Source organism: Silurus aristotelis (assembly GCF_946808225.1).
Source record: "Silurus aristotelis genome assembly, chromosome: 16".
Taxonomy (NCBI): Eukaryota; Metazoa; Chordata; class Actinopteri; order Siluriformes; family Siluridae; genus Silurus; species Silurus aristotelis.
The window spans coordinates 6,588,161-6,649,108 of record NC_139589.1 but is presented as its reverse complement, the minus strand read 5'-3'; the positions used below and the strand labels follow the sequence as shown (position 1 = coordinate 6,649,108).

At 35.6% G+C, this 60,948-nt stretch overlaps 4 protein-coding genes and 1 long non-coding RNA gene across 8 annotated transcripts in view; 1 reads left to right on the top strand and 4 right to left on the bottom strand.

Annotated features, from left to right (window-relative positions):
• Positions 1–734: 734 nt before the first annotated feature.
• Positions 735–5,130, bottom strand: timd4 (T cell immunoglobulin and mucin domain containing 4). The gene is made up of 7 exons (XM_083565480.1): positions 5,016–5,130; positions 4,501–4,842; positions 4,317–4,382; positions 1,357–1,448; positions 1,175–1,286; positions 1,027–1,060; positions 735–948 (listed from the first exon to the last, which is right to left on the bottom strand). Exons 1-7 carry the CDS (start codon positions 5,074–5,076, stop codon positions 867–869), a joined length of 789 nt encoding a protein of 262 aa, XP_083421606.1. The 5' UTR covers positions 5,077–5,130; the 3' UTR covers positions 735–866.
• Positions 5,131–9,401: 4,271 nt separating this feature from the next.
• On the bottom strand, positions 9,402–16,085 carry havcr1 (hepatitis A virus cellular receptor 1). Of its 2 annotated transcripts, none has more exons than XM_083565478.1 (7): positions 15,936–16,085; positions 15,138–15,479; positions 11,488–11,571; positions 11,343–11,398; positions 11,172–11,262; positions 11,046–11,082; positions 9,402–9,812 (listed from the first exon to the last, which is right to left on the bottom strand). In XM_083565478.1, the coding sequence occupies exons 1-7, from the start codon at positions 15,988–15,990 to the stop codon at positions 9,680–9,682; spliced, it is 798 nt and encodes a 265-aa protein (XP_083421604.1). In that variant the 5' UTR covers positions 15,991–16,085; the 3' UTR covers positions 9,402–9,679. The 2 variants fall into 2 exon arrangements, with proteins under 2 accessions (XP_083421604.1, XP_083421605.1); XM_083565479.1 differs by having other exon boundaries at positions 11,343–11,395.
• Positions 16,086–17,258: 1,173 nt separating this feature from the next.
• On the bottom strand, positions 17,259–22,296 carry havcr2 (hepatitis A virus cellular receptor 2). 3 transcript variants are annotated; one of them, XM_083563468.1, is made up of 6 exons: positions 22,085–22,296; positions 21,621–21,959; positions 21,342–21,401; positions 20,636–20,688; positions 20,470–20,554; positions 17,259–17,886 (listed from the first exon to the last, which is right to left on the bottom strand). In XM_083563468.1, exons 1-6 carry the CDS (start codon positions 22,128–22,130, stop codon positions 17,744–17,746), a joined length of 726 nt encoding a protein of 241 aa, XP_083419594.1. In that variant the 5' UTR covers positions 22,131–22,296; the 3' UTR covers positions 17,259–17,743. The 3 variants fall into 3 exon arrangements, with proteins under 3 accessions (XP_083419594.1, XP_083419596.1, XP_083419595.1); XM_083563470.1 differs by having other exon boundaries at positions 17,259–17,871; positions 20,494–20,554; positions 22,085–22,294; XM_083563469.1 differs by having other exon boundaries at positions 17,259–17,871; positions 22,085–22,204.
• On the bottom strand, positions 18,177–18,972 carry LOC310738490. The gene is made up of 2 exons (XR_014537099.1): positions 18,849–18,972; positions 18,177–18,528 (listed from the first exon to the last, which is right to left on the bottom strand). It is a non-coding gene; the product is annotated as an uncharacterized lncRNA (long non-coding RNA).
• A 30,086-nt stretch (positions 22,297–52,382) lies between the features above and the next one.
• Positions 52,383–60,948, top strand: part of adra1ba (adrenoceptor alpha 1Ba) — a 14,763-nt gene continuing 6,197 nt past the window's right edge. The window contains exon 1 of the mRNA XM_083563465.1: positions 52,383–55,013. Within this exon, the coding sequence (XP_083419591.1) occupies positions 54,056–55,013 (958 nt within the window). The 5' untranslated portion in view covers positions 52,383–54,055. The remainder of the gene's footprint in view (positions 55,014–60,948) is intronic.

The following is a 60,948-nucleotide window of genomic DNA, read 5'->3' as shown; positions in this document are numbered from 1 at the left end:
TATTATTTTTAACTTTACTAAATGCTAGATTGGCATAAATAATATGTTAATGCATTTAACTTTCAATATCCAATACAAGAAATGCTTCAGTACTGATAGTGCTTTTAATGTAAAATATTCCAAACATCATTGATGTACGTCGATTTTATTTTTCGTCCTTTTCTTCAGTAGAGGGCGCTGTACTACAGTTCCCTATCTATTGCACCAGCCTGCCACATTCTAATGCAGGAAGTAGTGTGGATGTCCAGTGTTTCCTAAAACTGTCTGTGCCCTGAATTCTCTGATTCCAGCATATCTGACATAAAACAGTACACAATTATACAATATGACAGACAGTCAGATTATTTATTTATGAAACCACTGGTTTTAGGGTTCTGTGTTCCCAGTGCTGTCTAATTAAAATATAGAAGACATTTAAAAGGAGCTTACAAGCAGTCATTTACACGTGTTCGCCTGAACATGCATCACGCTGAAACAAAGATCAGTCCTGAAGAGGCAACATGGATATAACTGGACTAAAATGGATTGATCTTGCATGCACATATTTATAGAACAGCTCATACTGACAGCTCAGGAGCAGATAATTCATGACACACATAGTATAAATACTGTATTGACATCAGAGTTAAAGGAGGGCTACATATACAGGATAGAACATCGTTCTTTAACTTCATCACTATATTATAAAATCTTCAAATTAAATCATATATTTTATTAGGTACATTTTGATATTTATAATATAGATGTATTCTTTAAATATGATTCCATTCTTTGCAGATATGACAAATACAACATGCTTTACATATTCCAACATCATTCTAGAAACATGTATACAATATTACATAATGTGTGAAATGGATATGATTCTATTCCAGGATATAAATATTCTCCTCCACTGGTCTTCTGGTCTGTATTTCGTATACAATGTGCCTTGGCTCTTTTGACAGACTGAAAAAAAAAATAAAAAATGTGTTAATCTGATAATACACACTCGGCTGTTTTCAAAATTCTAAATTTGCAACTCACCACCCACTATCCATGAGCTTCATATGAAAGCCACCTGAATGCAAAACAATGACAAGAATACAAAAGTAGGTTTCAGAATTACACTGTAATAAAAGTAATCATTTCTTTTTTTTTTTTTTTTTTTTTAATTCGGAACACGTTTACGCACGTTTGAAGGCCAACAGGGTCAATGCCCCTACCAGGAGCAAGAGCAGACTGAGAGACAGAGACAGCACAGGGATGTTGATCTGTAGCAGTATACTCGATACCACTTCATCTGACTACAATGCACAGAGAGGGTGAATTAGGACTAAGAATCATAACAAAACTACTCTGATGTGTCATACTCACTATTGGTTTTGAATTCTGCAGGGTGGAGTTTTGTCCAGAAATGTCAAAAGTGACTGAATCAGCATCACGGAGATGATCTGTGTTAGGCGACACTATAGAAAAGGCACAAAAGTATGCATGTGCTGAGAAGACCACTTCCCCTAGAAGCCCACTAGTTTCACAGCATGTGTGGTTTTTGATGATTTAGAGATGAAGCAGTAGGTGACATTTCACTTGAAAGGTTTTAATAATGTTTTCTGATGATGCACACAGATTCTATCCGAAAGCATCGTTTTAAACTAACAGTTGAGTCATACAACGTTTTAGATGTTCATTCGGGTGAATCCAGATGTTAGTCAGGGCTTGTATATTGTTACTGATGTGAGATTTTTAACAGTTTAACAGTATAAGAATATGCATCTCAGAAAAATTTTAACTTTGATTGTTTATGTTTAACTTGATTGATTATGTTAATGTACTTAAACGTAATTTAATTAAATTAGATAGTAAAAAGCTTACATACACTTTATGGAAAAAAATATTGAACCAGCTGACGTTTCTTGTCAAATGTGGTACTTCCCCAAAACTTTACCACAAAGTTGGAGGAACACAATTGCATAGGATGTCTTTTGATGAAAATGTTCCACCAATTAAAAATACCCCTTTGCACAAAGCAGGCTTCATTAAGATATGGTTTCACAGGGGTTGGAGTGGAAGATCTTGAGTGGCCTGTTATAGAGCTCTGACCTCAACCCTATTGAACAACTTTTGGATGAATTGGACCTCCTCATCCTACACAGTACCTGACTGTACTAACACCATTGTGATTGAATGAGCAAAAATCTCCTCAAGCAAATGACAAAATCTAATGGAACATCATCAGAGAAGAGTGAAGATTAATATAACAGCTTATGGGGACCAAAATTGCAATGGGTTGTTTAAAAAAGCACATACGATTCTTATAGTCAGGAGTCCAATAAAATTTGCCCATGTAGTGTAATATATATATATTAATATTTAATAACTTAGCTAACTAGTTCTTTTAAAACAACAATAAAAGAATGTTTACAATCAAAAGTATTTTTACATGAACTAATATTTGATCATGTTTGATAAAATTCAGCTTAAAAAAAGATGATTTTTCCTTTAATTAATCTAATTCAAGGTCTCAGGACCAAAGTGACTCATACAGGCATAATGACCGTAAACAGTGGTAGCTAATTTCTGCTATTAGCTGGCTCATGCTATTCTAAGCTCGGGGTTCCCTGGTGGTCTAGTGGTTAGGATGCAGCGCTCTCACCGCTTCGGCCCGGGTTCGATCGCCGGTCAGGGAACCAACCCCAGCCATTAGGGTTGCACAAGCCAGTGCACTCTTAGTGCCGGTCCCAAGCCCGGATAAATGGGAAGGGGTTGCGTTAGGAACGGAATCCAGCGTAAAAACAACAAATCAAACATGCGGATCTCGAATACGGACGATCCGCTGTGGCGACCCCTAATGGGAGAAGCCGAAAGAAAGTTTATGCTATTCTAAGCTCACACTTGCTAATGTTAGCTACCTCCTGGTATTAGCTAGCTTCTGCTCTTGTTAGCACACCTGCTTTTTGTTTAGCTATACCCTTCTTTTGCACAATATTTTGTTAAATTTTTTATACTGTTCACTTTGTCTCGTTACAACAGGTTTACTAGCGGAGCTTTTTGTGTTTTGTTTATTGTCTTGCACTGTCCTGTGTATTATTGCACTGTCTTGTGTTGTCTTTGCACTGTTTGCACCAGGTTGCACACATGCACTTTATGTGGCGAGGACACTTACGTACTAGTCCTTAGCCCTGTGCTTTTCTGTGATTGTTGTTTTATGTTGTTTTATGTAGCATCAGGGTTCTGGAAGAACGTTGTTTCATTTCACTGTGTACTGCTTCAGCTATATATGGTTGAAATGACAATAAAAGCTTCTTAACTTTTTTACTGCCAGAAAGACCATTGAAGCTCAAATGTTAATTGTTAATTTTAATTAACAAACAAACTAAAATGTGCCTTTTTAGTTTGTTTTTAAAAGCAGCATTTGTCAGGAAACTATTTATACAATCATTCTTTATAACCGATTTAGTGAATTAGTCACTGTTTTCTACCATTATTTAAGTCATTAAGTATTATTACTTAAGGATATTATTTTTTTGTTGTTAAAAATGATTATCAAAAATAATATAAACTCTGAAACTCAAAGTAATTATTGCCTTGGAAAAAAAATGGGAAAAACTAATAACTGCTTTATTCTTTTTCTTTTGAATGTTAGCTAGCATGCTAGAAACTTTATTCACCTCAAGTATACTGTTATATCAGCATTATTGACAATGTGTAAATTGTTTACACACAAACACTCTAATGCACTACCACATTACACCCATACATGTTATTTGTTTCTTTTATTTTATGTCTATATATATTTATTCTTTGTTTATCATTAATTTATATGGTAAATTGCGTTAGTATGCTTTATACTCGCTGTGCTGCTGTAATATGTGAATTTCCTTCTGGAATCAATACAGTGACTATCTATCTATCTATCTATCTATCTATCTATCTATCTATCTATCTATCTATCTATCTGTCTGTCTGTCTGTCTGTCTGTCTGTCTGTCTGTCTGTCTGTCTGTCTGTCTGTCTGTCTGTCTGTCTGTCTCATCCATCATCCATCCATCCATTCATCCATCCATCCATCCATCTGCGATAACTCTTATGACACAAACTACCTGAAGTGTACTAGCTAACATGGATAAATCAAACAGCCCAAAAAAAGTCACAATGAATAAGCAGCACATAGATTCAATAATGGATTTGGTTTAAATTTGTTAAGAAAATCAGTAGATGTGTTTAATGCTAAAAAGTCATCTTATGCCCACACATACACTGAACATGATTATAGAAAGTGAACGATGGAAAGCAATTTATTGCTTAATAAAAAATTAAACATGGTATGTTACTCACTGGTCTGAGTTTGTTGTAGTTCTGTGGTACAAAGTGTAGTTGTTGGTGGTGCTGTTGATGTTGCAGCTTTAGCCAAAAAAAAAAAAAAAAAAATCAGCAATGTTTTGTGATTTAAAAACATATCCATCACAACTGATGATAAACCAAAGATTATCAAACTTTAAACCTCATTTAGTTTACTTGCCTTTCACAACCTTTAAAGTGTAGGTCACCTTCTTGTCATTGAAAAGCCCATCTATATTTATCCTGCAGCAGTATGATCCGCTGTCGGTCCTTCTTATCCGCTGGATCCCCAGGTCCATTTGTCCTGAGAGAACATCTCCGATAAGTCTGTACCTGTCAGAGACCTTTGAGATGACCCCACTTTCATCAGTCTGGACAATGATGTCATTGCACCAGAAGGTTCCACAGTCTCGACCCCAACAGACGTGGCTCGGGCCGTGCTGCTTCACAGAGTAATGACAGGACAGAATCACGGTGCTGCCCTCGTTTACCTTGAATTGTGTTTCTGAGGATGATCTGGCAACTGGTGGATACAAAGAAGTTAAAAGCATGAAGTAACATCCATTTGTGTCATGTGTCAAGTTAAAAATAAATATTAAAGCAGATAAATATATTTCTGTTATACATTAAATACAAGACAAGTTTTTGCTGGTCTTAAATTTTGAACTTCTTAAAAAATTTATTGGTTTGATTTACCTGAGATGCTATGAACAAGAACTGTGAGCAGCAGAGTCACACAACTGTAACTGGCAGCCATTTGGACTAGATTACGAGTTGTAGTTTTGCATTTAAGCAAACACTGCTTTGCGATGAAGGCTGCCCAGGCAATAAGCCCAATTACAATGAGAGTTGTGAAAAGGCAGCTGTGTTCTCAAGACCTCAGTCTGTGACATCTCCAAGCAAGGCAAAGCTACTGAGTCCCTTACGAGCTCTTAACTGTTGATGAGGATAGAAGAGAGAATAAGGCCTTTGTGAACGAGCTCACTGCAGACGCCATGTTCCAGCATAAAAACAGACAAAAAAAAAAACCCATCCATAACATCCACTAAACCCATCTTAAGCAGTAATATTTGTATGTATGGCCAGGTGATGTTTTTTGTCTAGTTTTACTGAACCTGTTTCTAGCTAAAATAATTTTATCAATTGTATTTTTTGAATATTGAAGCCCATCAACCTCATGAATTGGTATGTTCTTCAATATGAGATGTTTTTCTGCCCACAACAGTTGTAAAGAATATTATTGGAGATACGGATCCTGTTTGCTTCTTCTTCTTTAAATCAGTCACATAGCACATATTGAATTTGAATCGTGGACCATTCTTAGCACAGCAATTTAATTTGATTTAATTAAATTCAATTTTTATAGCACTTTTAATAATGGACTTTGTACAAAATAATTAAATAGATTATGAATGTAACTTTTAATTTTATAAATCAATCCTTATAAGTCTATCTTTAATGAGCAAGCCAGTGGCAACAGTGCAAGGAAAACTCTCTGAGATGGTATGAAGAAGAAACCTTGCGAAGAACCGGACTCAAAAGGGAACCTATTCTAATCTGGGACTAGCACTGACAATGACATTGCAGTTTGTGTGTGTTTGTATATATGTGTGTGCTTTTTGTCTTGGTACAGTGAAGGCAAAGTCACATTACTTGGGTTTTTAAACACTCTGTGTACACTTACTGCAAATTACTTGGCTACCTTTTCAGTAGTTCTTGTGGTTCTGTGGTTAGAGAATGTAACCAATTATTTTTCCATTCACAGTGGGTCCTATTCATCCTCTAGCTCTTACTCCAAAACGTACTCCATTACAAGTTAAGTCACCAATTTGAACAGTGGAGGGTTGTGCAATTGGTATCTGGGCCTTCAGTGGGGTCTTACCCGACTTAATCCACTTCTTAATACAACCACTATCACGTCGCAATTATAGAAACCATCAATACTGCGCAAAAACGCAATATAACATTACAAAGAGAGAGACATTTCACATATGGAGGGTGAATACCATTTTACTAAAGTAAGAAACCCAGTTAAGACTCCAAACCTCTACACTACAACCGCAACTGTGCACCTACATCATATGTAACAGTTCAGAATCAATATTTGGCTGATGACAAAAACATAAAGAATGTAAATAAAATAAAACCTAACCACCAGAGATGCACACTCATAATGTGCACCGCTCCTCAGAGGCTGTAAGCCGGTGGTACCGCCCGTATGCACTGGCCTGGAAGTGGTGAACAAACCCTTTCCCGGGCTGAGACAAGCTAGCTTGCTTCGGGGTTGGCCGACCTCCCCTCACAATGTCTAGCTTTTCTTCAAAATGGATTATTAAGTATGTCCAAGACCAAATCTATTTCTTTTAAAAATGCTGACACTATTCTGGGCCAGCTAGCTGCCCTGTGAGGAGAATATGAAATCTGATTTGATAAAGAAACAGACCCGTTGCTAATAACCTCTTTGGCCAAAGAGCCAGCAGTATTAACTTTGCAGGCCCTGGGCAGATTAGATTGACATAGCAGCACATAGAGGCTGAAATCAGAGTGGACAACATCTACATACACGTACTGGAAGCAGTGCAGCCAAGAGAAACGCTACAGAAATGAAGAAAATAAACTGTTGGGAATAAATTTATACAATTTCATGGAACAAATATTAGAATTTAAGTTGTAAATGTAGGTCAGTGCTTCTGATAGTGTTTAGGCCAGCAAAGAAAGCTTTATATTAACAAATTATATCACTTATAAAAAGCAGTCCCTTAGTCTCTGACAGACAAAAAGTATAATTCCATATACACCAGAAGATTTGCATGCACAATGCCCATTACTTCAGCTAAAACATTAATAGGTCTACAAGTACCTTGGCATTAATGGATATAAACCAGAAGAGGATTGGTTACAGTTATTTAACATAGAAAAATTAATATCTAAGAATTTATATTTGTGAACATTTATCGAAGGAGTGTCAGGTGTCAGTGCTTGATTCAGGGAACAACAACAAAAAAGAAAATTCTACTTCCATCTTTCCACTTTTCATGTGATGTAATAGGATATCAGCTGATATAAAATGTTAATTTGTAGTAATTAGCAGAATTCTTGAAGTTGTTTAGAATAATAATCTACTATTATCTACTCAGAGTTATAAACTATATGGACATACGTTTGTGGACACCTGACCATAAGATTTGTATGAGCTTTTTTAAAAGCCTATTCCACATGTAGTCCTCATTTGCTGTTACAATAACCTCAACTCTTCTGGGAAGATGTCCCACTAGATTATGAAGTGTGCTTGTGGAGATTTGTAAAAATTTAAAGACAATCAAAATAACTTTAGTAAAGTCAGGTACTGGTAGGATGAGGAGGCCGTGGGTGTAGTCAGCATTCCATTCATATGAAAGGTGTTCAGTAGGGTTTAGGTCAGAACTCTAGACCAGGCCAGACAAGAACTAAGACTCCAACCCATATGAAACCATATCTTGATCAAGCTCAATTTGTGCACAGGGGCATTTTTAATTGTGGAATAGGTTTGGGTTTCGTTGTTCAAATGAAGGCAAAATCTGTTGCTACTGTATCCAAAAACATCCTATGCAATTGCCTTCCTTCAACTTTGCGGTAACAGTTTGGGGAGGAACTACATCCGGCTGATAAAGCCAGGTGCCCCAATACATTTGTTGATATAGTGTACCTTCACTGATATTTCCTATGTCCTATCTTAGTTAGCTTGGCTTTTAAACAATTTACTTTCCTAGTGTATGCCTGACATCTCTAACAAGGCTCATGAGAGATCATTACAAAGATAAACTGGACAGCAAAGTGATCTTTCTTGTAGGTCTGTATGAGCTAGATTTTGTGTTTATAGTGTTACAACTTGGGACACATTCATCCCTCATCTTTTTCCTTCTTGTTTTTCTTTTCCCTTCCATTTTGTTGTGTGTTATGTCTACCATTACATTTGTTGTGTCCTGCAAATAGCCATGTTGGCCTTTAAAACTGTTAATCTGTAAATCATCTTTGAGGGCGAGTGAACTGTAAAAGGTTCCCATTATTTTAATTTAACGGTTGAGTATGCTTGAAGACGATGACATGAAAATGCTTGTTAATGGAAAGTCTTGAAGATCTGGACAAATCAGTGTATGTTCTGAGCATAGAGCTTTGTATAAGTGTGTAGGAGTAGTATGTGGGTATAAGAAGTAAAATAAGCAGAGCTGTAAGAGATCTGAACCAACTTAGATCTGATTCTAATAATTAAATTGATCTCTTGCCTAATGCATGTCATTGTGATTAGACATCATTTTTTACCAGTGGTGGACAGGAACAAAGTAAATGTAATTTGTAACTGTACAAAAATAGCTTTTTTTTGCGTATCTGTATTTTTTTATTTTTAAGTAGTTTTGAAAAGAAGGTTTTGGACTTATTTTTAATATATATCGATCAGTGTTTGACTCAGTAATATAATATAATAATAGAATGGTGTGCAGTAACAGAGTCTTTTCACATAAACTGAGTTAATTAAACAAGAGTCTTGTGACAAAAATTATAATAGGAACATTATGGCCATAATAAATCATAGTACTTTGGATACTTATGTACATCTGAAGGCAAATACTTTTAGTGAAAGTTTAAAGAGAGCACTTTTACTGGAGTAATATTTTATCTAGTGTATCTCTACTTTAACTTAAGTACATGGTTTGTGAACATCGTCCACCTCTGATTTTTATTTTTTCAAATTGTTACATTTTAATTTGTTATTTGCCAAATCCCAAAGTTCTGCACTGCTGTTATGTATAGATATGATCAGTGTTAGGCACTGTTGATTGCTACAGAGCAATCAAAGCCACATGGTGAGAATTTTTTTCATCTTCACATTCTTACAGTTTCCAATAGTCTTCTGCATACACTAACCCCTTACTTTTCTATTGCTTTAATCATAAATGTTCTAAGATTTTCAGTATTCTTTGTTTAAAGGATTTTACGCTGCTCTCTCTATCATTTATTCACAGCAAGTTGCAGCATATTATTACTAGCCTAGGAGGCGCCACAGGTAAAACTGGGAAAATTTATTAAAGGGATCAAACGTTTGTTGTGTTAGAAAATGTATTGCATAAACTTGTACACTAACATTTACACATGATCAACATTTATATATATATATTTTTTACAACTGGTACATTTACAAATTGCATTACAGTCCATATGTGAATATCTGTAGACTGAAGAACATGATTCAACTGAAAAGAAAAAAAAAAATACCCACATTTTTTTTAATCATCTGAAATTGATGATTTAAGAAACGGAAAAAAACAAAAACAAAACAAACAAAAAAACAGTCCAACACTGTTTATACAGGATGTTACTCCTTGTTATCTTGACCATTGTTCATATGCATTCTCAGTGTCTAACTGGTAGATGTTTTCCATAGCCATTGACCTGCTGTTCAGACCCAGGCTCACTTCTGAGTTGTTGTAGATGGCTTCTCTGTTTGAGTTCTGGTCTCTGGAGGGAGAGAATTGGATCCACATGTAAAACATATTTTACATACTGACTCTCAGTTATAACTGGTTTTACTTTACTGAAGCAGTGAGGCACAAATGGGAAAGTAAATTCGACTCAGGGGAGAAAGAAAAGAAAGAAAGATCTACCTCAATCTAATTTTAAGATCACCTCAGTGATATGATATATATGATATGCTAAAGTAATACGCAGCATTCTTGCAGATATTATGAATTTATTTATTTACTTACACAGAGTTACACTGATACTAATTATGAAGTAAATAAGTAGCTTTTTCTCGTATCTATACTTTACTAAAGTATTTCCATTTTAGGAGACTTTTACTTTAACTTCACTACAATCCAAAATCAAATATCTTTTTTTTCTCAACTACACTTTGCAAAATCTGTCATTCCTTTTTTTTATGGGTGGATAAAAACGTAACTGATCACACAGAGTGCATGTTCTGTTTTCAACTTGTTTTGATTCCTGCTTGGTGGTATCTACTCAGCACGAGCATACAGGTCAGCGTCAGTTCAACAGCAAGCAGAACATTTTGAGAGTAATAAAGGGTAGAAGAAACTCCTGACTCAAACTTACCAGAACACCTGTGGGCTGATTTTTTGCAAACCTTTTTAAGTAGTTAAAAATAAGTTTTGGGCTTATGATCTTTTTTATATATCAGAGTTTATTATTAATTTCATTTAATTTATTAATAGATGTTGTGCTAAGAGTAACATTAGAGTCTTTTCACATGAAATGAGTTAATTAAGCAAGTTTTTGTCCTGTAACAAAAATGATGATAAGACATTATAGACATAATAAATCATAGTACTTTGGATAATTAGGTATATTTTTTAAGGCAAATACTTGTGTTCTTATACTTAAGTAAAAGTTTAAAGGAAGTACTTTTACCAGAGTAATATATTACTGAGTGAATCTCTACTTTAACTTAGGTCCACCATTGGTTTTAGTCCATGCCTTGAAGTTTTTTGTTTAAGGCTTGTGTTTAAATAGATTCTTTGCTTTAATGCTTCTTGAGGACAACGTTTATCATTTTAATAGCTGATGAAAGTTACTTTCCTGCTGACATGCACAAAATCCAACATATTTTTTTAATTCATGAATCTTTTTTCAAAGTGCTTCTATACTAACTTTCTTTCTATATGTTTCCAAACAATATTACATTTCATCAAATGACCTTGTTGCCTTTCTATATGACTTCCTTTCACTTACATTTCGACAGAATCCCTGGTTCTCCTTTTTTTCAACCCTGAAACGAGAACAGTCATGCAGCATTAAATTTAGATTAAAATGAAAAGAGTAATGTGGTGTTGTTTATTGTGAGATTAATGTACTCACATATCAGATAAATAGCAGCTCCGATAATGAGTAAAATTAGCAGGATTGGTATGACAGTTAAAGGAACTGCCTTATTGGTTGTTTCCTTCCCCTTAATAATGAGAACCTTAAGAATTAATAACATTAACAGTGATTGATGCAAAATTATTGGATGGAGTCATGCATACTTACAGATTGTTCGCTTTTTGGAGTCGAGGTGTTAAAGTTGTAAGTTGTGCTGTCAGCTACTGAGGATTAAAAATGACATTTTAATATGTATAAATAAAATGAAATAAATATAAATTAATGAATAAATTACTACCCCCCACCCCTGTACCGTGTGTAGGTTCAGTCTCCCATGGATCCCTTGTTACTGGCTTGTGGGTATTTGGTAATAAAGAATACACTTCAGAGGTGGGTCCTATTTTTTGTAAAAAAAACAAAAAACAAAAACAAAAACAAAAAAGAAAACAAAAAACAAATTTTTTTTTTTTTTTATATTAATTGGATGTCAGTCAATACAATCTCCAAGAGCAGTGTAACAAAAAAATGATCACAAGGATTTCAGAAGTTTGGGTCCTGATGATGTCACAGTAATCCATGGCCAGGATACAAGGGAATGAAATAATCTGTGCTGTCTGGGTGAGAGGGGTGACGTACTTTCTCTTCCTTGTTAATCAGAGACACTCTAAAAGAGACACATCCAGTAGCACGCAATTGTGAGCTTATGTATGTAGAAGAGGGCAGATAATGTTTACTTGTATAGTGTTAGATGACGCAGCATTAGCAGTACTTTTACAAGATGCTTGTCTCAGATAAAAGCAGGTTACCAGCAGCACCTTACCCTTTCCCTTTCCCTGGCTGTACGGTATTGTATAATGGGGAGAGCTGTGTGATAACCAAATAAACATTGGAACAGAAAATAGAGAAAACAGAGCTGAAAAACTAAAAGAATAGGCGTAAAACAGGAGAGTTTAGCATGTTATAAGACAATGATAATTATAATCCTATAACAGCACATCCTGAAGTGTTTTGTTTAAGAATGACACATCATAAGTTTTATCTGTTATAAGTTGTTTTTAAGGAAGGAAATGTCTAAAAAACAATTGGTCCCCCGTCATTATGCAGCTATAATTAATTATCTAACTTTCAAATTTTAAAGTCAATGAGACAAAATATAGCCAGTTTCCATCTTATAAAGGATTCATGAGAAATCTAAAGGTGATAATCTTAAAGGCACATCTTTATCTCAGAGTCTTAATGGGCCTGAAAATACACATATATATATATATATATATATATATATATATATATATATATATATATATATATATATATATATATATATATATATATATATATATATATATATATATATATGTAAAACATCATCATGTTGACTAATACGAGTTTTCTTTATTTCCCATGTGTTTTTATCAGTTTATGTAACTTAACTTAGAATTCAGTTATTGTGGAAAATGAATATAAAGAATAAATGATTGATTTTTTTTAACTTTCAGATTACATTACATTACTGTCAAAGATGCTCTCATAGCCAGTTATTCAATATCATTGAACATTTTATTCTAATAAAAATATGCATCAAAGACATTTTTTGGCTAGTGTAAGTACGTATCATGACTCTTTTATATATTTGCTCATCTATTTACTGTATTTGTACTGTGTAATGTTAACAAAATCTACTGTATAAATAGACTAATACTGTTAATAATATGTTAATTGCCACAATTAAAGTATAAATTGTACGTAAAATGAACTAAACCGTCAAATTAAATTAAATAAACCATTCCATTGTATTTAGTTCGTAAGTACAAATATAATTTAAATGAAAATAAAAGCCACGAAATGAAAATCCAGCAATTTATACAGTTCATGATGTTACACATTAGTTACATCCTATTAAGTCAACAGTTTGTCACATACTCACGTGAGCCAAAACAAAAACGTATAATCTGTAGCTAGTTTCTAAAAATGCATTCAGGAAAATTTATGGCAGTTTATGTTCGTCTGTATAAATAAGAATTGATATTTCCAAAACTCTAAAGATCGTTTCAACTGATCTAAACCGTGAATGCGGTGCTAAAAGACCCGTCTGCAAACAACCTTTGTGTTTTTGGTGATCAAAGTCAAGGTAGACAAAAAAACAACAACAGCAACAACAACAACTCTGTTCCATTTCTAAACAGCTTTGCATTGATGAGTTGTGAAACTGCCTTTTCACACCACATGCCACAACTTCTTTTGAAGCTTGTGTAACCAAATTATGGATTATGTCTTTTTTATTTAAAAAAGCCAGAAACAGTGAAGGAAAGCCAATGATTGAAGAAATAAAGGCCCCAAATTTATAAGTAAACACATTGCAATTATAATAAAGTTCATATTATTATTATTATTATTATTATTATTATTATTATTATTATTATTATTATTATTATTATTATATTTATTACTGCTATTAAACTTCAGTGGCACGACTAGTCTAAGTACATTGCCTCTTTCAGAATCTAATCATATTATCTGTCCTTTTGTTATTTACTCTGCTTTATTGATTGACCACATGACCACACTTTAGCCACAAAGCTACATCAAAGTGAACCACAAAATGAAGCCTTACATCAAGAGTCAGTCTAAATTCTGGTAACTTGTCCATTAAGATCACTACAACTCTAAATATAAGAAACTAAAAGCTATTTAAAAAATATGGCTCTCTTAATAATAAAAAAAAAAAAAACAAGCAATATTAAAGTGGATTTTTCTTCATCTCCTCACCTCTTATGAGGCCTCAAATCTACTTCCCATTCACACTTGTTCCTTTTGGACTGGGACCAAAAATTGCTTAGATTTATGGCTAACTCACTGCCCTGACGCTCTCAATTAGTCTCACACTTGCTTGTACCTTTGTCTTAATTTCTTGGCTTAGCAGTATATTGGGATCTTGTCAAACCGAATTATTGTCAATTCTTTAGAGAACTGTAAAACCCTGTTGTAAAAGTTGTAACTAACTATAAAATCCTCACTCCAAATGTCAGAGAGCCACTCCCTCCTCCTCTGACTGAAGAACTCCAGCATGCTTTACATATTTCAGCAAAATATATTATCGCATAAGCAACCTCAGGGTCAAAAGGTAATAGTAAAAGTGATTCTTTTGAGAAACGATCTAGGAGTGCTTTTAGTTCACAGTTTATCCACAAACGAATGAACGAAACCACAAAGAAAACTTGAAAACGTCACCTATTATAATGACACTTTGGTACTGGGTGCCATGTTCCTGTAGACCAGGGGTGCACACACTTTTTCAACATGCGAGCTACTTATAATATGACCAAGCCAAAATGATCTACCTACTATAAAAATGCATAAATAAATATCAATTTTTTTTAAGTCACGCGATATACCCCACACTACCTTTGCGATCGACTGGTCGATCGCGATCGACGTATTGGGCACCCCTGCTGTAGACTGTTATCAATCCGGCATTACAAATTTTTGAGAAACTCGGCCTCAGACTCATTTTATCTAACTTGTTTTGGTTTGTTGTGAACAAGCTCAAGGCTACTGAGCAGTAACAATATTTATTTCTGACCTGCTATGACAGACAATGTTTCGAGATCTTGCAACAACATAGAAATAGTTTTTTGTGGGGTGTTTTGGCCTTTTTTTTTTTTTTTTTTTTTATAAAATGTTCAAATTAAGGAAAGTTTCTTCAGATTAAATCTGTAGTGAGTTTGTTATTGGTAGTGTACATGAGGAAGTATTCCTGGCACTCTTATAGCACATGACGCAAATGTTGCTGAACAAAAAGAATACGGTTACAAAATACAGGGTCAAAGTTACACTTCCCTAATAATAATAACTAAAAATATTAATATAAATTGCAATCTCATCTTTCTAAGTGAAGCATAGATAAAGCATAGATATTGTGAATTTTCACTATTAGAAATATACTTGTTTGTAATAGATACACACCTTTCATAATGACTACGTCGATTACAATCTTTTCATCATTGAACCATCCAGGCACGTGTACGCGGCAGCCGTATTTCCCAGAGTCTTCATGTGTAGTGTTGTGTATTGTCAAAGATGCATCTCCTCTCTGTAACTCTCCATTTAGCTGATATTTCTGCGATGTGCTCCTCACCACTTTATCTCCGTCGGTGGCAATGATTTCTGTCCCACACCCTGATAATGGAATTTCTCCCCTCATCCAACATATATCACATTGCCCATGATATTTCATGTTATACTTGCAGGGCAGAGTGACTTTCCCACCACTGAAACCAGTAACAGTAATGCTCCTGCATGGACAGACTGAAAAAGGGTTGCAAATGATGGGAAGTTATGCTAGATATTGTACCACACAAATTCTCAAACTAGAGACCCCTCAGGAGTCCATTATTTTGAAATGGTGCTGGAAATCATAACCCATGATAAAAGTATTAAAAATATATATATATTATTTTAAAAATATGATTCCATTGTTATCATTATTACCCAGTTTGACTGGCCATTTGAGTGAAATGTATTATGTTGCACAAATTGTAGTCAAATTCTTGATTGTCATTTGTGATGACAGTCTGATTGTCTGTTACAATTAACCTGGTTTATAGAAAGTTTATTGATCATGTAACTGATTAAAAAGAAAAGATAAAGTATGAATATGAATCAAAATATTTCAAATTAATTCTTTGATAACACAACCTTGCTTTTGAACACTATTACTATATTGTAAGTATAGTGTATAATCATTTTGGTCTTTTTGCTTACCTGTAAGACAAAGAAGGAGCCAGATAGTGGAGATCTGTGTATCAAGCCAAATCATGGTGAAAGTTTCACTCTAACTTCTCTCCTTTTTTTTGAGGCTCTCATATTTAAACAAACCTGCATGTGACTTCCTGCCTGACGTAGTAGGAAATCATATGTCCTTCACTGCTGTGGGAATTTGTGATCACATAAAGAAGTTGTTTTGTGATTTTGTATAAATTATGGCTGCAGTCATCCTGAAACTGACATTTTTAATAGAAAAAAAAACTTTCTCAAGTATACAAAAGAAAAAGTTTGGAAAAAAAAGTTATTTTGTAATTCCATAGTGTAAGATTTATAATCTGTTTACTCATAATAGTAATGGGTGACGCAACACTAGGTGCCAGTATTGGGCTAGTTTTAAAAATGTCATGGCCTATGAAAAGACCATCTTTCATCTCATTGATTTTAGCTTTATCCTGGTTAAGATTGTAATGGTTCATCACATCACTGGAGCGTAATCACACACGCATCATCACACACACTCATTCACACAAATGGACGATACAGAGTAGCCGATCTCCCTACCAGTATGTTCTTGAAATGCAGGAGGAAATCAGAGAACCTTGATTTAGAAATATATCATATATAGATATCATTTAGAGATACAGATGAGCTACATGGTCAGTTTATGTGTGATGTCCTGAAGAAACAAGTCTACACTCTCTAAAACTAGAATCCTGTTGACTTGGTCTTAAATTTTTTCTTGTAGAACGACTGGATTTCATGTTCAGTGAAGGTTCTATATGGGGTTTTTTCTAAAGAGCAAAATGTCTGTTCTACTCTTCATGGAATGATTAAGTATTCTTTGCATGGTTCCACTAAGGGGCCCATGTAAAAGCTCTTTGTAAAACACAAGTTTCCCATGCATACATTATTCCAATTAGAACCTCTCCAGGAACCATCTAAAGAGCACACACACACACACACACACACACACACACACACACACACACACACACACACACACACACACACACACACATATATATATATATATATATATATATATATATATATATATATATATATATATATATATATATATATATATATATATATATATATATATATATATATGTATATATATATATATATATATATATATATATATATATATATATATATATATATATATATATATATATATATATATATGAGTTGAAAGCTGTTTATTGCCATTGTACATCTTGTGTTTTCCTGACAAATATTTGATCGTTTTCCCCCTTTCACATTCATGTTACTGTAGTGTACATGAAATAAGAAACAGATTTGAGACCCCCGTGGTAGTATTCTCATTGAATTTTTATTCCCTCCCAACAAGCACATACAGTGAAAGCATGGGAGAATTGAAATACATGGACCTCGAGGGTACAATTTTAAGAGCACACTGAGAGAAGTGAAAGACCATTAAGGTGCTGATAAGATAAAGCTGAAATCTACTGCAAGCTTGTAGCACTCCATAAATCCACCCGAAACGTCAAAATAACACACAAGGAAAAAAATGAGACAGAGAGAAAGTAAATTTTTCATACAGAGGAAGAGCTACACAGAGTCATAGCAAAAACAAAGTGATGGCTTATCTGGAAAAAGGTTTAAAGTTTGGATTTAGGACTAGATGTATTTTTGAACTGGTCACATGTAAAAGACACAAAATCCAGTTTTAGATAAATCGATTGTGGGCACTCAGAGAGAAAGAGTCAAATTGAAGGATTTCATGTTTGTCGTAATGGTGTAATATTTCATCGTAACGTATCATATCTAATGAGCACCTACAGCACATGTGCTCCAGACGTGTGGGGAGGGGAGATGCTGCTTCTGCTGCTGCTGCTGTTGTGGTTGCGTCTGGGGGTATTTTCCATTTCACCGCTGTCTTCACGTTTTCTGGAGCGCCGCAGCTCTAAGAGCAGAAAGACTTTAGTGCGTAGCAAGCAAAGTGCCTCATGAGTCATCTTTTTCACTTCCACTCTTCCACAAAAACACTGTCTGAGAGCTAAATTAAAACCAGCATGCAGCAGAAGGAAATGTGGAAATTTCGACACAGTTTAACTCATGAGAACCTGACACACATAATTCATTTTGATTTCGCAATTGATGCGTTGAGTACTACTTAGTTTAAACTTTCATTTGGATTTCGATTTCAAGTACTATAGAGTCGATAAGGAAATGCGACGATTATAATTGGTTAATTCTTACAAAAGCTTATTTTATAAAAAAAAAAAAAGAAGCTTGTCATCAGCATTAACCTTGACAAAAAATAAATTAAAAAGGAGAGAACTTTCGCAACAGTAAACCATTATAATGTCCCTTCAGCAGAACATGGACAATTTTAAAAAGCTCTTTTCAATCTTTTAACAATGACATAACTCTAAAAATGCATCTCATTTTAAAGAAAAGTTTAAATATTATTCCAAAATTCACTCAAAATCATCTTATATCAATAAAATATTGATACCTTCCTCTTGTAATATTCTAAAGTCGCCATTAATGCAGAATTTCATGCTTTATGCATAATTTCAGGTTAACAAATAGGATAAATAACATAATTTAATAAAGCCTTAATGTAAAGTGTTAGTGTTACATCTGCAGGTTAAATCTCTTTTACTTAGGTAGGTTTAACCTCTCAATATTGTCTTGTTATATTCATTATGTATACAAATTGATCAAATCTATGACCTTTATTATTAAACTACAGGAAAACCTAAGAGGAAACAAAAACAAAACCCCAAAGAGGAACTGTGGGTACATATTTATGAGTGTGAGTAATATACATTTGTACAGCAGCTCCTGGGAGTTTAAAGGATTAAATAAGAGAAAAAACTTATCATAATTTATCTGAACACATTTAATTTGACCTACATTAGACATTTATAGCACACCCATAACCCCTGCATAAACATTTTTAAAGCAGTACTGGAGGATTTTAAGGAAGTATGCCATGACAGTTTTATAGACATATAAATATGATATAGACGTATTATTTTTACATTATATAATAATAATTATATAATTATTATCATATAATTATTATTATATAATGTAATAATAATTATAGATATAGAAAATGTTTTACTGTTGAAGCCAGAACTGTGCATACAGCCGATATAGGCTGCAGATAATCAAACTCATTTTTTTCAAACATGTCATATCACCATCAAGTCGAACATCTCAATTGGTCAGAGGTGATTTCAAAACAAATCAATTACTGCCAGATCTATTTCTAAATTCCGGTGTATTGACTGTATACATACACCAAATTGACTGTCTCTGGAAGATTCCAGAATGTAATGACTGTTAGATGTTGTGCTTTTGCCAATTGTCATAATTTTGAATTAACTTGGGATCACACATGTGGATCTTTTTTTCTTTGGTACCAGTTTCCAGTTTTCAAGTGGTACAAGTTTTCCACAACTGATGGTACCTCAGACATCTGAAGAAAAAAAAAACCCACAGCTACTGCATTGTTCACAAAGGAGGCACAAATAGCTTTGCTCTAAAAGATTTCATTGAAACTTAAGATACCAAAAGTGGTGAAGCAATCAGAAGAATTAGATACCAAAGAAACCTCTACTATTGACTTCATTTGTGGTTTTACAAGGAAGTAGACAAGGCTACCAAAGCTAACTGTCAGCATAAACACACGAGAACGAATTATGCAAGTGATCACTATGACAAAAACATAGCATTTTAGAGGTGTGATTTCTGGTCACATGAAAAAGTTGAACAATTTGGCCATAATGATCAATACTTGAGATGCTTAATCCAAAGAACACTATCCCAGCTGAGAAGAATAAGGGTGATAGTATCATGTGATGAGGGGGTCTTATAGGAATTAAAGTGGTTACCGTAATAAAACTGGTGATGTACGGTAACATAAAATGCACAAATTGAGTCTGAAAATATGTAAATTTTTATCTTAAGTGTATTAAGTGTCTTAGCTAACATCACATTCATCACGTATTGAAAAATTGTCTAAAAAGTGTCTACCTGAGATATTTCTTTTTCAGAGGTGTATTTACTGTATTGACCTTTTATTAGCAGCATAGAATTGAATGCTCAGTTGGTCAATTTGTGTTCCAAATGTTTCTTTTTTCCTAAAATACTTTTATTATTTACCATACAAATTAATTTATATTAGTTTGTTTTTTTAATTTAAAAAAATTAATTATGTTTACATTAGTATAATGTGCCATGTATCATGACTTTCGTTAAAAATGACATTAACATGCAAGAACACGATAATAATCATGATCATTGGGTATATAATTGATGGGTGTTTTCTCTTTTCTCACATAAAACCTCTGATCCCATGTCCTTTGTACTGAAATATACGTTTCAGTTATTCTCTGGCATTGTTTACTTAAGAATATGTGCAATTCTTATGAATGTGTTAAAAAGTCACTGTGCACCCTTTTAGAGAAGGTGTTATTTCCCACCTAAACTATAGCAAAAATATCTAACTTATGTTTTCATATACTTCATATACATTTCAACTTACTCCATATAAGTGCCAAGATTAAACCTGGGGTAAATATAATGGCTCCCGCTCTCAGTACAATCAGGATGAAGGTTTCTAGTGTCTCCTAAATAATCAAGAAAAATTTTAATTAGAACATGAAGTCCAGGTTTATTAAGGACAATATTCAAAAGAGATTTACACAAACCTTTGACTGTGGCTTCTGTACAGCTGAACTGTATCCTGAGTTGAGTGTGACTTCTGAAATATATTTTTTTGAATTTTCTACATCAGACTCATAAATACTGTACATTGGAAATATCACAGCTGTATATTGATAAAATATTTAGACTAACATGGTTCTCAAACTGAATTTATGTTTTTTTTTTCTTTGCATTGCGGTGTAGAATGCTTCTAAGACGCTGACCCACATGCTAATCTGTTTATGCCAAAATGGCTTTAAGAGCTACAGACCAGTATGTGCAATTATGTAGCTATATCTCTGTTGAAGACTGAAGATAAAGACATGGAAACCAAACATAATGTCAGTAACCAGCAGATTCCCTGGAAAAAAGTTTATATTTCAGCACAAATTATTACGTTGTCTCTACATGAACTGCATTACTGCTTGTTTCCACAATTCATCTTAATGCAACAAAATATATACGTCTGGGATTAGGAATGAGCAGACCATATTTATAGCAGTAATTTTTAATATTTAAAAAAAGATATACAGTGGATGTATATTTAAATAAGCAAGATCTAAAAACTGTAAATGTGTTTGACCTTTTTTTTTTTTTTGACCAAATCAATAAAAGTAAACCTTTTATTGCAGGTGATGGCTTCTCTTAAGGTCAGATAAAGATTAAAGGATCATGTAGGATCATGTAGTATTTGGTTATGAAGTCACTGACCTTGTGTTTGCTTCTCTGCAGAAGTCGGGAGTAATTTTGTGAGGCTGACTATTTCTATTCCTTTAAAAAATAAAAAATAAAATATGAGATGGAAAAAATGAGATGAGAAAAATAAAAAGATTGACTACTATACTGTAGTCATACTACAGTATAGTATACAATACTACACTTTAGCACAGTGTTAAATGGTCATGGAGCTCTTACTTCTGTGAAATCTATAATACTATGAACTATTGTTTATAAACTTGTTTTGCAAAATATTATCAGGGGTGTGCTCACCATTTGTGATAATTAGGTAAACTCTGTAGCTGAGGTCATTGAATAGTCCCGGGATCTCAATACGACATATGTAAAATCCAGTGTCTGCCTTTTGGGCTGCCTTGATGCTGAGTGAAACGTCCCCACTCTGGAGTTTACTGGTAAAACTGTACCTTTGTGATTCTTTATAGTTTACCGCCAGTCCTTCAGTCGCAATTAGCGTATGTTCACATCTGAACCAGGATTGATCTCTTCCCCAACAAACATTTGATATACCATAAGTACTGACATCATAGTGACAAGGTAAAATAACCATGTCCCCAACTAGTCCAACCACCGTCAGAATAGATCCTTCACACACTAAAAGCATAGAAAATTCAGCTCTTAGTACACAGATCACGACACGCTTCATCACTACTTATATATTTATTTTAACCTTTGAATAGTACTGGATGGATACATGTAAAAAAAAAAAAAATACTTACATACAACCAAGATGCTTAATGTAATTAGAATCACAGAAGTCAGCATTTTCTACAGCAGTACAATCTCTTAAAGCACTGGCTCATAGACTAATGGGCTGCAGTGTGGAAATAGACAGACTACTTCTGTTTTCCACGAGTGTGGTTCACCAATAGGAAAGATTTTTTAAAATAGATTTAGATGTGCCATTTGTGTAGCAGTGGCTTTTCTTCCCATTTGCATGTTTGACTAATGACTAATAATGGCATAAATTAAACGTGTTAATGATATTAGTTTTCAATAAATGGATAGTGCAGTACTTAATAGGGCACATTAGAGCTGTAAACAGATTTTCATCCAGTGGGCTGGAGTGATTGCATACTGTCTAAAAGATGTTGTCAGCTTATTTAATTTTAAGAATTATTAAGTTTATTGAGGTGCCCCACCCAGGGTTCACATCATTATTGGATCCATATCTGAATAGAATAGAATAGAATAGAATAGAATAGAATAGAATAGAATAGAATAGAATAGAATAGAATAGAATAGAATAGAAGTCGAAATCAGGGAACCACCATGACCATGATCATCACTAATGGACCTATAGCCATCTTTGAAACTTTTACACTATTTAAATGTCTTACTGCGACTGAGCATCTCATCTTCTGTAGATATCTGTGGGTTTTGCACATGCACTAATACTGTTATCCACCATCTTGATTAACAGTCTCCAGACCGGGCTGTGACATCAGTAATAAGACACACTAGCCACTGCTACCGCCATGCTAGCATCCATTTTTATACCTGTAAATTTAAAAGTTCAGGTTTGACTTGAATCCCCCTTGTATAGAATAGAATAGAATAGAATAGAATAGAATAGAATAGAATAGAATAGAATAGAATAGAATAGAATATTTACAGTTAAATAGGTATAAACTATCATAACAAACAAGAGCCTCATGGACCATCCAAGTGTCATTCAACACTATTACTTTTCTAAATAAATAAGCAAAAAACAAATAACACACTGTGGTTCAGGATGTTTGACAGCCTCACAAGCCCTACAAGCCCGCCTCAATACAATAATTTCTCTAAACAAATATGTTGCAAGAACCTCAGTCTTTCTGTATGTAGGTCAAATCCAACTAAAAATTATTGCCAGATTTGCAGATGTTTTGGTTATGATAATTTTCTTCATTTGTATGTTCGCATGCTGATAAATGCCACTCTTCTTTAAATTACCGCATGCACCTACGGCAGAGCTGATTTACATTTAGTGATGCCTGAAAAACCTCCATTAGAACAAAGATCACTGAGAGCTAAAAAACAACAACAAGAATAAATGGTGGTAAGAAAAAACAAAACAAAAAAAAGCTCTAAAGCATGGCATGTGTTAAATCTTTCAGTAAACCAGCTCAACCACTTGGTCCTCATTTCCATCCTGAGCTTGGGTTACTGTGTCTGGAGCTTCATATGCTCTCCCCCACTCCATGCGGGTTTCCTCACAGTTATCCGGTTTATTTCCACCTCCAAAACATTTCAGTCAGTGGATTATCAAAGGTGAATGACTTCTAAAATCAAGTAGTCAAAAAGATTTAATATTTAATAAAATAATAAAAATTGAAGTACTCAAGAATTACATTCTATTGGCTTCAATTTTGCCTTTTTCCTGCTGGATCATTGAGTATTTACACGACGGTGATATGCCAAATAATACTTTTGCCACTCTGCACTGCCATCTGCTTGTCCTATTTTTCCACTTTCGTGTTTTTGCATAAGAGTCTCTACTGAATCTACTGCCACCACAAGACAAAATTGCCTTTTGAGCTCATTTCAACCAAAGAAATTCTCCTGTATCACATTTTCATACTAATAAATTTAATGTAAATAAAACTAGATAAATAAGTCCAGCTATGAGCAGAAGTCAAATAAGAGGGTAATCGTATGTAATCCGGCACATCTCAGGAAAATTGATTTCTAAGCACATTTAAATTCCATACACCAGTTTACACCACCTCACTGCTCTTGTAGAGCTGCATGGAAACAGTCAACTAAAGGTGCTGTCCTTGATGATGATAAATTAAACCAGCAATTATAAAGATTTTGTGCTGTTTCCACTCTTGAAAATAGACAACAAAGGTCATTTGCCTTCCACGTGAAACATTGACCGTCACAATTTTTTTCCCCAAACTACACATTTAACTTAATCTAACTGTCAGGTGTGATTTACAGCAGCTTTAAAATTCATAGAGACTGTTACAGCTTTGACCATCTGTCACCATTTTATTAGATCACTCCAATTTTATGACTAAGAGGGAAACCATCTATTTATCTTACATTGGTTTTAATCCAAAATCAAGAAGTAACACGGTCATTAAAAAGTAATTAATGACAAGGTGATGTAATGAAGCCTGGGGTGAAGTGGAGTGACTGTTAAAGGTCTGTTAAATGACATAATTTTTTTCCAATAGCAATATGTCCTGAAGAGTTTTCCTAAACCACATCAATTTGTAAGGCATGAATGACATTTTATTGTAACAAATAAGCAACACAAAACAAAAACAAAACAATTGCTGCAAATAAGTGTAACGCATTACAATAATTATTCATTAAAGAATGAATGAGATAAAGAATGAATGTATTTTGGCATGTAAAAATGAATGAATAATTATGCATTCATTCAACAATAATGTCTAAGTATTAGCAATAATTCTCCTTGCCTCTAATTGGACGGGAACTCTTGTCCTGAGATTACAAAAGTGATACCTGTGAACAGGAGGTTTGTATTGGCAAGAAAAAAAATTCAGTAAATTGACAGATTGTGTCACGGTGTGCCAGGATCCATTTTGTTTTTCTATCCGGAGGTAGTTTAGCTATCGCCCCAAGGGGCTGCGTTTAAAAGCTGTGCTCTTAGTGTTGTGTGCAGAGAAAATAGACGACAGAATATTAATCTTAATGTAATGAAGCCTGTGAGCATTCACTCAAACACTGATGAATCTTTAATGTGGTCCAGTTACATTGGCGGGCAAATTTACCTCAGATTTTGCAAGCTTACAAAAAGATTTTCGGTTTTATTTCACAGTACTATGTGCATGCATTCTTCTTAACCAGGGTCCTTGATATTTAATAATTGCAGAAATTGAAGAAATGTTCATGGCATTTTGCCAGCTATCATGGTGTAAGCTGTTTCTAAAATATTAACTTTAAAAAAAAAAATTAAGGATTTTCTTTTGGACCTTTCATGTAAAGGCTTTGTAAAAAAAAATAAAAAAAATGCTTATGCAGAATCCATGCTTGTTTCATTTTCACAACATTATATCTCCGTCTTAGGCTGTACTCAGACATAACAAATTGTGACTGCATGTAATTGTTTGGATTCAAGGAGACCTGTTGTTATGGGACCATGTTAAACCTCACAGCCTGAAATAATTCATTGAACTCAATTTAACTCATTTGACTGCTGTCTCTCTATGTCCCTGGACTTAATATTTTCTCAAAACCTGCCATGAGTCTGAATTAATTATGCCATTCGTGTGAATTAGCACCCACTGTGTTCAGCTGGAACATGGTGGATAGGTTGCTTGGGCATTGATTTTCCACACAACGTGCCCATTTTAAAGCACACAGAAAGTCGGAGAAACTCTGACGTCCACATTTACAAAAAAAAGTACCATGTTGTATGAATAATAGCATAATAGCCAAATCATGAAAGGCACAAATTTTGCATTTTATCAAAGACTCATTAGTTGAATCACGTCCTTCTGCTGAATACAGGATACACAATATCATGCATCATAAACTGTTCGTGGCTGGGCATGTAAGTACTTATTCTGGCTTACATATTTCTATCAATCTCATTTACGGTGTGTTCACTGCAAGCATGTATCATGTTATTAGAAGTAAAACAAAAGTGAATGCTGTTTTGTCTTTTGTTTAGTCTAACACCTGAAACCAACTGATTGGGTTTTAGTGTTGAGACATGGCCAATAATCCCCTTGTTCTTTTAGAAAGCTAGGCAATTCGTGAAACTTGGCAGAATAGTGGCCTTCATGGTCATTTGTTTTGTCTTGAGGTAAATCTAGATCACATAATTGGAATATGTGCATTATGTGCTATAGCAAAAAATAATGATCAAAACAACTAAAATATCTCATAAACCGTACAGTGTATTTGCTAATTATTCAACCATTTGAAACTGTCTGTTAACTGAAATCTTTTTCATTTTGTGCACTGATGTGTTTAATAGCGTTCTCCAACAGAGAAATTAATGCAACAAATAGTAATAATACCTTCATTATTTTGCTTCAGGCTATCTCCATGTGAGTCAACAATAGGTGGTAGAATGTAAGCCACAGGCACATGCTACAAATGACACTAAATGCAAGGCAAAGACCAGAAAGATTTAAAAATTACTGGGTACAAAATGAAAAGAGAGGAAATGCCATTTGAATTTACTGTACACATTTTCTTTGTATAGATCATTATCCTTCAGCTGCAATAAATTTTATATTGGTATAATATGTATTGCTTATTATAACTTGTTACTCGGTGCTAGCATTTTAAAAATCCATAAAGTTATTTAATAAAATTCAGGTAGAGTACTGATCCAAAAGTTGCCAAAAATGTATTTCATGCTTTGAAATGCATTTTTGTTTTTAACGCGTATTCACAAAAACACAAATGTCAAACAATACAACTTTTACAAGTAATGCTTGTATATAGAATCAGACTAATGCCTGCTAAATCTAACATATCTGTTAAAGAACATGAGACGGATTATACAACCTATATTTGGGTAACCAAGCACTAAGAACCCTGTTGTTTTTTAAGGGTCTAGATGACGTGTATCCGTCTACATGCACCTTATTACAATATACTATTTAAAGGCCATAACTTGTACAATCAAATGTAGCACACAATTGCAGGATCCTTACTAGTAAGGTACTTCAGATAACCTCAACTTTTTACATATGGTATTTTGAACTGTCAAAGTCAAGGTTGATTCTCCCTACATTCCTTTTTTTTTTACATTTTAGGTTTGGCCTTTATATGAGTTTGCTGTACTCTGAATACTATAAAAGGACAATTTTTTTTAAAACTCGACAAAAAATCATGCTCTAAACCAGGGGCGGGCAATTAATTTTTACAAAGGGCCACATGAGAAACCTGAATTGTGTCAGAGGGCCACACCAACGATAATATTTTAGGGATGCACCAAAATGAAAATTTTCGGCCGAGACCAAAAAAACAAAAATGAGGAAACCAAGGCCAAAACCGAAAACCAAAACACCGAAAGAAAAGATTATGTCAATTATTAGAACCATTGCATTTATGGCTACTAACCTCACTAAAATCAATGCATTGCAATTCAAAGAATAAATCAATTACTAAAGTGTTTTATTTATTATTATAAATTATTGTTATTTATTTGTTACCATTCATAGTATTGACAGAGAGGCAGCGGTCAATTATTATTAGCAATGGTCTGTTAAACAAAAATAATTGACCGCCGAATGTTTGGAAGCCCATTCAAGTGAATGGAACATTCAAATCTACAGCATTAAGAAGAGCCGTTTAATAAATAATATTATATTATAATAATTATTATTTTCGGGATCCACGGGGAATGTTTCAAAGATCAACCCGTCGATCCACTAGAGACCACTGATCTAAGGCAATGAAATCCATAATTTTTGTGTTATGCCTTTTGCCTTGGCTCCGTCACTGGAAATCTTTCCTGCCTTTTCAAAAACGTCCACTACAGACGGAGTGCGCATGCTCGGATTGACTTTACTTTTCTGCGCCGCGTTCTTCTCATATTTAGAATGGCAATCGGGATGTTTGGATTTCAGGTGATAAATTAATCCCGGAGAAACTCTTTGCAGATACAACCCATCTTGAAATTTAAGCATTGCATGTTTTGCAAATCGCTCTCCGCACACCGCAGACATGTTGACTCTTAGCCAGATAACCGTGTGCTGCTGCGCTTTTTTTATTGCATCATTACAATTGTGTTTCTGCCGTGTTTGTTTCGGTGATTTAGGTATTTCGGCCAAAAACTTTCGGTGGGCGAATTTTTTCGGTGCATCCCTGGTCATTTGTGATTTTCCTCACGCGGGCCGGACAGGGACGTACAAAGGGCCGCATGTGGCCCGCGGGCCGTAGTTTGCCCAGGTCTGTTCTAAACTAATGAAATTTTCATTAAAAATACTTATAGTATAGTGTTTACAGTATATAGCTCAAGCAATATGTTTTGCTAATACTGACCAATGAAGCAGTACATCAATTAGCTAGCTGAAATGTGTTCTGTAGTTAATGTAATTAGATTTGCAAATGAACTTGAGAATCTGTGCTTGTCAGTGGTGGACTGTAACAAAGTAGATGTAATTCATTATAATACTTGAGTAGCTATTTCACATTTGTGGACTTTACTGAAGTATTTCTATTTAGGAAGACATTTATTTTAACATTTCAAAGTCAAATAACTTAACTGGTTAAGCATGCAGTAAACCACCAATCAGGGTCGAGCGTGCGCACTGTTTGGATTGCTGCTTGGTGGTATCTACTTAGCACGAACATACCATTCAGCATCAGTTTGACAGCAAGCAGAACATTTTAAGAGTAATAAATGATGGAAAAAATTCCTGAATCTAACTTGCCACAACACCCGTGGCCTTATTTGCAAAATTTTTTTTTAAGGTTGAAAATACGTTTTTTGGGCTCATGAAATTTGAGTAGATATCAATCGGTGTTTGACTCATTAACATTCTATTAATAGATTGGTGTGTTAAGAGTAACATTGGATTCTTTTTTTACATTAACAAAGTTGATTAAGCGAAGGGTCTTGTGACAAAAATGATATTAGGACATTATAGCCATAATGAATTATAGTACTTTAAAAACTCAAATACATCTGAAGGCAAATACTTGTGTACTTTTACTCAAGTAAAAGTTTAACAGGAGCACTTTTATTTTATTGGAGTAATATCACAGGATGCTTTTAGTATATTATATGATACTATACTATACTATATGCCACACCTACTGATATCAGGTTTATAAACACATACTGTAGGCATGCAGTTTCCTTAGACAAACACTGACAGTAAATTGGGACTTCAATACAGCAGTTTAATGACAAGCACAAAAAAGGAGTGTATCAATGTTGAATAGTCCTATGAGCAAATTCTACATTAACATCTATGTGACACTAGTTTCAGATTGTAACTAATTCCATAAATCAACAGCAGGAATCATATTTTATGTTGTACTTTAATGTATCATGAATGGTGTCCAAGCAAGGTTTGTTGTGGAAGAACTCCAGTGGCCTGCACAGATCCCTGACCTCATCCCCAGAACCTTTGGGATGAATTAGAACATAGACTGCAAGCCAGGTCTTCGAATTCAGTGTCAGTACTTGACCTCTGTAATGCTTTTTTAAGTAACTAAATAACACAAATTGCAGATATACTCCAGAACTTTGTAGAATATCTTGCCAGAAGAAAGTTTAGCCGCAAATGAGGGGGTGAGGATTTTGCTAAAGGGGGGTCTTTCTCCCACACACTATATAAAAGAACTGGCTGCAATTTGGAAAGATTGGTGAAAATGTTACACAAGAATGAAAAATGTCTGAAGGGTGCATCTTGTGAGCTATAAAATATAGCAATGAGATTTGGTTCTAATCCTATTCTAATAAATTAGCTCATTTCAGTTCACATAGTCCCCAAAAGTATTTCTTCATTTACTGAAAAGTCACACCAGTGGTGATCCGTATGTTTTCCATTACTCCCGCTCAAAATGTGTGCCAATACCTGTCAGAATCATTGTGCTAGTATGATTGTTCAGCGGCTGTAGCTCAGAGAGTTACGCATAGCGGATCCAAAGAGAGTAACATGAGAAGTTTGTCAGTCAGCCCTTTTGCTTAGTTGTGATGAAAGTGACTGAGGAGCTGTGAACTGAGAGAGGAAGCAGGACAGGCAGCTATGTTTGCACACAGATTGCAGATTTAGGCCTTTATAGAGTTGCCGTGCTGCAGTCCCAACCCCATAACATGCACCTGCATTTTAATGAAGATAGCTGCACCGGTTGAGGACAATCTAATTAGTGCCAGATTTTAGACACCTCTTCAACAGGCAAATTTCCAAAGAATTATCTTTTCCATTGCAAAAGGAGATTAGATAAGAAACACTGTTTAAGCTTGATTGCTTGATTGAGATTCAAGTGGTGGCTCAAGCTAATGAGCTCATTATGTTTTATTAATGAATTATTGAATATTACATTGTATTTTACATTACATTTCACAGTTTCCCAAGTCGTATGTAATTTATGAATGACTTTCAGAATGTATCAGGGTTTGGTGTGTCATTTTATTTTATATTTTTTTTTCGGTTTAAAGACAGTAAAGGTGGCATGGACTCCAGAGGATTATGCAACAAAATATATACTCCATTTAGATGAAATCCATCAGAGCATTTGAACATGTGCATCAATAGAAAATATTAGGCATGAGGACAGACTGACTAAAGTAGTCAATATCATCTATTTGCTTAAAATAAGGACCATATAACGCAGAATAAAATAGTCAAAATACTGAACATCCTTTAAATCCTCATAATTCTGTCTTTCTGAAAGAACAATTATATATATATATATATATATATATATATATATATATATATATATATATATATATATATATATATATATATATATATATATATATATATGTGGGAATAAAAGAGGAGGCAAATGGTACATCTGATTTCATTCACAAAATACTACTGATTTCACAAAAAAGAGCCATATATAAAATGCCACTGTTTATAATAGTGTACTATACAACCTTTACATTGAAAAGAATTTTGTTTAAATGTCAGTTGGATCTCCTTGTGATGACCTTCTATTGACATACTGATTGATAATCGTTGCTATGCCTACACCCAAACCTAACCTTAACCTTAACCTCAGTAATTTCAGTGACTTCTTTTACAAATTTTACAAAAAAGCTGAAACTGTCGTCTTCAAGGTCCTTATGGTGACCAATATACTTATGGGGACTTTTGGTTTTTATCAAGATATAAAAAAAACACCCACATGCACACGGGAAAAAAATATATCTTGCTGTTATGCTGTTGTTTGGGTAAAAATGGAGAAAGACATGTATTTAAAGCCATGAGTAATATAAACAAAGTGATTAGCATGTCCTTGTTTTTTTTATAAATTACTCCTGGTTCCACCTGGATGAGTGCCAGTAATCTTTTGCTTGTCTCATGGGAATTCGCAGTACAAAAAAGTTTCCTTGGCTCATCTGAGATGAGGGGGAAGGTTTTTTTCCTGAGTTGACATCCTCCTTGCTGTCTCATTCTCATGCTAAGAGTTAACTCAAGACTCAAAAGTCGCTCTCTTTTGGCTGCCACTGTTTTGGCTGCCAAGACACCATCCCTTCAGTAATTAATTTATGACTGTAATGTCTAGTTTTAGTGCTGCTTGGTGTTGTATGGCTCTGTTCCAACTGTCCACTGTGAAATATTGCGTGCTTAGACGTATAACATGCATGCACCCCTCCCTCTCTCACTATATGTTTTCAGTTGAAAATAGTAAAGTATTGTGAGAAGTAGTAGGAGTGTATCTTTTCCATGATAACCCTAAGAATAATGATCATAATTATTTTTGTGTGTGTGTGTGTGTGTGTGTGTGTGTGTGTGTGTGTGTGTGTGTGTGTGTGTGTGTATTTAAACCCATTTATGGAGCATAGCTCTTTTTTCTGAATTTAGAGCTCCAAAAGCTGGAAATGTAAGAAAACACTGCCCTGAGTAGAAGTACTACAACTTTAGTAATAATTCACACTTAAGAAAAAAAAGTGCTTAACATGATTAAAATAAATAAATAAATAAATAAAATCTGCTGGAAATAATTACTATTATATTATACATAATATTTAAATATGAAATAATTGCACAAATGACAATTGACACAACTAAGCAAACAATTTCCCTATTTGAGGAATGCGTTTTTGTTACTGAGCTATGGTGAAGTGAACACCACCTCCATTATCAATAGTTTGCAGAAAGAAAGAAAGAAAGAAAGAAAGAAAGAAAGAAAGAAAGAAAGAAAGAAAGAAAGAAAGAAAGAAAGAAAGAAAGAAAGAAAGAAAGAAAGAAAGAAAGAAAGAAAGAAAGAAAGAAAGAAAGAAATTTTTTAGAAGTTGCCGAGTTAATTCATAACTTTTTTCAAGCTACATAGGTAGATACTTAGCAAAGTGGCCCTTCCACTTCTTACCTAAATAATCTCTATTGGCAATTAGATATATACTTCTGGAATGTTAACATCAACAGATCTGTTTAGCTAGTTTATTACAACCAGCTAGCTTGCCATATATTCCATAGGATAGATGTTTATTTTTTTATTGTTTGTAATTTGGATCTCATTTTCACACTGTATCATGAATCACAATTTGAAAAAGGGATGCTCACCTGTCACCTGTCTCCAGTATCTCAGACATTGGTGCTGATGCCGACTAAACAGTTGATGCTGTGCTGAAGATGTTTGGCATCAAAGCAAAGCATTGATTGGGGTCTAGAACTAAATTATTTAAAATTTGCTCATGGGTCATTTGCATTTTGTTTAAAAAATCTATAAAGGTTCAAAAACAGCCGGGAGTATAAAATGAACAATGAGATTAAAGGCTGAAAGACAGAGATTAGGCAAAATGTATTTATTTTGATTCACTTCTACCAGGGGTCGGCAACCCGCGGCTCCGGCTCTTTCATCCCTCTTCTGTGGCTCCCTGTGGCTTTGGAAAATAAATAATGAGTATTTAATTCAAATGTATTTTATTTTAGTTCGTTAGTTTTTAAAATGTAATTCTAAATTTGAAGAATTTGGTGATCTTGTAAAATCTAAATAAAACGTGTTAAAGTTTTTTGTCGCTCTTCATATGCGTCACAACCGGTAATGTGCGACACCCACCGGCATGCGACTTCTTAAACTTTGGTTGACGGGACACAGAAGAGGACGGCATTTTTGGTTTGCTGCCGGTGGATAATTTATGTTCGGCGTTCTTTTCATAAATACAAGAAGGACTCAAATAGACATTGAGTATTTTACTTGAAAGTAACCTTCAACCCAATGCCTTTTTTTAAGGAGTTAAAAAATTTTTTGTTGCATGCAGAAATGTCATTTCATTCTCTCTGCAGTTCATTGATTTCATAAATGCAACACATTATGGTTTGATTATACATAGCATAAAGGCAAAAAAACCCAAAACCGTTACATGTAGTGTTATTTCAATTTAAATGTCAAAAGGGTTTTGTGGCTCCCAGTGTTTTCTTTTCTGTGGGGAAACAGGTCCAAATGGCTCTTTGTGTGGTGAAGGTTGCCGACCCCTAACTTATACTGTATCTTCTCCTTCTTCTTTTGGCTGCTCCTGTTAGGGGTCGCCACAGTGGATTTCCATACTACCCTGTCCTCTACATCTGCTTCTTTCAAACCAACTACCATAAACCTCCTCTTTGGCCTTCCTCATTTCCTCTTTCCTGGAAGCTCAATCCTCAGCATTCTCCTACCGATATACCCCATGTCCCTCCTCTGCACATGTCCAAACATCTTAATCGTGCCTCCATCACCTTGTATTCAAAACGTCCTACATGCACTGTCCCTCTAATAAACTCATTTCTAATCCTGTCCATCGTCGTCACTCCCAATTAAAACCTCAACATCTTCAGCTCTGCTACCTCCAGCTCCACCTCCTGTCTTTTGCTCAATGCCACTGTCTCTAAACCATACAACATCTCAGGTCTCACCACAGTCCTATAAACTTTCCCTTTCACTCTTGGAGATACTCTTCTATCACAAATCACTCCTGCTATCAACCTTCTCCACCCACTCCACCCTGCCTGCACTCTTTTCTTCACTTCTTTAACACACTTCATTACTTTACACTGACATTACATTGACATTACTTTGCACCAGGTACCTGAACACCTAAAAAAAGGTTTAGCTCCATCTAAAGAGCATTCATTCATTCATTCATTCATTCATTCATTCATTCATTCATTTGTTCCTCCATGTCAGTATTCATATAGTTAAGTGAAAATCCATCAATATTCGACTTTCTCCATTCCCAAATATTGCTCAGAATGCATTCAGTAAATGTGGCAGAGCAAAAAGATTTAAAACCATTTATAGTGGGAATGATAAGACGTGTGTTTGGCTAAGATGTGTGTTTGGGTGAGATATATGTCTGACTGAACACTGCGTGACTCAGACAACATGTGGGTTTGACTGCATGGCTGTTTATTATAATGATGTATGTTGTGAATTGTGTTATAAAGCTGTTTATTAGAACTAATGGACAGGAATCCTCTCATGATAATTAAGCACAGACACCGTGTTCAGAAAAATATGATTCCATGTATGTTGCTCTAAAAATAGGCCAATTCAAATAGATTCTCAAACAAACATGACAACAGGCAATTCAATTCTTTACAAATTTATTTTTGAAGCTTATTTAACTGTCAATACTGTCACCAAGCAGCTTTAGAAGTCTAGATGTACATTTGAGCCCCTAATAAAGAAGTGCGAAATGACAGGGACAAGAAAAACTCCTTTCAATGACATGAATGAACTGAATTGAAAAAAGGGAATCTTTTCCTTTCCTGGGTGACATCGGATTATTTGTCATAAATTGTCATGTTTATGCCAAAGAAATTACTCCAGAAGTGCTCCCTCAATACTTTTGCTTGAGTGAAGATATAAAAGTATTTGCCTTCAAATGTATCCAAAGTACTATTCTCATTTTTGTCACAAGACCTTTGCTTAATCGACTCAGTTTATGTGAAAAGACTCAAATGTTACTCTTAACACAACAATCTATTAATAAAATGATATTATTTATTCAAACACTGATGGATTTCTATCAAAATTATCATGAGGCCAAAAACTTCTTTTCAACTACTTAAAAAAAAAGGGTGCAAATAAGGCCAGGGATGTTGTGGCAAGGTCGAGTCAGGAGTTTCTTCCACCATTTATTACCTTCAAATATTTTGCTTCCTGCTGAACTGACACTCAACTGTATGTTCGTGCTAAGTAGATACCACCAAACAGGACCAGTTTTTATCCACTCATAGAAACAAGATTTAGCAAAATGTAGTAAAAACATAAGATTTTTGACTTTAAAATAAAGTGAAGTTAAAGTAAAAGTCTCCCCAAACGGAAATACTTTAGTGAAATAAAAAATAACCCAAAAAGCTACATAAGTATAGTAACAAATTACATTTACTTTGTTACTGTCCACCACTGGTGTGACAATCAAACCCACTTGTATACTGTGTCACGTTTGTATCAGCACCTGAATCATGTTGTCTGCTGATTACCGTTTGTATATAGACTCACAGTTTACTGCACCTATTGTCTCTTGTTTGCTCCTTCATGCTGAATGTCTGTCTCTGCTCCTCATTGTTACATTTCCCCCAGGTTTCTGGTTTGGTCTTTGTCTTTTTTTGTGTTTGCTTTTATTGTGGTAATTTTTTTGTGCACTTCATTCAAATAATCTCTGCAGTTTTATGGGCGTCCCACTTCATTAGATGACATGTTGCGTACATTTGTAAAAAAATAAAGGGGGGGGGGGGGGGGGGGAGCAGTGCATGATGTGTGTGAAAAATGGTTTTAAAACAGTGAGACATTTAGCCCTTACAAGAGCAGACACTTGTTGCTGGATTCTCTGACTCATGGGGAACTTATCAGTATTAGTCTGGATTATGAGACAAGTAGCTCGAGGTCTCCCGCATCTTCATCACATCGACTCCAACTGTCTGTTTGAGGCCTATCATCAGTACGTGCCACTTCATCAGTACGTGCTGTGACTCATCAACGAGTGCAGAAGTACCATCAGGGGTTAAATCAAGGCTTGGTGCTTTCATGTAATAGATATTTAAATGGCACCACACGGAATTATATTTATGAGAATCAACAAAAATGCAATACGCTCTATTTTTTTTTTTTTTTTTTTTTTAGCAAATAGTCTTTACACTGGGAGTTTAATGGATTTACTCAGTTGTGTTTATTTGCCTGAAATAAATAAATAAAAAAAACTGACCCAAAATGTAATAATAAATCTGGCCATCTTATTGTAGTGGGTTACATTAGAGCCTTAGGATGGATTCACCTAATCACATTTCCATCATGTTTGCATGTGCGGCATAAATTAAAGAGCTCTGTTCCCAAATTGGTGTCATCCATGAAAAAAGTGGCGCTTCCCCACCTCCTCAATCCCAGTTTAACCCAATTACATTAATCATGCCATGCAGGGTGCTATTATTTTTTTATGTGGTCTGATGAAATATTATGAATCATAATGAATACAGTTTTTTTATCATAACCACTGTTGACAGGCTGTGGAATTCTTTTCCTTTACATAAACTAAATACAAGACTTTCTACGTGCTGTTCTGGTTGCTTAGAATGATTTCAATCCATTATTTCTACAATTCTGCATTACAGAAGTGCGAAAACGCTCACACATTTCGAGCATCAGGCAAACAAACAAAAAACATGTCACACTGTTAATTTATGATGAAGTATTATTGTATTCTCTGCATTAAAAAGAAAGCTGTCAACGTGTCACATGCTGCATTGTAGCAAATTCAGTTCCAATGAATAGTGAGTCACTAGTTGACAAGTTCATGGATGGTTTTTTTCAAAGAGATGTTAATAAATTGTGTGTTAGTTCTCTTTCTTTTTTTTATATCTTGATCAACTTTTGCAACCTGGATGTTTCAAAAATACAGAAATAAGCTCATAGATGTAAAATGACTCCACGGTGCTCAGTAAGGCGTCATTTCTTAAATTTAATTTCATGCTTTAGCTGCAATTTAATCCTTGTGTGTGCACGCACACTCATGGCATGATAGTTCGCTTGGGAATAACATGATACATTTTGCACGTTAAACGTAATCGCAAAAATCTGATTCTGTGTCCATTTTGTACTGAGATAGAGATTATTCGCTTTTTCCACAAATAAAGCAACCATGAGAGGAGTTCTCAGAGATTATCTGTGTTTACAACATGCTCTGCATACTGAATTTTGGGTAAAGTTCTATAAGTGAGCTCAGTAGTTCAAGGTTTCACAGCTCAGTTGTATAAATAAGCCACTTTTAAAAGGTCAGCAGAAGCTTTTGGTCCTGTTCAGGGCAACTCATTAAGTGTCGGTATAACTGCCCGCTGATTTTCTTTCTTTCTCACAAGGCACAAAAAAATCTAATCTGCCCAGTTGCATACTTGAGTTTCACACACATTTGCAAAAATGAATTTCGCGATAAAGGTTACAGAATGGTTTTTATTTATAGAGCCTTTCAAAAGTTTGGAAATATCCATTCTTTTACTGTTTTTGAGACACATGCATGTTCCTTTATTATATGCAACAAACAAGGTCAAAGGCAAAAAGATACGAATTGGACAGTGAAAGACAGGAAGAAAATTCTGTGAACAGATGAGACATATTTGGGTATAACAGAAGAACCTATGTAAAATGTAGAACAGGAGAGAAGATGTTAGCAGACTGCATCACTCTGACATTGAAACGTGGACGTAAAAGCTTAATGGTTTCAAGTTGGAGAGCTATTCTGCGTGAAAGGAATACTGAACCAACAGTACCAACAGGCTGCAATTCCATACTTCAATGCCATGCAATTCTATCTGGACTGCGGCTAATTGGAACTTCACCGTACAACAAGGTAATGACACGAAGCAATGACCTGAAGCGTAAGTCCAAGATCTGTAAGAGTTACTTAGAGAGTAAACAGTGGGCTGAAGTGTTATCTATCATGGAATGGCCTCCCCAGTCACCACACCTAAATCCTACTGAACTGCTTTGGGATACCATTAAATTAGGCTTGTTCAAAAAAATATAAACAAAAGAAATCTCTCAAAAATAATAAATGTCTAGGTGTTTCACATTTTTTTGACAAACACTTTAGATGCAGTCACTGTATGTTCACAATTTTTTTAATGGAAAAGAAGAAATATTAATTTTTTAAATATAGTTATAATGTATCATTAAGATTAAGACCAGGCACTAGTGGGTGATCTAGTGAAGGTGAAAGGGAAAGAAAATGAAAAGGTCAAAATCAGGCTCAGGAGATGTGCATTTACCATACATTTCTTAACTTCTCCATTTGTTAACATAGATTTAATATACAATGTTGGATGAAGTACACAACTCCAGTCCTTCTATAAAAGTACACATCCCATGCTTAAACATGACTCCATTATTTATTAATGTGCAACACATCACACATTTGAAATTCTTTGTTAGATTTGTTAGATGTTGTGAAACCTCTGTTCCATATTTATTTGCGGTTTGCTCCACTCTTCAAGAGAGATGCTCAACTACACATCTTTCTCAATTGTTTGTAACTGTGTGGTAACATTCTAAGGAACCACATATGACTGGCAAAATCAGTTGTCCCAATACCATTGTCCATATAATCTACATTACAGCAATGATCCTTCACTCAAGTAGAAGTACAGATACTCATGTTTTAAAAGACTTTGGGAAAAAAGGTACTATAGCTACACTTTTTCACTCAAGTTAAAGTAATGACGTTAAAGTAATGACCGTAACTGGACCTCACATCATATATATTGCAATTTATTTATATATATTTCCAATTTTGTTACATAATAAATGTAGAATACAAGCAAAGAAAAGATGATGATGATGATCAGGTGATCATCAGGTTCTCAGTCATGTTTACATCTCTGACACCCTCTGTCTCATCCACGTTAGCACCATACTTCTTGTTGCCTTCTGCCTTGCTTGTTGTTGGCTTCGTAAACTAGCCTACATCTGTGGTGTGTGAGAGCCAGGAAATGATACACCTCCACCTTGAACCAGTCTGTCGTTCCTACTGTAAGTGAAGTTAATTATTAATACCAGAAAAATCGACTTAACAAAGTATTTGTACTTTATTACTTCCCACCTCTGGCAATGATAAACATTGTTTCCTTCACCATCTTCTCTGTTTAACTCTCGAAACACATAGTTTATAATTTTACTGAAGTATGTACTTCAGAGCATGTACTTCACTCGAGTTTTCCCTCGACATAAGGATATATTTTACTCTCTACATTTCAAAACAAAAATTTGGTTCCAGATTCCTCTTCGCTCGACAAAATTTTAGAAGTCATGGTGGCTTATGCCTTCAAGCAGTTTATTTATTTGTATATTTACAGTAAAAACTCTATTAATTGACAGTTTGCTATGATTATTTGCAAACTAGGACATTACATTTTTTGATACCCGCCTATGAAAAAAGAGACAATTTTCCATCAAATAAGTTGAAACAAACAGATTTTTTATGAAATTGAACATTTTAAATAATAAAACTATATAAAAAAAATATATAATTGAATTATATTGATGTTTCAAATTAATTGTTTTAGGCTTTAATCATGTAATCAGACATTCAGCCTATTTAAAGGTAGAAAAGATGCCACTCTGGATTTTGACATTATTGCCTACACTACACTAAACATGAATCACCAACAGCAAAGGAGAGAGAAGGAGGTCAAAAAGAGAGGTGAGAAAATAGTAGACAAGCCTGTTAAAGCTAACGTCTATAAGATCATTTCCATGCAACTTGATGTTACTGTCACTAGGGTGCCAAATATTATTAAGAAGTTTAAAGTTCATGGGTCTGTAGCCAATCTCACTGGACATTACCGCAAAAAGAAAATCAGCCCCAAGGAAAACATCTGAAGTGATACAAGCTGAACTCCAAGGTCAAGGTACATCCATGTCTTGCTTTTTGAACAACAGTGGGCTCCATGAGGGAAGACCCAGGAGGACTCTACTGCTGAAAGAAAAACATAAAAAAACCCAGACTGGAATGTGTTAAAATGATAACTGACAAGCCACAATGCTTCTGGGAGGATGTCCTTATGACACAGCTTTTTCTTGCAATGGTACATCTGCTATATATTCAAACATGAAGCTTTCAAAGAAAAGAACATGTCCCGGGGAGCTGTAAATATTTTATCGAACTAGCCCATTTGAAGTTAAACAATTAAACTAAGGGTTTGTTTATCAGGGCTCTGGTTAGTCCTTTGGAGAGTGGAAATGTACAATCAGTAATACAAATTAAAAAGTAAAAAAAATCTTTGGCACAATCAGTTCAATTTCTTTCTTGTTTTTATCATTTCTTTCCCTTGTACTCTAATGTTCATACTCGAATAAATTTTGTGACCTTCCACAGATTTTTTTACATGAAAGCTGGCATTTGTGCTTCTTCTACCACTGAAAATAACCTACTATATTAAGGGTTTTCCTCAAAATGTCACAAAGATTACCTTTAAAAGAATGTTAATCTTACCATGACTGCTGCTTAAAATGTAATATAAGAGGCAAGTAATATAATAGGAAGTCATATGATTTTTTTTTGGTGTGACCGAAGAAACCTTAACATATCTGATACTACTAATGGGTTTAATATATTACCATTAAACCTCTGCTATTAAAGTGATGCATGACAAATAACAACATTCACCCAAATGCTGTTTAATTGTAATTGTAATTTATTTATTTTAATCTTTTGTGGCTTTTCTCACTTGGCATGTTTTCACATCCTGCACTTGAGTCCTGGTTACCAATCTCTAAATCTTACACAGTGTTCTTTGAATAGCTTTGCTATTAATTAAACTGGCAACATGTCTAAACTTTATCAAAACTCTCATTCTTTTAAAATCAATATGTACATCTTTTGGGTTCTGCAATTATAAAACCATTTTCTAAGCATATTCCTAGATGCCTAAATATCTTGAAAGAGCTCAGTCATTAACTGATATTTGGTATTCGGTGCCAGATGGATACTGGCTGTATTTGTGAATTCTGCAAACTGCCTGTAACTGACAGTAACCATGGGATAGCAAACAAACCCTCATTTTATTTCATTCTTTGCCCATGGACAAATGCTTCTCATGCCATTCTCCCACAGTGAATTTAGAAATAGGGTTATCATAAGATCCAGTCATAAAATCTAAATGCTATTAAGATGCGAATATGTTATTTTTTTAAATAACAATTAAAAAAATGTCTGGCTCTTTCTTTTACTAGCTCACAATATATAGTGCCATAGTTATAATAGGTTTATGTGTGTTTGTGTGACTTGGTTACTGGCTCTGTCTGTTTTGGCTCTTGTCCATATTTTTCCATATGTTTTTTTGACTGTAATCGGACCACCTGTTAGTAGGTGGGCTATATTATGGGCAAGCGTTAAGATTTGAGCAAATTGACAAGGGCCAAATTGTGATGGTTAAATGACTGGGTCAGACCATCTCCAAAACTGCAGATCTTTTGTTGGATGTTCCCGGTCTGCAGTGGTCAGTATCTATCAAGAGTGGTCCAAGGAAGGAACAGTGGTGAACCGACGACAGGGTCATGGGCGGTCAAGGCTCATTGATGCACGTGGGAAGCAAAAGCTGGCACAGTGTGGTCCGATCCAACAGACAAGCTTCTGTAGCTCAAATTGATGAAGATGTTAATGCTGTTAATGCTCAGGTTAGGGCTGTTTTGGCGGCAAAAGTGGGACCAACAAAATATTCGTCAGGTAGTCATAATTTTATGCTTGATCGTTAGCTATAAATATATATACCTGTTCAGTGTATATTCATAACATAATATTAGATACTTTCTATAATTATAGCTAACTATAATTATATAGTAGTTAATACATGACCTGCTGTAGGATGCATAACTGAATAATAAGTTGAACTTCAAAAGGAGGAAGAGTACACATCTGCATTTCTGACCAAAAGAAACTCTGGTGTGTCGCTGCATGTAAACTTTGAGGGTTTCCCCACAGGGCCGATCAAAAAAGTTAAAAGTATGATGATTGCTTTAAAGTAGAGAATGTACTGCGATTTGGGAAAACTTGTCAGATGTCAATGTGGCTGAACTCTGGCAAGGAATACTTGGGCAACTCCTAAAAAAAAAAAAGCAATAAAATACTTTTAAGAAAGTTAGGTGAAAATATTTCCTTTTCTTTTTATTCTTTCCTAGGCTGTCTGCCAACAGAGATCATATATGGGCAAGGAGAATGTTTGACGAACGTCAGGTTTAAGAAAAAGTCTGAATAAAATGTGTGCAATCTTGATAACTCATTGTGATTTCCTCTCACACTCAATGTAAAGTTGCTGGAACAAATCAGGTCTAGCTTTTTACCGAATTAAATGGACATGAGCCTATTCAGTTTAGTTATAATCAATAACCGGCTGTCAGAATGTCTGTAAGAGCTCTGGATTACTTAAATGTAATTCTGACTTGTTGCTTTTGGGGTGATCTAGTTTTTTTTAGAACTTTACATGTTATTAAAAAACAGTATTTTAGTAGAAAAAAGCCAACAATTTCAGCTATAAAAATTATAAAAATATACCTGGGTTGTAAGAATACATTAAATTCAGATATGATATATTACAATGTCATGGTGCTTTGATATGCCCGATATGATACATTTTTGTATGTTAGTTTTTGTATGTCTAAATATAAAATACCATTCAATTTTATTTGCATTGTGCTTTTAGCAATTGACATTGCCAATATAAACCCTGAATATACATTTTGGAGTTAAATGAGCAAGCCAGATGCAATGGTAGCGAGGAAAACCTCCCTAATGGCAGGAGCCAAGCAGAAAACCCGTCTTTATCTGGTTGACATTTGCAATTGATTAAAACATTTAACTTTGTAAAAGTGCAATAATTAAAAGTAAATAATGATGCGTGATCTGTTCAGATGCATTGCAACATATAACAATAAAACATATAACAACAGCTGTGTGTTAGAATGTAACCAAATCAAACAATGCTTTTTGTACAGAGTGCTTTATGGAGACACATAGCTCTCTGTAAACCTGGACGTGTGATAGAACCGCAGGCTGCATGAACAGGTTTGAATTTAATCGCCTATAACTGCACACCTCAACAAAGATGGACCTTTAATGAATGGACATTTAGTGCCACCCAGATGAGTATGGGTTCCCTTCTGAGTCTGTATCCTTTTAAGGTTTCTTCCTCATAACATCTCAGGGAGTTTTTCCTTGCCACAGTTGCACAGTTACAGCTTAAAATTATAAGCAACAAACACTCATTATACAACTTTATAACTGCTTTATCTCTGTAAAGCTGCTTCGAGACAGTGTGCATTGTTAAAAATGACCTTCAAATAAAAAGAATTGAATTGTTTAAAACCTGCAATCAGCACAATGCATTGTTTCAGTTCCCCACTCACACCCTGATAGTCAGGACCATTAGGTTTTGGGGAAATTTTCTAGTATCTGTTAACTGCTCATTGTTTTTCTTAACCTAATAATCTAGTATGAGTTGAGTTGAGTCGAGACAAAGAATTGAGATAATAAAAAGAAAGCAAATTTTTCTGAATTAGAATCAGAATACATGATCCCACAGGGAAATTTTCTTCAGCTTACTTTATGACTCCGCTTGTCGAATGTATGCTCACAAACATATGTGTGAGGATGTGTGTGTGTGTGTATGTGTGTGTGTGTGTGTGTGTGTGTGTGTGTGTGTGTGTGTGTGTGTGTGTGTGTGTGTGTGTGTGTATGTATGTGCATGAATTTTCCAGGTCACCACACATACACATCTTTTTCCTTTCAAATGGAGCAAGGGAATGCAGAGTAACTTTTTGCGGAGTTCTAAGATTTGGCCCTTTTTTCCAGCAGTGCACACTGAAAAATACAGTAACCCTGCACCACTATACAGACACCACTGTGGGCAGTGTTCCACCATTAAATTAAGTGTTCATCAGTTAAATCCTATGCTCATCCTGTATTTGTCACAAACATTTCCATTAGATTGCAATGGATCATTATTCCACTGATTTAAGTCCAGCATGCATGTAGGGATTTTTTTTTTTTGGTATTTCAGGCTACTGCCTGATCCTGTCCTGATGAATGGTATATTACAGGCCACATTAAAGAATAGGATGAAATAAAGAAAGCAGTCTTCAGCATGAACAGTCCATAAATCTTCAGGAGCAATGATGCTGGCTCACTTCCCTATAATCTACTGCTTGGCATGGCTTTGTTTTCCACTGAACTTGTGAGGTGTTAAACAGAACTGATGGGCTTTCGGACACAGTCTGGGCAGAGCAGTACTTTTCCAGACACGGAAAGCCTTGGTATTTATTAGCTCCAATTTATCTTTGTCATCAAAAGGTGGTAATTTAATTATCACCTGTATATATTACAAATAAAAGACATCTTAAAAAAAGCCCATGGAAATATTTTCTTCACAAATATATTTGTGGGTTGTTTATTACAGCAGAACCTTATATGGTACATAGTATTATACATAGACACAGCCTCAATACAGATAAATGGCTCTCTGAGGATTATACCTTACTGACATTTATAGCTCCTCCAGCAGGAGTAGGAAGCGATTTAGACAGTATAGCATGAATTTTTTTTCTTCACACATGAGCAACGACGGCATTTTTCATATAACGCAGATTGTGTTTGACAAACAGCGACAAGAAGTGGAGAATAGCACTAATCGCTAATGCAGTGTATCAGCACCGTACTCCCTCCATCCACTGTTCAGCTCTCTGTGCCACATTCTCTGTCTGCAGCACAGTGCAGCTAAATGTCCTGTGCCCCTGGCAAATGTCCAGTCAGATGAATTACGATGACTTTTATCTAGATTCCAATGCGGAGCCATCCCAGAAAGCTTTTAATAGTTCGAAATTTCATAACAATCCCATGAATATTTTTAGCACTGATTTGTCATGTTGAACAAACAAACTGAAAACAGCGGCGCAGGCATAATTTTTTATTCCATATGTTGTCTGATTACAGGTTATGTGCTTATATATGTTTTATATATATATATATATATATATATATATACCACAATTTTACGGTTTGGTATGTACCTCTTTTTTAAGTCTTCAGTTCAATTTCGGTACGGTTAGGGGGAAAGAAATTCGAAACATAAAAATTGCTTGTAATTTCTTATTAACGCAGTTTATTATTATTATCGTCTGTGAACATCAACAGTGTACATTTGTGTGTGTGTGTGTGTGTGTGTGTGTGTGTGTGTGTGTATGTGTGTGTGTTTTACATTTAATATGAAATTTAAAAAAAATATGTTCTCCTTAAGTGTTCTACATATTTCAGCATTTATTTAACAATGTCTTTATTCCTTCTATCCTTTATTCATTTACCCCCCCGATATGTGGAATTATCAGGATTTTCTCATTTTAAGAGAAATTTTTGAAGCTGGAGGTAAAACGCTAAAGAATCCATAGCGCAAGCATTAACCGCTAGAAACTGGTTGATTAGCGGCTAACGCTGGAGATATAGATTCTTTAGCGTTTTTATGTATGCGCAAAACAAATCTTATTTCCGGTACGGAGTGAGTAGCCACAGCGACACTGCGCTAACTCTAGTTTTCCCCTTGTCATTTTTGTGCATGTTTTGAAGTTTAATTATAAGGCAGAGACTAAACAAACTTGCGGTCCACCACTTAATACGTCTCTGAGGGAACTCAGATTTTAACTATGTTCCGCATGTACAAAAGGATTGCATTCAGTAATGCGTGTGTACTGAACCGAAAGCCCTGTACTGAAACATTTTGGTATGAATACGTACCGTTACAGCCCTTGATTCAAGGTAATGTTGAACAAACAAAATGAATTCTGCCTTATGTTTGCTCATTTCATGTTACACACTAAGAATTTACTGAAATGGTTTTTCATAGGTCAAAAATAATAACCCTGAAATACAGAAGTACTTGTACATCAGGGATTCTGTTTATTAGAGCATTTATTATTTTTGAACTGTCCAGCGAAACAATACATAAGGTCCAAAATGCCATTATTTATACTTCTAGCATTATTTACAGACTTGTTTTTGAGCTGTTGTGATTTGGATTAATATGGAGTGCCAGTGCTGAACAAAACAAATATGTATATGTATATATATATATATATATATATATATATATATATATATATAAATAATATCCTGTCATATATTTAGTAAATGTAAATGTTTTAAATGTACAAATTATGTTACACCCTATAATTTGGCCTAATGAATCTAAAAGCTGTATTTTATAAAAAATTACATATAAGGTTCTGATCTCATTTTTAATATGATCAAGGGAATAAAATAGCAAGTTTATTAAAAACACCACTTTAAATAAAAAAAAGGCTATTTAATTGAAATATAAAGAAATTTCTATTCACATCATTTTCAGCTTCCATGCATCATAGATTAAAACCCATCTCAGTTTACCACCATAGGAACTCAATAATAACTACAATAACTTTTTATTATTATTATTGTGGGTTGTGACTTTCACCTCTATAACTAAATTAAAAAAGAACTCTCCTTCAGGCAAAATTTTACAGACCCCTGGGGGTTCCCAGACCCTGCTGTGAGAAATGTTGCTTTTGATAAAGAAAACATGTTATAAAAACAATATAGATTCTTCCACGGGTCTAAGGTTACAAAAGAGTATACAAATGCTGCTGTTTCTAAATTCCACATATCTGAAAGATATCTTCCGCTCCAGTCCGTGTAAACCAAATCTATCAATTCACCATCACTCATCATTTTATTGAGCCTGGTTGATTCCTCTGTAGTCAAGAAATTAAATGTATTAAAGTGTCTTAAAGATTTTAATAATGTGATGCAAAAAGTATATTTTCAGACACTGTCCACGTTTGTTTAGTTTTTGGCCAGCATTTATGCTTCTACCCAATTTAATTTTGCCAATTCCCAGCCACCAGCCAGCTCTTTCTTATCATACAACAACCAACTGTGGAGAGTGAAGGCTTCAACTTGCTTCCTCTGTGACACACCAACTGTTCAGACTCCTGCTCATGCTGCATCACAGGGCAGTGCAAAAATCAAATAATACCATATCAAAAAATGCAATCTGCCTTTTTCCACATACATAAGCCCATGACTGTCTAGTGTCACTCTGATGGACAGGTAGGATAAAGAATGCCATCCCTGTCACCCTGACTTTCATGGTAATGTATAACTATTGTCAGGGTTCAATCTCAACAGGGTGAACACTTTTCTCTTTAGGACCCTAGAGCAACTATTTTGATTGTTTACAAGGTGTCACACTAATTATATACAATGGCCCACGAGGGTGGACAAGGTCAACAAATCCTTTACTTGAGTAAATGTACAAATACCCTGCTTATATAAGACTCCAGTAATAGTAGCATACTCCATTTACATCTCTACTTAAGTACAAGTACCATATTTTTGCTTTGAATTGAATTCTTGTCCATGTACTGATATATTAAAAAATTCTATTCGAATCATTTATTCGTTTCAGTGCTCCATTCTGAGGCATATCATACCTTTTTAATGATCGCGTATTCTATAGTTACACAACACTCACCAGAACTGATTTTATGTATTCACTTCATGCAGTAAAAAGTCTTCTTTTTCTTCATCTGCATAAAAATGTAGCGAAGTGAATTAGTGAAGTATGTTTTCCAGAATAAAATGCTCTGATAAAATACAGATACTTGAGAAATGCACTCAAGTATAAAAACAAACAAAAAAAAACTTGGTAACTGTCCATCACTGGTGAGCCATGTGTGCAAAAGCCTGAACCAGTAACATGAAAACAAGTGAGAAAACACAACAGCAAATTCAGGAATGCAACCCAGAACATTCTACAGATAATCAGATAATGCAAGAAACAACAACTAAAATGCAATTTATTCAATTATTTATTTATTTTTATTAATGGTTTGAGAATCTAATAAAAGTATCAGCTGGAACGCTGCATAAGATAAAGCTGCTTAATTTGTGTACTTTGAAAATTTGCCTCAAGCAATTGCCCTTAAACAAACCTGAAGCGTTCTTCACTGTGGTTCTTCTCAATCCGTCACTGTGCCTGCATTTTTACTAGAAAAAAACAGTGTTTTTCCAGTGGCTCATTTAAAAGTTAAATGCACGAAATACTCACCATACATGTTCTATTTTTATATTATTACCGTATATGGTTTGTATAGTTTGTTATTACTGTGTTATAACTAGCACAACCCGGCTTACCACTACTGCTCTCTAGTCTTCTTTTTTCAAGTCAAGTCTAGTCAAGTTTATTTCTATAGCGCTTTTCACAAAGCAGCTTTACAGAAATCAACAGTCAAGGTGAACGGTGTGCATTTATCCCTGATGAGCAGCTGTGGCGACTGTGGCAAGGAAAAATTCCCTTAGATGTTATGAGGAAGAAACCTTAAGAGGAACCAGACTCAAAGGGGGAACCCATCCTCATTTGGGTGATATCAAGACTGTGATTATAGTGTTTAAACAATACACAACACTGGAGAGAGAATACATAACACATACAGAACACTGGAGAGACACTGTATTTTTTCCCATACAGTCACACGTGAAATTTCACACGTGAATTGTCATGCTTTACATGGATGTCCGGCTTTTCTTAAAAAGTCTGTCTTGTAAATGGCTTTGTAAGTATATCTTCTTCCAAATCAATTTCTTCACCTCTGTCAGCAATCATGGAATGAAACAACAACTATAAAATCCATATGAATGTATTTGAGCTTGTGCAGTTTGCAGAAGATGTAGTTTAATAGCTCTGACAAGTGCACTCTCTGACCATACAATCAAAAAACGTTAAAGGTCTTGCTGGCCCTGGATTATTATTAATCTATCTATCTATCTATCTATCTATCTATCTATCTATCTATCTATCTATCTATCTATCTATCTATCTATCTATCTATCTATCTATCTATCTATCTATCTATCTATCTATCTATCTATCTATCTATCATTTCTTGACTATTTCCACATGGTCATTTTTAAGTGCACTTTACTTTTGACAATTAATTTCTTTCATTTTCATTTTATTGCTTCTCGTGCTGTATTTACATTTCAAGTTCCAGTGTACACACGATTAATTCATTTTTCCGTATGATTTGACATCGCCTTTATATTTTATGTTCGTTTTTCTCATTAGGGTTTTTATGTTTTCTCAAATGATGGCAAATTTGAACTCGTGCAATTTTTAGGTCATCCCATAATACTTACATAACCAGGAGGAAATATACTGTATGATTACTTTCTAGAATGCGATTCTTTTTTTTTTCTATAAGGGGAGAAACTAAAATCTCCTATAGTAGCTCAAAGGCAGGGTTTGCTTTCAATATGTTCTGTCCAGCAACTGCATGAATAACATGAATCTATCGCAGAAACCATGCTGTAAACAATATTTTGCTTCTCTTAAATCAACTGCTACTGATGCCGAAGTAATATGTAATCCTTCCAGGAGAGTATAAATGCTATACCGCTCAGGGCATTTGTCGTTTATTTGTCCTGCTCAGTGAAAAATGCAGGGTGCAGTGCTGCAAGCAGACTGTATGGCTTAGCACGCTCCAGCTCACAGCTTAGCACCTTTCCGCCTCCATATCTCACATCACATCACCGCTATTCATCAGCCATGGCTGCAAGGGCTATAAAATGTAAGCACTTCAATTTACTTAAAGCATTCTCTAGATATTATACTGGACTCATTTCAAGGGGAGTCTCAATCCTGTGCATGTAGGTGTTCAAATATATGTCCGGACATATAACTGAATGAAAATGTGTATGCTCGCGTGCAGTCCGTATGGGTAATGGATTTACCTTTGCAATCCAAAATGCCACTAGATCATGCTCTTCCTGAGATCATCAACCATCTGTTATGTCAAAACGCACCAATCCTGGCTCTCAAGCTGCCAGCCTTCCGAGCAGCACCAACAGGTATAACTTTCCCCTGTCCGATCACATGCTCTGATGGCTCACATTACTCTCAGCAGCATGAGTTATGGTTATAACGACTTAGTTAAAAATCTATTAATAAACAGGATGGTCTGGTTTAAATTTAGCACAATAAAGCCAATGCTCAAATTGCACACTGCACTCTTAAAATATATTACCACATATTACTGCATTACAATTACAGGTAGGAGTTGCTATTTCTTTAAAGAGTATATGCAGACTGTGTCCGAATGAAGTTAGATGGTGTTTTCAGATTTCGCCGTTACATATGCTTAAAATAATTACTATTATTCACCTTGTGCTTATTGCATTATTGTGTTAAAAACAATACTAAATTATTAGACAGATGCACTTCTCTTAACCTGGATCCTGGACATTCTTTAAAGTTCATATACTGTGCAATGTGAGGCTTGCAGAATAAGGACACGGCTGCAATTGGGAGACTGCAAACTATATAATTTGAATGTCCAGGCATGTTTATTATGGTTGCTACATCATAAAAACACCATTTCCACAGTTTCCCGACTTCCAGTGTGTTAATTAGTATGCATTTTCTCAAATCTGATTTTACGTATGATATTTAAAGTCCTTGTATAACCCCAGCATGCTTCTTATGCCCATAGCAACCCGGCGTCCATGGTATTGTCCGTGTGTCCATAAGATAAACTGAGGAAAGACTCTAAGAATAGTGGTGCTGACAGACGTGTGTGGCGTGTTTTCCTCTGTATTGGGTTACAATTAAACCTACTATGACACACAAGTAGACTGGCTCATGACATTTTGCCCACCTTCCGTAACACTACATACGAGTCCCAGCTGAGAGGGGTTCTGGGTGGGGGTGGGGGAATCTGCTGAACCTATTCCTGCACTTATGTTCTGTAAATGATTCATATAATTCAAAGCTATCTGGAAACATGCAATCGGGTTGAGAACGCTCCCCAAACCTTCTTTCATTTATTTGAACCTCTAAGGAACCTTGCACCAACTGAAAATGGTGCTGAACACTTTCTCCTAACATTCAGCAGAACATTCTCTGAACTATCCTTATTCAAACCAGTTACAATGTAATATCTATGTTTAGGGGGTGTGGATTCTGAGCACTTGTATGCCAAAAAATGCAACAATAATGTAACTGTAATGTATATTCTGTAATAAATAATAAATAATTTATATACTTATTTAATTGCACCTTCCCAAAATAGATGTTTGTAATAACTAAACCTACCTGTTTGCCTAAAATCCTGATATATGACCATACAATCATCTTACAGAAATGTTCCAGTAAGGTTAGTCTATACTTCCAAAACATGCAATATAGTTATTAAAAAATGTATTGTATTGTTGTATGTTTTTGGGAATGTGCTGACTGAACATCAACATAACAATTTTAGAAAGTTTTTATGGTTCCCTAAAGATAGCCAAAGAAGAACCAAATGCCAGCTTTATGGACACGTTCTGTGATTCTATGAAATTAACCATCCCTGTTCAAGCCTGTTAAAATGTATCAACTATTTGTATTCCGAAATTAGAACTTAATAGTTACTTATGACAAAAAAATGAATGTACTAAGAGCACCTTCTATCTATGTCTGTAGTTTAAAAATACGTGTTTGCAAAAGTCTTTTATTGGACAACGCAATCATGCTACGAAAACGTTCCTGTGAGGTTACTTAATAATTACGCCTAATAACAGCAGCTGCCAAATGGCATAAATGTAATGACTGTAGTTATTAAAAAAATAATACCTGTTTGATAAAAAACGATCATTTTATCATGCAAATCACAGAAATGTTAGTATATAATTTTAAAACGTTATATAGTCCTAAAAATATTTGTGTTATTTATGTTTTCAGAATTATGCTGACTGAACATCAAAAAGAACGGTTTAATGGTTCCCTGAAAACGACCAAAGGAAAAACAAATGGCAGCTTTATGGAAAATATTTGTGATTGCATGAAATCAACCATTCCCATTCAAACCTGCTATCATGTTATTCATATATAGGTGGTCTGGATTCTGAGCACTTGTATGCCAAAAAATACAACTTAAAAGTAACTTGGATTGGATGGAGACTTCTTGTTAGGGCAACCTTCCTAGAATGCAGTGGTGGACAATAACAAATACAATGTTTTATTGATTTATTATTGTTATTTGTTACTGTAGTCAATTAGCTTTTTTGTGTATTTGTACTTTACTGATGTATTTAAAATTGGGGATTCAAATATCTTACATTTTACTCAAAATCAGTCGTTCCTTTTTATTTATTAATGAATAAAAATGTAATAGGTCAAGCACACAGCAAGCCACCAATCAGGGGAGAGTATGCACTCTGTTTTAAACTTGTTTTGAGTGGCGCTTGGTGGTATCTACTTAGCACGATCATACAGTTCACCATCAGTTCAACAGCCAGTAGAACATTTTGAGAGTAATAAATGATGGAAGAAAGTCCTGACTCAAACTTGCCACAACACCAGTTACCTTATTTGCACAATTCTTTTTTTTTTAAGTAGTTGAAAAGAAGGTTTTGGGCACATGATAATTTCAATAGATATCGATCAGTGTTTGACTGATCATTCCACTAATAGATTGATGTGCTAAGAGTAACATTAAAGTCTTTCCACATAAACTAAATTAAGTAAGAGTCTTGTGGGGGAAAAAAAGATAATAGTACATTATAGCCATAATAAATCATAATACTTTGGATACTTATGTGCATTGGAAAGCAGATACTTGTACTTTTACTCAAGTGAAAGTTTAAAGGGAGCACTTTTACTTTTACTGGAGTGATATTTTACCTAGTGAGTCTCTAACTTAAGTACATGGTTTGTGTACTTCATCCACCCCTGCTGGAATGGATGTCTTTTGCCGCTAAACAAAATACCTGTTTGTAAAAAACCTGTTGACCATACAATCATGCTAAAGAAACATCCCTGTAAGGTTAGTCAACAATTACAAAATATATTATAAAGTCCTAAAATTTGTTGTGTGCTTTATGTTTTTGGGAATATGCTGACTAAACATCAAAACAGAATTTTCTCTGAATGGTATAATGTTTTCCTGAAAAAACCCGAAGGAGAACGAAATGCCCGATTTATGGAAACAGGTTTTTTTGATTGCATGAAATCAACCATCCCCATTCAAACTAGCATTTGATTTATGACTTATGTATAGGGGTGGCCTAAATTCTGAGCACTTGTATGCTAAAAAATATGACTTAAAAGTAATTTGTGCCAAAAAAAAAGGACATACTTCTTGTCTGGACATCCTTCCTAGAATCAATGAGGTTGGTAACTTAATGGTTAAAGCATTGGACTTTGGATCTGAGATCATGAGCCAAGTCACACCAAGCTGCCACTGCTGGGCCCCTGAGCAAGGCCCTTAACCCTATAGCTGCTCAGTTGTATATATGAGATGTAAGTCGCTTTGGTTAATGACCTCTGCCAAATGCTATAAGTTTAAATGTAATGACTGTATTTACTAAAATACCTGTTTGCCAAACATCTTGTTATTTGATCATGCAAGACAGAGAAATGTTGGTATATAGTTTCAAAACATGTCATATAGTCTTTGTTTTTGTGAATATGCTGACTAAACATTAAAACAGGACGGTGTCAGAACGTTATAACGTTATAATAAACAGCCAACTAAATCGCAGCTTTGTGGAAACGCTTTTTGATTTGCATGACACATCAACTGGTTCGGGACTTTGCGTACGAATTGGCTCGTGCCGGGTTTTTCCGATTTTACAGTCGTGAGTCCGAGTCTTGACGTGTCCGGTGAGAATGAGTTTGGGGAGGGAGAGAGAGAAAGAGAGAGAGAGAGAGAGAGAGAGAGAGAGAGAGAGAGAGGAGGCGGGGTTGGGACTCGGAGCGCATGGATGAACGGGCTCTGGATCGAGAGCACTGCGGAGGACACAATCAGCTGCTGGGTGAAAAAAAAGAGCACAAACTGCAATGCACAAGAAAACAGCAAGCAATTAGGACAACACTGTGGTAATGGCATGAAGGGAACGCGCGCGCTGTTTGGTGACGATGGAGAAGTTTGACGCTGCGCTTTGCTCAGAAAGACTTCGCGGAACGCATCGGTTGAATTCAGCGCCACAAATGAGACCCCACATTTACTGAAAGGTAAAACGCGAGCTCACTTTGGTATGGAGATACGGGTTCGCCAGCATGGATTCTGATCGTGGTGATGCCGCAAGCGTATGGAATAACGCGTCGTTGGGACTGCACAGCGAGCTCCGCTCTCACGCGTCCTCCAACAGCTCCAACTCGAGCGCAGCTAACGCGCACTTCAGCCTCAGTCGGGCGCTGCCTGTGGGCATGGTGCTTGGCGCATTTATAGTTTTCGCTATCGTGGGCAACATCCTGGTGATTCTCTCCGTGGTGTGCAACAGGCACCTGCGCATTCCAACTAACTACTTCATCATAAACCTGGCCATTGCGGATCTCCTGCTCGGTACCACTGTGCTCCCGGTGTCCGCCACGCTAGAGATTCTGAACTACTGGGTCTTCGGGAGGATTTTCTGTGACATCTGGGCTGCCGTCGATGTCCTGTGTTGCACAGCGTCCATCATGAGCTTGTGCGTAATATCCATCGACAGATACATCGGAGTGCGCTACCCTCTGCAGTACCCCAGCATTGTGACCGAGAAAAGAGCGCTCCTGGCCATGCTGGGAGTTTGGGTGCTTGCTTTGATTATCTCCATCGGTCCTTTGCTGGGATGGAAAGAGCCGCCTTCTGAGGATGAAACCGTGTGTCCAATAACAGAAGAGCCGTTCTATGCGCTTTTCTCGTCCCTCGGCTCCTTCTACATCCCCCTAGCTGTGATCTTGGCCATGTACTGCCGCGTTTACATCGTTGCCAAAAGGACCACTAAGAATCTCGAAGCTGGAGTTATGAAGGAGCGTAATGACTCCAGTGAGCTCACACTGCGAGTGCACTACAGAGGTTCTCACATCCAGGATGACTGCAGCAGCAGCAGCAGCACGGGCAAAGGCCAAATGAGGAGCTCACTCACTGTGAAATTGCTGAAGTTTTCTAGAGAAAAGAAAGCTGCCAAAACTCTTGGCGTTGTAGTAGGCATGTTCATCCTGTGCTGGTTACCATTTTTCCTCGTTCTGCCCATCGGTAGGTGCTTTTAGCTCAAAATACCCTCATTTCTACCCATCAGCCTTTTCTCTTCTACTCTTCTTTTTTTTAAAGTCTTTTCATTGGTTATGAATGCAAAATCTAGTTAATTTTCTATGCTACCACTTTATAGATAAACTGCATGTGGTTTTTAATAAACATACACACGTGTGTGTGTGTGTGTGTGTGTGTGTGTGTGCGTGCGTGTGTGCGTGCGTGCGTGCGATATATACATATAAACCTATTTTTTACAATTTAGTGCCCATAGCATACAAGATTCACCTTAACCACCAATTAACAGCCATTTATAAGTTAAATTGGACTAAAAATGTATGTTTTTAAGCCTTTGGCCATTCCCTAATTAATAAACATACTCCAATAAATCAGTCTTTTATAACAGGGATCCAAGCCTAGAAGATCACAATAATTCCTAGTCAAAATACACCAAATGTACTAATTTACAAACATATTTAGTACAGTTTTGTTTACTACAGCTGTGCTTGTTGTTGAAGTGGTGCCTTCAAGGCTGCATACAGTATTTAGTAAGTTTTAGTAGCTTTTCATTTTTTTATGATTTCAAAGACATGTTGTACCTTTCATTAGTTTGAAAGTAAAGAATTAAAGGCACAGCAGTTATTAAATGTATTTATGTTTCCAGGTAAACTATATACAAAAGGTAGAAACGTGTGCCTTTCATGGTACCAGAGCAACAACAAGAAAAGTACAGTTTGTTTCTAAGAGTGTAAACTGTAACAGCAAACAACAAACCTTCAACCTGCAATAGATTTTGAGGCTCTATGACTTCTGCAGTTGATGACATCTGGTTTCTATTACATGATTCAGTATATCATGCTATGGAGTTATTTTCCATATGGTATGTACAGTAAAGCATTTTAAATTAATTCAACAAGATACAGAAAATATCCAGTTATACAGCACAAACTGTTCACTATATACTGTATATTTTATTCAAATGTAGTTGTGATAGTCATGCAGTTTGCCACCTGCATGAGTCCATGAATGAGCTTACAAAACTAGAAGTGGCAACAAAATAAAGACTGAGTAAATTTCCAGGTACTTTCTTTCATCTAGAATGCAGTTCAATAGCCTGTAAAAACACACTGATTTATGTTATTTGTCTTGGCCACAATAGTAAAGGAAACTAGTGATCTGAAGCAATATCATGATCCTCAAAGGCGTGGAGGAGGTGTGGGAGGATTTTTTCTTGGTTCTTCTTGACTTTCGAGTGATTTATGGGGGATGAAATACCTTTTGAGTCTTATAATTGTTCTTTGCATGACTTGTGGGTTACTCACAGAAGGAATAAATCATTGATAAAATATTATAACTGAGAACTATTAAATAATATAGTAATGCAGAGGGTGTCATTAGATATTTTTTAGTGGACAATTCTTTTCCCTATATCTTTAAGGTCCAATGTGTATTCTGGGGTTGTCAGAATACTACCAGCGTTTACCATCTTTATAGCACCTATGTATTTATTTTATTATGTGTTTAAAGGTTATTCATTTTACAGACAATTATTAATATGTATATAAATATGACATCATTGACCTTTACTACCCGTACTTATTTGTTTTTTAATGCAAATATTAAGAGAAATAAAAATTCATCTAAATTTATTTTCATAAAAGAGCCCAGTTCCCTATCATGATGCTGGCTGTGGTAAAATAATGGTTTGTTTTGAAAAAACTCAATTTGTTCAGGGTCATCATTTTTATTGGCTGGAGCACACTCATGAAAAATATTCCATCATTCATTTGTAAGGGGGCTTTATTTTGTATTTTATCTCCATAACAACGTATTTTCCTTTCACAAAGAATTTAAGAATTTGTTTTGTAGAGCAAATAAAAAATAAAAGTTTTAAGCTAAAATGATTTAGGTCTTTAAGTTATGGGTCAAACTATCAATATAATGCAACAAAGGCACCTTAATGTACGAAAAAGAAAGAAACTGTCCATAATTCAGCATATCCAGTTTTCCAAGCATGAGCTTCAGTAGCACATCCTCTTTTGCAGAGAATCCAGTTATTAAGCTTATGGAAGTTTATCAAACCAGAGTTCAACTATAGGGCTATAGAAACATTCAGTCAGAATATAATTCGAGTTTCACTGAACCTATCTGATCTGTTACTAAAAAGATCACATAGCAAAAACATTAATTTAGAGTACAGCAGATGAACATATGTGTCTATTTTTTGTGGTAAAGTTTAAAATCTGGTCTATCGCCACACCTGTTAAGAGTTTGCAAAGTACCATTATGAAGTTAAGCATAACCACATTTTAGGTTCAGTAATGCTATTTGCTCATGCAGACATTTTGGAAGCAAGGAATAATTATCAAATTGAACCCTCACACTTTTTAAATACACACCCCCTTATCTCTACTAATGCATTATGCTTTGTATAGGACAATTACATAAATCCCTCGTCTGTCTATCTGTCTATATTATTTAATCTGGTCAGGATTAATTGGTTTGTTGCTGTATTGGTTAAGTGCAATCCTGTCGAGCCCTGAATCTTGTTGAGGTCTCATAGAGGAATGTAGAGGAAATGCCAATGTCTTTTTCGAAGGGCTCTCTAATTCCCAGGCTTTCTCCCCTTGTGAGCTGCTAGGAGAGTGCCGAGGTGTGGGAATACCAAAGCGGTAGCGTTCCCACCACATATACGCCCAAACAGGTCAGGAATGAAGCATCTGCTTTCATTTTTTTATGACTGAAATGCTCTGCTCTCCTATAGCTGGCCACCTCGCACTATGGGTCAGCTGTGTTTGTCCTGCAGGGACGATTTTGGAAGAAAGATTTTCCATGTGTGCGACCTTCGGGATGGTTAATCTTCCCTCTTGGTGGCCTTAGTCTTCGCGTGCCATGCTAATGTAATTTAAAAGTCTGAATATGAATAATTATTGTAAAGAAAGTACACAAGGGGGCAATAAAGCACTGTAATTCAAGCCTGTTTAGGACCCCGAGTGTAAGTTATAGTCCTGGTGGCTACAGTAGGATACAGTGAGATGTCTGATGAAGACTATTTGCAGAGTGTGTCTTAAATTGTACCCTGCCTTGTGCAAGGTGAGGAGCAGAATAAAACTTTTGATGTGGAAACACAGAAAAATGCTTGTGTTATTTGATAATTATATGGTAATTTTTTTCTCTGGAATGAATTGTTTCTCTGTTTCCCAGGTTAAAATGAAGTTATTATGCAAAGGTCAAAATGGAATAATTTCATTCCAGTTCCACCCCCGAATTTACTATCTGCTTATGGAAATTAGTGGCAATTTTTCACATACTTAATTAGCACTTTATTGGAGAAGAAAATGAAAACAAAAATGGTACGGCCAAACAGTTTATTCTGACAGGAAAAACTCAAATCATCACTTTTGGTTTTGACAAATAAAGAATAGGGGACAATTTTAAATTGTCCCATTAGGAGAGCCTGAGTAGTTTTCTGTTTACCACCTTTCCGTCAGCTAAAACCAGCCTGGCCATTGGTCTATTGATCCTTATTAAGTAACCAATGAGAATGTGCTGTATATAAATGTTTGGGTCATTTTTTTAACTTAAACGTTGTTTCTTTTTTGGATATTCAGATATATAAAGGTCATTAAAATCCATTGGGCATATCCAAACGTCTTCCTTTTGCCTCTCAGCTCTTCCATTCACTATTCCACTTCTCCCAAAGGAAAACTTTTTGAGATGTTGTGCATCCTGTATCCTTTTATGGCCGTCATCATAGCTGAGTCCTAGCATCATCATACGCTTGTTTTAGTAAGACATAAATAATAAAAAGAATAAGTGACAGGACAAGCAGGAGCCTTTCCACTTGATAGATTCATGTGTGTTACTTTCGTGCCATATTTGTTCATTTGTCTTTCCATTTGTTCCTATGGCATTTCTGTAACATTTGTTATAAAACGATGACAAGCAAGCATTTTCAAGTACTCAGACAGATTAGTGCGCTCAGGGGGGGTTTCGTACCTAATCTAAAACCTTGAATTATAAGTAGCTTCCTTAGAAACACATCAATAAAGCTTACATCTGGGGTGGCAAATACTCCCATTAACTCAAGGGCATTATTCAATGAAATCTTCTTCTTCTTCTTCTTTTTCTTTCGGCTGCTCCCATTAGGGGTCGCCACAGCGGATCATCCGTCTCCATACCACCCTGTCCTCTATATCTGCCTCTTTTACACCAACTACCTGCATGTCTTCCCTCACCACATCCATGAACCTCCTCCTTGGCCTTCCTCTTTTCCTCCTACCTGGTGGCTCCATCTTCAGCATTTTTCTACCAATATAATTCATGTCCCTTCTCTGCACATGTCCAAACCATCTCAATCTCGCCTCCCTCACCTTGTCACCACAACATCCTACATGTGCTGTCCCTCTAATAAACTCATTTCTAATCTTGTCCATCCTCGTCACTCCCAACGAAAACCTCAACATCTTCAGCTCTGCTACCTCCAGCTCCACCTCCTGTCTTTTACTCAATGCCACTGTCTCTAATCCATACAACATCGCAGGTCTCACCACAGTCCTATAAACTTTCCCTTTCATTCTTGCAGATACTCTTCTATCACAAATCACTCCTGTCACTCTTCTCCACCCACTCCACCCTGCCTGCACTCTTTTCTTTACTTCCCTAACACACTCTCCATTACTTTGCACTGTTGACCCCAGGTACCTGAACTCCTCCACCTTCTTCACCTTTTCACCCTGCAACCGCATCACTCCACTGCCCTCCCTCTCATTCACACACATGTACTCTGTCTTACTCCTACTGACTTTCATTCCCCTTCTCTCAAGCGCATATCTCCACCTCTCCAGGCTCTTCTCAACCTGCTCTCTACTCTCACCACAAATCACAATATCATCTGCAAACATCATAGTCCAGGGAGACTCCTGTCTGACCTCGTCCGTCAACCTGTCCATCACCACTGCAAACAGGAAAGGGCTCAGGGCCGATCCTTGATGTAGTCCAACCTTCACCCTGAACCAGTCTGTCGTACCTACTGCACACTTTACTGCCGTCACACTGTCCTCATACATGTCCTGCACCACCCTCAAATACTTCTCTGACACACCTGACTTCCTCATACAATACCACAACTCCTCTCTCGGCACCCTGTCGTACGCTTTCTCTAAATCCACAAATACACAATGCAGCTCCTTCTGTCCTTCTCTATACTTCTCCATCAACATCCTCAAAGCAAATAAGGCATCTGTGGTGCTCTTCCTCGGCATGAAACCATACTGTTGCTCACAGATGGTCACCTCTTCTCTCAGCCTGGCTTCCACTACTCTTTCCCATAACTTCATGGTGTGACTGATCAACTTAATTCCCCTGTAGTTACTGCAGGTTTGCACATCTCCCTTATGCTTAAAGATCGGTACCAGCACACTCCTTCTCCATTCCTCAGGCATCCTCTCCCCTTCCAGAATCCTGTTAAACAATCTGGTTAAAAACTCCACTGCCATCTCTCCTAAACATCTCCACGCTTCTACCGGTATGTCATCTGGTCCAACCGACTTTCCATTCTTCATCCTCTTAATCGCTGCTCTCACTTCCTCCTTACTAATCCTATCTACATCCTGCTTCACCAACTCCACATCCTCCAACCTTCTCTCTCTCTGATTTTCCTCATTCATCAGCTGCTCAAAATACTCCCTCCATCTTCTCAACACACTCTCCTCACTAGTCAACACATTTCCCTCTCCATCCTTTATTGCTCTAACTTGCAGTACATCCTTCCCAGCTCGGTCCCTCTGCTTGGCCAATCGGTATAAATCCTTTTCTCCTTCTTTAGTGTCCAACCTCTTATACAGTTCCTCATATGCCTTTTCCTTGGCTTTCGCCACATCCCTTTTAACCTGCTGCCGCATCTCCTTGTACTCCTGCCTACTTTTCTCATCACTCTGTC

What these genes read in the sequence shown, in the direction of transcription:
- havcr2 (XM_083563468.1), bottom strand. Translation starts at nt 22,130, where the DNA reads ATGCTGACTTCTGTGATTCTAATTACATTAAGCATCTTGGTTGTAT. An exon ending in ATTAAGCATCTTGGTTGTAT is followed by an intron (nt 21,960 to 22,084) that starts GTAAGTATTTTT and finishes CTATGCTTTTAG; the next exon opens with TGTGTGAAGGATCTATTCTG. An exon ending in TACAGAAGCCACAGTCAAAG is followed by an intron (nt 20,555 to 20,635) that starts GTTTGTGTAAAT and finishes TTGATTATTTAG; the next exon opens with GAGACACTAGAAACCTTCAT.
- havcr1 (XM_083565478.1), bottom strand. Translation starts at nt 15,990, where the DNA reads ATGATTTGGCTTGATACACAGATCTCCACTATCTGGCTCCTTCTTTGT. An exon ending in AGCTGCTATTTATCTGATAT is followed by an intron (nt 11,083 to 11,171) that starts GTGAGTACATTA and finishes TTCTCGTTTCAG; the next exon opens with GGTTGAAAAAAAGGAGAACC. An exon ending in ACCAGGGATTCTGTCGAAAT is followed by an intron (nt 9,813 to 11,045) that starts GTAAGTGAAAGG and finishes CTCTCCCTCCAG; the next exon opens with AGACCAGAACTCAAACAGAG.
- timd4 (XM_083565480.1), bottom strand. Translation starts at nt 5,076, where the DNA reads ATGGCTGCCAGTTACAGTTGTGTGACTCTGCTGCTCACAGTTCTTGTT. An exon ending in TCTTGTTCATAGCATCTCAG is followed by an intron (nt 4,843 to 5,015) that starts GTAAATCAAACC and finishes TGTATCCACCAG; the next exon opens with TTGCCAGATCATCCTCAGAA. An exon ending in CACTTTAAAGGTTGTGAAAG is followed by an intron (nt 4,383 to 4,500) that starts GCAAGTAAACTA and finishes TTTTGGCTAAAG; the next exon opens with CTGCAACATCAACAGCACCA.